This window comes from Perna viridis, chromosome 9, assembly GCF_037379345.1.
Source record: "Perna viridis isolate PV_CMFRI_1.1 ecotype Kerala chromosome 9, ASM3737934v1, whole genome shotgun sequence".
Classification (NCBI taxonomy): Eukaryota; Metazoa; Mollusca; class Bivalvia; order Mytilida; family Mytilidae; genus Perna; species Perna viridis.
This window is the reverse complement of record NC_142453.1, coordinates 6,832,983-6,905,071: the sequence shown is the minus strand read 5'-3', so window position 1 is coordinate 6,905,071 and position 72,089 is coordinate 6,832,983. Positions and strand designations below refer to the sequence as shown.

Sequence of the window (72,089 nt, the reverse complement as noted above, 5' to 3'; positions counted from 1 at the left end):
AACTAACTAATTGAAAAAAAAGAAATCGTTTCCGGCACTTTCTGGTGTTGAAAGCAAGCCAAAATCAGTGGTATAGAATATTTGACGATTAGCGACTTTGAAGCCCCAAATGTTTGATTTGCAAAGAATTTTGTTTCTATGTGGCGGAAAGACAAATGTAATAGACTGATAATGTGTGAAAAGCTTTAAAATGCTTTAATTTGAAATTCACTATGAGTTTGCATTTTATGATGATTCATTTATCGTTTTCCTACAAGAACAAATTTCCATAGTTGCAGTATAAATGAATATTTCATGTATTTGACAATTGTTCATTCACTATATAATGTATACTGATATTGTCAATATATTCATAAACGTACGTAGACCCGTAACATGGTAATTCAGTTCGAAACAAAATGAAGAAGCCGACACAGTTTATGTGGATCTTTCTATTTTGTATTTGTTACCTTCACAAAAGTAAAGGTAGGCTATAGTTTGATAAAAATAAATACCAAAGCTTGATGATTTATAACTTTCTATTCTTCTTCAAACACAAGAAAACCTTATAATAGCTTTCTTTTGATTAAACTAAGATACGATCATTTTGCTGTAATGTATTCTTTCAGTCGGCGACTATCAATAGATTGACTTACGGTGTACGTGTTTGCTTGTATATATCGTCCCCATTCGTATAAATCACGGATATTCTCATTCCGTAACAATATTGCAAGCCGTTATAAATGTTTGAATACAAAAATCGGAAGCTGCATTTTTTTCAGGAAAAAAATACCAATATTTTGGAAAGTTTCTAACGCGATTTTGGCTAAAGATGAAAAGTTATCGGTTGATGACTAAACTTCAAATTATTGAAGTCATCATCCTAGAAATAAGTCATGTGTTTAGTTTAAACATATTAATTGCATCAAAAGTACACATATTTATACAAACATAATAGTATATACACAGCACAGGATTCGAAAACAAGCATAGCTTACAGAACTCCGTCTCCTTCAGAAGTCAAGTACATGTACAAACATCATGGTCAAGATTACGCAAAAATACATACATTGAATTATGCAATATATGGTTTTACAGTAATTGAAAAGGAAGTAGTAAGTAGAAAAAAAAGATACAATTTTAGAAAAGAAAAAATATACAATTATAACAATTTTTGAAGTGCATATCAAGTGAACCGTTTGCTATCTATGATGTATTTATGTACTCGAAGAAATAGGTATTTGTTTTGCTTATCAGAAAGATTTTTAGAACGAAAAATCAGGATATTAACATCTAATATAAGTGGGAATGGAACGGATAGAAAAGTATTTTGTCTCAAATTTTATGTATCGGTTACATTACAATAAGAAATGAGTTGTAGTCTCGGTTTGTCCGCATGAACAGAGGGGAGAATCGACCAAATTACGAGCATGTAAGTGTTCCGATAGCGAGGTACAGTGCATTCGTAAGCTGGCGTGTAGCATTTGACTTTGTCGATTTCCTGCATAGTAATAAATCGGCGGTTTATTTGTCTTCCTCATAACATTGTTTTTAAAATATTTATAGAATCGGTGCTGAACCGGTATTTTCGAAGGATATTAAGACGACGATATGCCTTATCGACAACAGCGTGTATGTGGTCGTGCCACAGACCGTTGCTAGAGAAAGTAATTCCGAGATGTTTATGATTGTGTACCTCCTAAATCTGAACAGAATTCATTTTGAGGCTTGGATGAATAGGCATATTGACCTTGCGTGATATAGTCATAGTCTCCGTTTTCTGAGGATTAAAGTTTACTAACCAGGTATGAGCCCATCTATGGATCTTTTCCAAATCAGAGTTCAGAATCTTAGTAGATTGCACTGGGTTGTCAACTACTAGAAATATACTAGTATCATCAGCGAAAAGTTTTATCGGGGCATCAATATCCGTTACGATATCGTTTATGAATAAAATAAATAGTAAAGGTCCAAGTATGGAACCTTGTGGTACGGCCGCATTTATACCCGCCAGGTTTGAGTTACTCCATTAAGAACTGCTCTCTGACGTCTATTGAAAAGATAATTTTCAACCCATTTTAAAACATTACAAGAAAACCCGTATTTTTGCAATTTGAAAAGTAAACCCTTGTGCCAAACACGATCAAAAGCCTTACTGATGTCACAAAATATAACCCTGAATTCCTTTTCATTGTCAAGCGCTTTCCCAATCTCGTTCGATATGTTAACAAGTTGATTTACCGCCTAAATACTTGAGTTAAACCGGATTGATGAGGGGTAATGATCTTGTTATCTAACAAGAAATTATACATATATTTATAAACGCATCGTTCCATACATTTTGACATCACGTTTTACAGCGATATCGGTCTATAGTTCGTCATGTCGCTAGGGGATCCCTTTTTAAAGACCAAGGACATGTTTGCCAATTTCCAACTGGATGGAAAATTCCCTTGTGAAAGCGACAAGTTAAGAAATTTTCATAACGGATATGTTAATTCACGAGACACTTCGCGACGAAGTGTTATATTCATACAAAGACTTTAAAAACTTATCTTGGTGCTCGGTTTGAGCATTGCGTATGAAACCTGTTACCTCGTTTCGGATTTTACGACACCTCGCCCAGTACCAGGGTGAATTAGTACTTATGATAAGGTGTGAAGCCGGTTTTTATGTCGCATACGAAGGCGGATATTGCTAGTCAACCAACGCGTTTCATCCTTACGGACGGTTATAACTTTACTTGGAATAATTGCCTCCACTGCGTCAATTATACAATTTGTGATGTTCTCTGTAATCCGGTCGACATCATCGTTTAGGAAATACGTGTGCCAGTCGATAGCAGATAATTTTCTGCGATATTTGGCTTAATCGCCTTGAGTGTGCCACCAAACCTTACGTTTAGTTGTTTTGACAACGTTTTTAGCGCAGTTAAGAAAACCAACAACAGGAAAATGGCATCGTTATTGATCTAACAACGGTGGAGTCATCGACAAGTTTCAGCATCCACATTCGGGAGGACATAAAAGGTACCGAATAAAATTTTCTTTCCCTTTAGTTTCAGCTGGACCCAAACTGCTTTGCAATCGTCGGACTCGAGATATAACCGTCTGATGGCATGAATGTTTTCATGCACATATACTATATAACACCGCCACCACTTTTGTTGGGACCTCTGTCTCTACGGAAAGGATTATGAAAATTCATAAGTTTGATTGAATCATCGGAATGGTGTGTATTTCACCACGTCTCAGTAAAAGATCAAATATCGAAGTTTGCTTATGCGATGTTTATGAGATCGAGTTTCGGAATTAGACTCTGTACGTTTAGATGAAGAAAAGATACTTGAGACGTCAACGTGTCAAAGAGATTTGGCGCATCCGATGCAGATGAAATGTCATCATCTGAGATTGGACCCGGATTTAAGTCAATGCCCGATATAATAAGCAAAAGTTGTACAACAAATGTAACAAAAGCAATCTTGACAACACATTCAGACAAAATACTATTTAGAGCTCTATACCCATATATATCATTGACAAACATTTTTTCATGTGCATTTGTATGATGTACAAGACCAAAAAACAGCATAAACAATAAAGTGACAACTGATACTGCTTTTTGTTGGTCAGTAGAACAAAATATAATATAAATACACGTCAATTCTGCAAAGTTAAGGGTCTTTTTACCATGAACAGTATGCTTTGCATGAAAGAGGTCTACTCTCATTTTGTACTCATCAATCCCTACCCTCATCATGTTACTCCTGAGTGATACAGGAGTGATAGAGAGTGGCCTATGCATACATGAAAAAATGATCTACAAAAATGATTCCTGAATAACATACATGTTACTTCAATAATAGTATAAAATAGAATGTACACAAGAGTAAATAAATTTAGGAACGTTAGCAAAGCAAAAATATAAATGAAAAAAAATAAACATTTCAAAAACTGGAATGATTAAAAAAAATCAAAATGTAAGGGGAAGAGATTTTACAAATCAAATGATTTCATTCATTTATCTAATTTCTATTATCAAAAATCGTGTGGAAATTTTGGTTAGATTAAAGTAAAACTTTTACTCAAAGTGTATTTTATATAAATGTTTGCTTTCAAACAGGATGTTAATGATTTTACATCCAAGAAAAATGACTTGTTTAATACTTATTAACTAACTACACTTCATCTCATATTGAAAAAAGGAAATAACACGCTTCAGATCGTTCAAAGTCCATGTACAGACTACTATTATATTTAGCATACATGGTCAGATTTTAAGTGACAGCTGGTAGAATATTTTTATACCAAATTACGGTCAAGTCGTTTGACGGTTGAGTGAACAAAATTACTATTATATACCATGCATAACATATGTTAGTCAATGCACATGTTGTTCAGGCTAGTCGAGGCAGCAGCAGCTTAACTCATGCCATCCATTTGATCTTGTTGACCAGAGATCACTGGATCTGGAAAGCTTTGAGGATAGGCACATGTGCATGTTTTCTTAATAAATGTTTTCAAGGATGTCTCATTGTTAGCTGAAATTTTATCATTATGTTCCTTTAGAAACACCTTACCATCAACCGGCAATGATTGCTTATCAAATCCTTTGTTTTTAAGCTGATGTGCTTTGTAAGCCATGCTAATGCGAAGTTTGGTAAAGAAAACGTTTTTTTGGTCATTGGGTCTTTGACTCTTACGATGATCTGTCTCGGAGTTAAAGGCTGACAATACCGATCTTTACGAACCGGGTTACCGACTCTGTGAGATCCGACGATATCACCATCCTGGAAATCACTGTCTATGCTTTTGACAATATCGGTGACAATAGCTGTTGTATTTTCGAATAGGTTTTCTTTGATTCCACTGAACCTCATTAATTCATGCCTTCCATATTGTTCCAGTGAATCTAATATGTCGCAAAGTTTGTTCTCTTGTCTGAGATTATCAAGTTCTATGGTGCACTCTTGGAATGCGTCTTTTACAGTGGAATCAATCTCCTGTTTTTTTTTATGTCTTTTATTGTACCGCGAAGTTCCTCGTGAATTACAGCTTTAAGCTGCATCACAATGTTTGTAATATCACAGACTTGTCAGTGGAGGAAATGAGTATTGTTAATATTGCATACTAGTATGAGGATACGGTTGAGTTCGTGGAGATTCCGGAGAAGACATGTTGCAGTTGCAGGATTGCCTAATTGGAAATTCTGGTTCAGGTGGAGTACTTACTGTGCCGTCGTGGTCTTGTACCCGGGGTAGATAAGTATATGAGATGATTGTTTGTATTGGAAAGTGTTATTGTTCTATATATTGACTCGCTATATAAATACGTGACGTATGATTGTCAACAAAGTCCGTGATTAAATCATGTAAATGTACTCACACACTCGATCATGCGGTGAATAGTAAATTACCAATTTTCACACGAATCTTGGTATAAAGTCAATCTATGGTACTCACAAACATAGTCTTTTGCAAACCTCTTCCCGAAAAAGAGAGGTTTAATCACATGTTTTTAACATTTTGTTGGAGCAAATTTTCCAATACATTTCTGTCCTGAGCCTGCGCATATCATTTTCACCATACAAACCTAATTACATTTTAAGTGCAAGTGAGAATAATTCTATACTAAATATGTCTATTCTGCATGTAATTTGTTTCTCTATCGTTCGACATTTATCGGACATCATAACGGAGTTCTGAAGTAGATAAATGTTGTTTTTTGTTGTTCGAGTTTTTTTTATTCACATTGTAAAAATATTAATGCATAATGATGCTTATTTTTGCCTCAAACTTCGTCTTCACCGGAACGAAAAACTTACATATATATATATATATATAAGGGTCCGAACAATTCCCAACGATGTTGGAACTATCAAATTTGCGAAGAAAACATTTCGTCGTTCCCTCCGCGGGACTCGAACTCGTACCGCCTGCACTAAGTCCAGCACCCTAGACCTCTCGGCCAGTTAGGCTATATGTAATATAGCTTTCGCTGGCCGGGTCATTCCTCCTTGTAGGATTAACCTAGGGCTGTAACTTAGTACACGATGTATGGTAGTACGGGATAGTTCATCTAGGTGTTATTATGTGTATTTATAATCTAATGGTGATCCTAACATAGGGTATGAATAATCTGTTTTTATCAAAATTTGGATCTGAAATGAAGACGGCAGCAGCATTTGTTGTTTAATGTTGCCTCATGAGGAGGAGGCTTTATTTTACTTAGCTATTTTGATGTAGCAAATTTCACCTGAACCTTGTCAAGGTAATCACTAAACCGCTTTGACTTTCCTTTTGGATCATAAAGACTTGAAACAAATTTGCGTCCCTCTTCAATGCAATCATTAGTGTTGTAATGCTGCAAAAATTGGACAAATCATCTGAAATTATCGATTGATTCTTTTTATGATTGTAGCATCTCAAACCAAAGATTGTATTTTCCATTCGCACTAAAAATGCAGTAAAAGTACGAAAACATCTGTATTAGGTGACTTCACTACAAGACGGCCTTTCAAATCTCTCTCTTCAAACACCTTATCTGAATGCATTGCATGTAAAATTATGCGAGTGTCGGCCTCTTCCTGATTGCTGTATAAAGAAAGACAGTCTTGCACACAGTTGTACGTGATCATCTTGAAAATCTCTGGGCTAGAATATGTCTCAGCAAAATAAATTCTTCCCATTTCTTCTAGGACATTTCTTTATCGTACATCATTGACAATAAACTCATCCAGAAATTGATCAACGACTGCCTAATTTCACCTGAAGTAAGGATTCTGTTCCATTTGAAAGACTCTCCCTTCAATTACTTGAAAAGTCTTGACAGAATATCCAGATAGAGTACTTGTATGGGGTTCTATATGGGGTGGGAATGGGAATGAGGATGGGGATGGTGGATCGGGATTTTTTATAGGTAATTTGCTATTTATAAAAGAAAATGGTGCTCGTTATCTTAAATATGTTGAACATATTAAAAGTATTAATTAAACTGGGACTATTTTACCGGATGGTCACTGATCGTCATGATTTGTGATACGATTCTGCCATAATTTATCACGTGTGTCAGTTGATAAAGCGATGTAACAAGGAAAGGTTGGCATGCTACAAGACAAACGTGTTAACATCTGATTATTATCATGATTATTTCAAAGAGTATATAAATTCCACAATGGTGAGTTATGATTTTGTTAGTTTATTTGAAAATAAAGTCACTTCTGTGTATTAAAATTGCTCGAAGTCGACAGGCCGATAAACATTGTCAGTTATCTGGTTACCGTTCATGTGCTATGTTTTATTTAAAAAAAAATATAGTACACTTATAACTAGGTTACAAGACACGAGTATCATCAGCAACATCAGTCGTAAGAACATAATGGTTTTTCCACATTATTTTTCTTCAGCGCGAGGGCAGACGATATACTTGTACATGTAAGAATGCAGCAAATATTGTTGTACATGTACCGTATCTTCTTTTGTATTTGTTTATTAAATATTGTTTACAGTAATGGTTGAAAGTACAAGTTATCCGGCCGGTCGTTGCAACGTCATAGCAAAACTTATTTTGATTAGTTTTCCGATCCAAGCATTATCAGCAAGTACTCATCAAAGGAATTTTGCTCAAATTACCGATAATTATTTTGAATCTCCCTTTAGTTTGGAAAAGTATCCACTTGATCCGTAACCGTCGTTTGTTCTTTACACTATCGTGTTTACTTTTCTCAGATTCTTCTTTGCTATACGCAATTATCCTCGATTAAGTAATGGTAGTTTGATGGTTACACATGCAAGGTCATAAAAGGCCATTTCTTTCCTTATTGCTTTATAAAGTATTATTATATATAGATGGAGTTTCTGTTCATTAATGACATGAAAATGGAATTTCTCAGAATCATTCCGCATTTTGTAGGATGCTAATGAATAAACGGTATTTAGTTGTACGGATGTCTCGTCGGACTATGCCTTTCATTCGATGAATTTCAAGTTCCGACAAATTCATTAAAAACGCCAAAAAGACTTATTTTTTTTATAATCGTAGGCAATAATCTGTTCAAACAATGCTATTTATCTTCCTTTACTATTTGATAGAACATTTTCATTTGTTGTTAGATACGTTGTATCCAGCAAATCGAAACTTTGAGTTTTGTATTGGCCTTAAATGATCTGAAAAAAAAATCGATTTTGTTTCTCAAATTAAATTTCTCCTTAGTTTGCATGTTGATTACAAATCGCTATTTTTTCGTTGAGGAATGATTATATTTAACAAGTACCCTAACGTTGCTTTGAGACTTTTATATGGTATTATCTTGCATATATTTGATTTGTGCGTATTTACAGGAGCGTATGAATACGACGTTGCTATAGAAACAAGTGGGACTGAATTTACCAGGTTAATACGTCACTATTATCTGTCTGACAACAACGCTTTTCCAACACATGACAACTTCTTACGATTTCGATTGAAAGGAAACGGAGGGCGTTTATTTTTAGAATCTGCTAAATATGTAACAGATCGAAAAATATTTTATATCGTCTTAATATCAGCATGGATAAATACAAAGTCTGCAATTTTACTTGTTAATAAAACATTTTCGACAGAGAACGATTTTGCTGAACATAAAATGACAGAGGCTTATGGTGCCGAGCTTTCTACATCAACATTTCGTGATTTCTGGATGAGCTGGTGTGGTGAGACAATAATGGTCGGAAGAGGAACAGAATACAACAAGAGTTTGATAATGTTATGGAAAACTCCATGTCCATTCAAGATAGTAGATATAGCAGTTCGAAGTGCATACATTTGTTCTTGGAAATTCTAGTCACGTGGTAAATTATGGTTATTATTGTTATGTTTATACTTATTTCAATAGTCAGGTGAGATTATCTTGATAAGGAATTTTAACATGATAAATTTTAACTTATGTATTCAAGTAATTAAAATCACATCAAAATAGTACACGATTTCTCATACCATTTTCATTTTATTGTTAACGCTTAAATTTTGTCATGTATAATATTTAAAATGTATTACCAAGGCAAGAAATTATCCTCTTATTTTTCAATAGCTCTAAGAAGCAGTGCAAAGGAATGTAGCTCTAACAATCTCTGCGACGCAAAAACACGAGATTGTCTAACAAACATATCATCCAGGACTTTCACAAGAAACCATGATTGTTTGAATTTTAAGCCACTCAATTCAACATTAGCGTCCATACTTAAATGCGCAGGTGCCTGTAATACTGACCTACATTGTTGGGCCTGGACACATATCCGTGGAAGTAACAAGTGTGATTTGCTGTCGGGCGACGTGGAGCAAACAAGCAAAAGGATGACATGCTTTTTAAAACAACAAAAATAAATAGTGTTTGTCCTTGCAGGGGTTAAACGCTCAATTCTGTGGTATATGAGGGATAGTAAGTGTTGTGGATATTAGGTATAAATGGGAAGTTTATATCGTTCAAGAGTTCTGTGTTCAACCGTTGGTTGGAGCGGTTCGTGTGAACATTCTAAGTGCAGCTCGTTAATGGTATAAATATATACTATATCCCCTTTCCCCTTCTTCCCTTGCTCCACCGATAATTTCCCACTCTGGTTACAAAATCCCCATCCCTCCGTTGAATTCCCATAGCATTTTCATTTATCAAATATTTACAATAGCAAATATGATTTTATATTTCTAACTTATTCGACATTGTAACTATTATCTATGATTAAATCTAATATTTTTTTCAAGTCAATAAAAATTTTAAAAACTAATTACCCCGTCTTCCCCATCTAAAATCCCAAATCCCCATACGCATTCCCTATCCCCTATATATCATATATAGAATGGGAAGTTCCCCCCAAATAAGTATTATACTACATTATATACTTTACTCAATCGCATTTATGTATTTATCACTTTTCTCTTTGTTTTGAAATCTTGGTGTATTTAATTTCCTTTAAACATTGGCTTTGGTCCGCTGTACAACTAGTCAATGGTGGTACTGTCCTACAAACTAGAAGGATGTGTTAACTTTTTATAACTATTTGTTCCTAGATAATTTTTTTTGTAAATAAAATTATATTGATAACCGTTTTCGTTATCCCCGTGCTTACTATATATGAAATACAAACTGCATCAACATACCATTTACTTCATATTTAACGTTTCTTTTACATGTATAGATCCTTTTCCAAAGAATCAACGTATTTGACTCAGATGGAAAACGTAAATTTGTTTCTTCTTTCAACATTCCAAAACAAAATGAATATATTTGAATATTTGAAACCTGATATATGATGCTTGCGTAATTATGAATTTTTCATAAAAAGCGACAATATTGATCCTAAGTTAGGAATTACAAATTGATATTGCCGGTGCTTCAACAACGACGATAATTCAACAATCTTGTGTGTTGTGTGCAAAATCAGCAAAAACACATTTTGAAATTTGGTAAAAAAAAACCGATGTATTGGTGATCACAAGGAGAACCCATGATCGGTTCTGTCCGTCAGTTAGAAAGTTACTACCGTTGAAACCGTTAATCACATAAATCATTTTTCGTCTAATGGAGAAAACCGGAGAATGAACATAACATAACTACATATAAAACAATTCAGTATATTTTGATTTTTGTAGATAAATAATCCCTACTTTACCATTAAAATGGTTACGATATTCATCGCACCAATTCCAAAAATAAAATATTCTTTTGTAGATATATAACTTTAGCATCATAGTTCAACATCAGTAGTTATTAGGCATTTTATGCAGAAACAAATCATACCTGTCATTTTATTGATAAATAATAAAACTGAACGACGTTTCAGTCATCTAGCAGAAATATAATTGAATTATTCATTATGAATAATTGTCTGTTTCCCATTTACAAGTTCAACGTACATTTCATTTTTTTTTAAATTCTAATCATAAGATTCTTCATGATTATGGCCGTTTTTGATTTGACGCGAACGTCTTAGCCAGATCGCCATGCATGAAAGCCAGTCAACTTGCAACCAATATGGCGGCCGTGTAGTTCGAAATTGTGTTGCAACGACCTAAACGGCATCATATAGCCGTAAGAATAGTTTATTTCATCTACATTGATTTTACCGGTACAGTTTGTTTACAGAGAGTAATTTTCAGGGTTTTTTTTCGGGTAAAAGAAACTTATAAATGCTTAAAATGCTTAACTTATAAATGCTTTTAATAAAATCTAAATGCAAGTTAATTTGCTCCAAATGTTCCAGAACTAGATTCTATAAACATTTACCGGTTCAACACATTTAAAAACAAATAACTCCCAAATGTCAGGATAGAATTATAAGAATAAAACAGCTATTTCCGGTCGTTCATGCATGTTCGAACGGGTCTCTCCACTCCCAGACATTACATGAACGACCACAAATAGCGGTTTAATCCTTTATTGATTTCATTACTAAGTGGGAACCTTTAACCAACTGTTAGTTAATACAGTTATCTAAATATATGTATTGGGTAGATCTGTTTCCTCCATTGGCTGATGTTAATGTGATAGCAATTGTATACACGAAGACAAAAATGTGTTCGAATGTGAAAAACATTTAATAGGATGACAACCTGAAATCAACACTAGCTTTACATGTACTGCAATATATTAACAAACAGTACGGCAAAAGGAAGCATCAATGTTTATTTGTTGTAGTTATGTGTTGTTCCTCTTTATCTTTACTATCTATTTGTTATTTGTTTTTTGTTTTTTTGTTTTTTTTTTGTCTTTTTATTTTGTCTCTGTTAGATTAACTTTGTTTTTTTACGTTTCCCATGGAACTTTTCAAATATTTATCTCCGGATAAAAGCAGTGCATCAGAGACTTTATGTTTTTCGAGGTTTTGATTAGACTATTTGATGGTTCAGAGTATTTTGTACAAGGATATGTTTAATTTTTAATGTTATAATTGATTCGGATATTGAGGAAAAGTGGAGTTAATATATTTCAACCTTCTAGACAGTTTGTAGATTTCAAAGCTTAAAACTGACAAAAATGTTTTCTAGGTAAGTGAAATTGGAAGAAAGAAATTTTGTGAAATCGTGTTAAAATTTAACATGAAATCACCTTACCAAATAAAAACGAGGTACGTTTTTTTGTTTATTCGTGATTCATTATGAAATCAATACGAAATGAAAATCAAGATTTTAAAGTAAACACAAAAAATACCACTTTTATATATTGTAAATTCCGATATGCTGTACACGTGTTTCAAGGAGTAACCTCTCATCAGCAGCATTAAAATCAAATATGTAGGAAGATCATAAAATAGTAGTTATATACAAGAAGTTCTCATAACCAAAGCTATCGAAAGAGGAAGCCGAATCCATCACGAGAGGTTCTACCATATGCAAAGCAAGGAAGAAGCCTTGATGTTTTACGTATTTTTAAATTTGGAATACTACGAGATTTCATAAACAGGATAGATGAAATATGATACTATTCGGAGTCAGACAGGTCTGACTACCGGGTTGATGAATATCATCGGGGACCTCAGGTCCACCAACAGTGGTATCGACCCAGTGGTTCTTAAACACAAAAATTACCACTTTAATATATTGTAAATTTGTATCGATTAACTTTGCCATATTTCAATAAAATCTGTGGGCGCCCATTTCTTTTGTTCGTAACTCGCGTAAAGCATGTGACGCTCATAATGCGACTCATTCGTTGTAATTTTCAAATGTAAAATGACCTTTGATTGTAAGTACATTTTGCCGTTGAAAAACGGTACAAGCTGCTGTTTTTGTCAATATTTTTAAACGTTTCCTTTACAGTTAGTAAGTTTTACAGCCTAAAACGAGGAAAAGTCAATTTACAGGGTTAGTGAAATCAAATTGTCGGAAAACGAACAGAAATTTCTAGGAAAATTTTTTTTGTACCTAAACTGCGCACGGCCCTCTGAGCCCTTATGGCAAATTATGTATTTTTAAATTCCGAAATAAAAACTCACAGAATTAAATATTTTTTTTTGTTTTACACACATTTATTGATTCAAAACAGTGTCTTCTAATTCCAAGATTGTGTGTTATCAATTTTGTTAAATTCGGTCATTTGTACTTGACACAATAACCTTTTAGAAATGTCATTTCTTACTTCATTTTTTCTGATCGTCATAGGACACGAAATAGTCCCCAAGTTGTAAAAGGTCACTTAGGACGGATCATATTTGGACCTGAAATGCACTTCCGGTTATCTGACTGACATGTAGACCATTGTTTTTAAAAGTGCACAGTTTTAAGTTGGTTATTCCATATAAAATCAAAGGAAAATCCATACTTATGTTGCAAATATATTTTCATTACCACTGTGGTCCCAATGCCTTCACAATTCTAAAATATATACAAATAAGTGATAGAACTTTATTAGAATATCAAAACAAATAAGGACAGAACTCTCAAAACTTCAACTGCTATTCATTTGTTCTTCGTCACTCAATTTACACGCACATAAGACCATTTAAAATCAAAACAACCGTGGACATTTAATAAAATAGTTATGAAAACACAAAGTGCCTAATAGTTTGAAAAAATCAAATATATCAAAGGATAATGACTTCTCTGAAATCATAAAAGTATCAACTGAATCTGGGACGGAATGCAGTCTACATTCTAGAAAATCTTACCGAAAAACTCGCATCTAGATCTAACTGTCGTTTCTTTCTCTTTTTTTTGTCTTGTTTGCCATATTTTTCCACTGTTTCCACTGATGACATCCATAGTAAATACACACTAGTTTTGTCCGAGTTGCTCATTTGTTTTTGTTACTTTGTATGTATGATTTTAGTTACTTTACATTCTTTGTTGTGTGTGTCTGTTTTCCATGACTGGTCTTTGTCCCTGGATGACATTCTTTTGACTACCAATATAACCTTTGTTCCCTTGATTACTCTTCCATGCATACAGTTTGTTCGTAGTCTAGTAAAATACACACATGTACGGTTAATCGGTTCAATACGGATATACTAATTTATTTTGTAAAAATTCATGACATTCTGCATTATACCAATAAGTTGAATAAGAAGAAAAATCAAGTGTTGGTTTTTAAAACTAATAATATAATTGAGACTTCGTCGTTAGCCTATAAATATTTCAGAAAAAAAGACTTGGGATAACTATTATCAGACTTACGCCTAGCATGAACGTAACAAATAAGAAATCTTCTATTAAAAGCGTAGTAGTTTTTCTTTGCATTTCTGCAGGAACAACATGACATTTTCTTTACTGTATGAAGATGATTGAAATCACCATGTAAAGGCATAACAATCATGAAAGATAGTTAAATTGTTTTGTAATTGTTGTCTTGTATGAATAAACAGTATGCAGAGGTGTAAATATTATTCTCGTGCATTAATTGCTTCTCCGAGCTTCTGTGTGCATTTTCATGTACAGTTTGCAAAGAAATTCGTATGAAATATCACCAAATGTCTTGTTTGCATAAAATGTATAATGAGTTCACCCCACCACCAATGAGGAAAACATATATTAAAATCAATTCTACCATAATATAAATGTTTAAATATATCTACATTTTAGTAACATCAGGTAAAAAGGAAGTTGTTTTATATTTGTTTTGCTATGTTTTTACAGGAAGTTGATCGATCAAATTTTCTTCCCAAAATAGGAATCTTATAAACACATTAACTAAACTCGATTTTCAGTATATTAGTAAGTTAAGTGTAAAATATGTGTGTATTAATTACGTGTTGACGTGTTACATTTTAGAGTTACTGTCCAAAATAAACTTCAAATAGGTAAGAATTTCTTTAACTTCTATAGATTAAAACTAATTTTGTTTACATGTATATACAAGCATCACGAAATAAGATAGCAATCAGGTATTTTGTGAGAACTTTTAGAAATATAAAAAAATGATTATTCAGCGAAATGTAGATTAGTTATATATAAAGTTTGGTATAAATTTCGTCTTGACATGAATTCCTTGTTCGTATAATATGTAATTAGTATGTTAAATACGTGTTATTCAACGTGGTATTCTTTACATTTCGCAGCAATGAAGTTAGTTCTCTATGTTGACATCATTCTTCGTCTAATGGAGAAAACCGGAGAATGAACATAACATAACTACATATAAAAAAATCAGTATATTTTGATTTTTCTAGATAAATAATCCCTACTTTACCATTAAAATGGTTACGATATTCATCGCACCAATTCCAAAAATAAAATATTCTTTTGTAGATATATAACTTTAGCATCACAGTTCAATATCAGTAATTATTAGGCATTTTATGCAGAAACAAATCATATATGTCATTTTATTGATACATAATAAAACTGAACGACGTTTCAGTCATATAGCAGAAATATAATTGAATTATTCATTATGAATAATTGTCTGTGTTCGAATGTGAAAAACATTTAATAGGATGACAACCTAAAACCAACACTAGCTTTACATGTACTGCAATATATTAACAAACAGTACGGCAAAATGAAGCATCAATGTTTATTTGTTGTAGTTATGTGTTGTTCCTCTTTATCTTTACTATCTATTTGTTTTTTGTTTTTGTTTTTTTGTTTTTTTGTCTTTTTATTTTGTCTCTGTTAGATTAACTTTGTTTTTTTACGTTTCCCATGGAACTTTTCAAATATTTATCTCCGGATAAAAGCAGTGCATCAGAGACTTTATGTTTTTCGAGGTTTTGATTAGACTATTTGATGGTTCAGAGTATTTTGTACAAGGATATGTTTAATTTGTAATGTTATAATTGATTCGGATATTGAGGAAAAGTGGAGTAAATATATTTCAACCTTCTAGACAGTTTGTAGATTTCAAAGCTTAAAACTGACAAAAATGTTTTCTAGGTAAGTGAAATTGGAAGAAAGAAATTTTGTGAAATCGTGTTAAAATTTAACATGAAATTATCTTGCCAAATAAAAACGAAGTGCGTTTTTTTTTTGTTTATTCGTGATTCATTATGAAATCAATACGAAATGAAAATCAAGATTTTAAAGTAAACACAAAAAATACCACTTTTATATATTGTAAATTCCGATATGCTATACACGTGTTTCAAGGAGTAAGCTCTCATCAGCAGCATTAAAATCAAATATGTAGGAAGATCATAAAATAGTGGTTATATAAAAGAAGTTCTCATAACTAAAGCTATCGAAAGAGGAAGCCAAATCCATCACGAGAGGTTCTACCATATGCAAAGCAAGGAAGAAGCCTTGATGTTTTACGTATTTTTAAATTTGGAATACTACGAGATTTCATAAATAGGATAGATAAAATATGATACTATTCGGAGTCAAACAGGTCTGACTACCGGGTTGATGAATATCATCGGGGACCTCAGGTCCACCAACAGTGGTATCGACCCAGTGGTTCTTCAACACAAAAATTACCACTTTAATATTGTAAATTTGTATAGATTAACCATATTTCAATAAAATCCGTGGGCGACCATTTTTTTGTTCGTAACTCGCGTAAAGCATGTGACGCTCATAATGCGACTCATTCGTTGTAATTTTCAAATGTAAAATGACCTTTGATTGAAAGTACATTTTGCCGTTGAAAAACGGTACAAGCTGCTGTTTTTTGTCAATATTTTTAAACGTTTCCTTTACAATTTGTAAGTTTTACAGCCTAAAACGAGGAAAAGTCAATTTACAGGGTTAGTAAAATCAAATTGTCGGAAAAGGAACAGAAATTTCTGGAAAATTTTTTTGTACCTAAACTGCGCACGGCCCTCTGAGCCCTTATGGCAAATCATGTATTTTTAAATTCCGAAATAAAAACTCACAGAATTAAATATTTTTTTGTTTTAAACAGATTTATTGATTCAAAACAGTGTCTTCTAATTCCAAGATTGTGTGTTATCAATTTTGTTAAATTCGGTCATTTGTACTTGACACAATAACCTTCTAGAAATGTCATTTCTTACTTCATTTTTTCTGATCGTCATAGGACACGAAATAGTCCAGAAGTTGTAAAAGGTCACTGTTTAGGACGGATCACATTTGGACCTGAAATGCACTTCCGGTTATCTGACTGACATGTAGACCATTGTTCTTAAAAGTGCACATTTTTAAGTTGGTTATTCGATATAAAATCAAAGGAAAATCCATACTTATGTTGCAAATATATTTCCATTACTATTGTGGTCCCAATGCCTTCACAATTCTAAAATATATACCAATAAATGATAGAACTTCATTAGAATATCAAAACAAATAGGGACAGAACTCTCAAAACTTCAACTGTTATTCATTTGTTCTTCCTCACTCAATTTACACGCACATAAGACCATTTAAAATCAAAACAACTGTGGACATTTTATAAAATAGTTATGAAAACACAAAGTGCCTAATGGTTTGATAAAATCAAATATATCAAAGGATAATGACTTCTCTGAAATCATAAAAGTATCAAATAAATCTGGGACGGAATGCAGTCTACATTCTAGAAAATCTTACCGAAAAACTCGCCTCTAGATCTAACTGTCGTTTCTTTCCCTTTTTTTTTTTTGGTCTTGTTTGCCATATTTTTCCACTGTTTCCACTGATGACATCCATAGTAAATACACACTAGTTTTGTCCGAGTTGCTCATTTGCTTTTGTTACTTTGTATGTATGATTTTAGTTACTTTACATTCTTTGTTGTATATGTCTGTTTTCCATGACTGGTCTTTGTCCCTGGATGACATTCTTTTGATTACCAATATAACCTTTGTTCCTTTGATTACTCTTCCATGCATACAGTTTGTTCGTAGTCTAGTAAAATACACACATGTGCGGTTAATCGGTTCAATACGGATATACTAATTTATTTTGTATAAATTCATGACATTCTGCATTATACCAATAAGTTGAATAAGAAGAAAAATCAAGTGTTGGTTTTTAAAACTAATAATCTTATTGAGACTTCGTCGTTAGCCTATAAATATTTCAGAAAAAAAAAGACTTGGGATAACTATTATCAGACTTACGCCTAGCATGAACGTAACAAATAAGAAATCTTCTATTAAAAGCGTAGTAGTTTTTCTTTGCATTTCTGCAGGAACAACATGACATTTTCTTTACTGTATGAAGATGATTGAAATCACCATGTAAAGGCATAACAATCATAAAAGATAGTTAAATTGTTTTGTAATTGTTGTCTTGTATGAATAAACAGTATGCAGAGGTGTAAATATTATTCTCGTGCATTAATTGCTTCTCCGAGCTTCTGTGTGCATTTTCATGTACAGTTTGCAAAGAAATTCGTATGAAATATCACCAAATGTCTTGTTTGCATAAAATGTATAATGAGTTCACCCCACCACCAATGAGGAAAACATATATTAAAATCAATTCTACCATAATATAAATGTTTAAATATATCTACATTTTAGTAACATCAGGAAAAAAAGGAAGTTGTTTTATATTTGTTTTGCTATGTTTTTACAGGAAGTTGATCGATCAAATTTTCTTCCCAAAATAGGAATCTTATAAACACATTAACTAAACTCGATTTTCAGTATATTAGTAAGTTAAGTGTAAAATATGTGTGTATTAATTACGTGTTGACGTGTTAAATTTTAGAGTGACTGTCCAGTGATAAACTTCAAATAGGTAAGAATTTCTTTAACATCTATTGATTAAAACTAATTTTGTTCACATGTATACAAGCATCACGAAATAAGATAGCAATCAGGTAATTTGTGAGAACTTTTAGAAATATAAAAAAATGATTATTCAGCGAAATGTAGATTAGTTATATATAAAGTTTGGTATAAATTTCGTCTTGACATGAATTCCTTGTTCGTATATTATGTAATTAGTATCTTAAATACGTGTTATTCAATGTTGTATTCTTTACATTTCGCAGCAATGAAGTTAGTTCTCTATGTTGCCATCATTCTCCTCGTGGTTATACGTTATATATCTGCATATACGTGTAATAATAATCCACACACCGATGGCTGTAGCATAAAAATAAAAGGAAAACATATACCGTTTTTCTTCAAGAGACATTTCACTCCAGCTTGTAAAAAGCACGATGCATGTTATGATTGTGTAAGTTTAAAAATGTTCTTTTGTTAACTTAATAATTTTATTTGATTTGTACATGTATCTAGCTTTCTGACTGATTCGTTCTCTTTGAGAGAAACCATATTTTATTTTTGTCCGCATTACGCAATTCAAATTATTCCAATCAAAATAACATTTTTTTTTCTCAAAAATACTTGAGTCAATTCCGTTTATTCAAATTCTTCTTTCGAGGTTCAAGTCCGTCATCACATTATACGCTAATACAACGTTTGATTGGGATAAAGACCAGACATGGAAAACAGACAAACACAACAAAGAACATAAAATAACTAAATATATACAAAGTAACAAAGGTAATGAGCAACTCGGACTCCACTAAGAACTGGGAGGATGGACCAGCTGCACCAGGTTAAGCGTCCTCTGCTTTTCCAGAAACATCCGAGTTGCTCATAAAGAGTCAAGTTCGGGTAAACGATAGAGGAAAGGAAAAATATGGTACTTTGAACAGATCAGTTTTCAAGCTATGTTAGTAAAGAAAACATTCATCTTTATCAAAAGGGCTTTCTTGTGTGATAAATAAAATTTAGGCAACCATGCGTTATTTTGATTGACAAGTTTCCATTAAAAGAAAAGCAAATAGTATTTGCATGATCATTTAGGTCTGATTTTGAAAAGGTAATACAAATAGAAAGAAATCTGTTTAAGCCAAACCCCTTTTGGACTTTATATAATTGGTTCGGTTTGGACGAGTTTTCAGATTATACTGGGTTTGGTATGGAAAGCTTAAATCGAAGTTAAAAATCTGTCATGTATAATGTCTGAATTTGAAATTGACAATCTGGTTTTAACAGACACAACATATAGCAGAAATAATTAAACTTTGTTTACTTAATTCACATTTATATAATATTCACTTTCCGGTTTTCTCTTTCGGTCAAACACGAAGATAATGCACGCATTTATTTCGAAGGGGAATTTTGACAATGGAAATTAATCAGAACAAAATAAACTGTTAACTCAAACAAGATAACGTTTTATAAATACGGTGTAACCCTAGCACCAGCTTAATTTGTATTTCATCCTGGACTGTAAATTACAAAATACACTTGTGCATTGTATTTTAGGGTTCCAAATTCCGCAAAAGCAGACGATATTGCGATGTAGTGTTCTACCAGCGTATGCGAAGAATCTGCGGGCGTCTTATATTTGGTTTTAGAAGACGTTCCTGTCGAAGGTTTGCTGTCGTATACTACGCATTTGTCCACTTATTTGGAAAGAAGAGATATTCAAAGCGGCCAAAATATTGGTGCAACCAATCCTGGATAGAACCCTGCATTTAAATGAATAATCATATCGATAAACACTAGACATCGTTTTCATTTTAGGAATTTCGTTCCCTATATGTTACAGAATAGTACCGATAAGCGGGTGACTTACGGAGGTTGTAATTCCTGGTATATTGGCGAGGATTGTAGAAACGCAAAAATCAAATGTCGCGAGCTTTATGTCCAGATGTTTAAATGCTATCTCCGGCAAACTCTTTCTATGGACGCAAAAATCAAATGTCCTCATCATTAGAGCAAATCGCAAAATTTTGCACTCGCAAAGATTACCCGTTATGTCTTATTTCTGTCAGTACATGACACCATTTAGCAACTACAATGCTACAGTCATCTGTACAGACTTTAATGAGACGTTTTGTTCTGAATATTTTCAATTCAGTAAATAGGTCATCACTAAGCATGTTAAAAATAGTCTCCACTCCACATGTACGTTGATTGATAACTACTTAATATTTCCATATCTCTACACATTTTAAATTTGACAAAGCGAGGCATAATACAGCTACTGAAACGAACAAACGCAACCATTGTGTTTGATTTATGTCAGTTTTACAATTTTATTTTGACGGAATTTCAAATTTTACTTATCACTACAAAGTCCAATGTATTACTTATTTAATTAATCAGTCATTTATGATAAGGTCATTTCCAGTTGTAACACGTAACCAAAACTTGCCATACTTACACAAAACAATTAATTTTAGGGACAAGCAGAAATAAATTCCTAAAAGGGAAGTCAAGAATAGAACAATAATAATAATAAAAAAACAAACAAACAACATCCAAGAATAGACCAATAAAATAGACATTCATAAACAAAATCAAAAACAAAAACAAAAACAAAATAAATAAATACATAAAAATAAAACATCACTAAGCTCCATTGTTGATACCTCGCTCCGTTATCCTAAAACTATTAAAGTAACCCCAAAAGTCATTCAGATAAACAGGAGAAGTGCACAATGGAAGCATGTGATGAAGATTGTGTGAAAGTTTCATCAAAGTCCATTCAGCTGTTAAAGAGAAGTTTAAATTTATATATTTTGAAGAGTCTCCAAAAGTCGTAAAAATTTTTGAAAAAAGTACACCAAAGGCTTGATGTGCATAAAAATATGTGAAATTTGAAAAGTTTCCATTTAGCAGTTTTAGCTCTGGTTTAAAACTAGGAACGGAAAACGGACAAATAAACAGACGGACAGCATAATCATGTCATAACTTTTCAAGCACGGGGTGAAATGATTATTCAAAGCAATTTCACTAATATAATTGGTGCAAAAAGATCAAATAATTTCAAAACCCTGAAAGCAAAACAAATAAACAGATATAACAAAACCTTCTAACATGTGAGCTAAAAAAAGGAACTTATTTTACTCTTTAAGGCTTTTTCTAAAACAAGATAGGTTGTACTTTTACATCTATATAGATTGAACATTTATATTTATATTTAACACGCGCTAACGTTGCCTATATAATCTTTATACTATAGTTGTGCTCATAAGCTGAATATGAAATTTATCAAAATACCACTGAAGTGTTCAATAATCTGAACCAAATGCTAAACCAAATGTAAATATATTCTTCGTAAGATTTATGTACCATTCTGTGTAAGAATCAGGCAATGGATGATACATAATTTCTCTCAGTTGGTATTTTGCCTCAAATATATTCAATACACTAACTAAAAGCTACTTAGATTTATTCTAAACCATCTGTGGTGTATACGTTTTTTTTTCGGGGGTGCTTATATGAGGAGAAAAACGCTGGAAAATTTTCCAGCCATTTTTCCATTGTGAATTTCAACTAAATATGACCTATTTATATCTAAAAAAGGCAGACTTTACAAACACTTTGATGATTGTTTCTTGGGTTTATAAGGTATACTGTAAAATATTAATTTTCGCGGTGTACTAATTTTCGCTTCTTTCGCGGTGAACATAAAAGCGCGAAAAAGAAATACCCACGAAATTGGTCTATAACACTATATCAGGCTTATCAGGCTTTTTTTCAATCCGCGAAAATTGATACCCGCGAATATGTTCACTTGACAGAATCTGCGAAAATTAATACGTTTACAGTAAACACTTTGATAATGCAATAAAATGCAATATAATAATTTCTTCATGTGCCACCTTATATTCATTTTGCCTGTTTCTTACATTTTGCCTGTGTCTAAGAAATGGAAGTACGTAACTTTTTCCCCTAAAAGCTACAACTGAAGATTAATAATGTTACAAAATGCAAACAGGAAACCACCTGTGCGTTTAAAGTACATCTATATTTCTACATATTCTGACAAGCAATAAATTTTATAGTTTGTTTTCAGTTTTCTTTCGCTTGTAATTGAGCACGCAGACTACATGATGCTTCTGTATATCTTTTCAAATGTGGATCATTTGTCCGTTTGCACGCCCTGTCAAGACATATTTGGAGCGTATAAACTAATTATGATCAAATTTGGGTATGGGTTATGGGACTGTGATATGTTGTCGAAGATGCTAGTAAAAGGGGCGCTTAAACAAAATGTCTTATTTCTATCAGGGGAGTAAAAAAGTAGAAAAGTTGAAAAAAAAAAGAAATCACAAGGAGTACTGAAAAGCAAAAGTGGGGAAGAATAGATTGTTTTTGTCATGATTAATTTGGTTCAGCATGACTGGTGTCGTACTATGGTATAAAAATAATCAAAACAAAGCAAACTACCTGAAAAAAAAAAATAAAATAAAAAATTTAATAAATTTTTTAAATAAAAATTTAAAAAAAAAACGAAAAAACACACACACATACGTGAGTAGAATGTGATGATTTGACTTTAAGTCATCCGTAATATATTCTGTATGACCGAAAACAATTACACAATATTTACTATGTATTAAATGCTGTTCCAAAACACATTCATGGTTTTTAGCTTGTAGATTTTATATAACAACTTATACATTCCTGAAATCTAAGAACAAAATATCGATAAAGAGTTCCTCGATAATATAAGTTTCGGGTACATGTATCATTAAAATGTCAAAACATTCTTTAAACATCATAATTCAAATAGAAATTTCATTTGTCGTTGTAATTATTTTTTTATAAATATAGAATTTTAGGAATAAACCTGAACAGAATGCTTTCCCGTACATCACAATCAATCAATCAATCAATCAATCAATCAATCAATGTTTTAGTATAAAAGACAAGAAAGAAAATATAAGACAGACATAAAACCTTCTGTAATTGCATGTGGTATTTTGAAAAAAAAAAAAGTTACGCGGTCGAGATGGTAGAAATCAGCTTTTCAACATGCGAGCATATGGAAGACTCAAAGTTTATATCACAGGAAAAGGCTGTAAGAGAACAGGTTTCTTTTATTGGAATGCAGAAAATGTTGAAAATTGTAAAATCTTGCATGCATTCAATCACCACGCGCCGGCTAAAAGCAACGTGATTTATTAGCAATCACTGTAAAAAGATATTTTTTTCTTATTCATGCGCTTTATCATGTTTAATCTTGCAAAAGAGTTTCGTTGGAAAAAAAAACTGTCTAAATCATACTGTCTAAATATATCTTTTTTTTTCATTGACAACAAGGAAAACATTTTCTGGATTTTTGATTTTTTTTTCATCGAATTTGATATATCTTTTTTTACATTAATTCAACTACGTCGTAGTAAAAACAGGTAAAAGAGGAAGTTACTGGGAATTTTAATACTAATTTTGCACTTTTTTCAAATTATCATACTTTCTAAATGTACCTTTTTTTCTTCTCGACAACAGGAAAACATTTTCTAAATTTCTGCTTTTTTTGAATTTTTTAAACAATAAAAGCTGTCGACGCTTATATATAGTAATGTGGACATAGGTTAATGTGTATCAGTGTTACTAACTGCCAACAGGTAAGATCATTGTTTAGGAAATACTACAGGTTGCAGGGAAAACATACCATTTGACTTGTTTCTTTGTTTTTACAAAAAAAGATTCTCTAAATATGATACCTAATTACTTGCAATAGCGTCTATCAAAACTTTAAAAACCAACTATAGATGCATATCATATTGGATTGACAAAAGAAATCTCACGCACAATTTATCTTTTTTTAATGTTTTCTACGCGTATTACTTCAGTTCGTCAAAAACATTCGTTTTGCTTCTATTGAATTAAATGTAATTGAAATTTCTATCCATGTATATATTCACTCGGATGAAACTTATTTCAAATTTGAATTCAACGTTCAGAAAAGAAAATGTCTCCAAAAACAAAACCATTTGATTTGCAAGATACTTTAAAGTTTACAGTAATGAAGACACTTCTTTTTGTTGCCATAATTATCCTGGGAGAGATACATGGCTTGACTGCGTATACATGCAATTACAACCCATACACAGATGGATGCAGTATTAAAGTAAAAGGGAGGCGCGTACCCTTTTTCTTCAAAAGAAAATTTACTCCAGCCTGTCAAAAACACGACGTATGCTATGCTTGTGTAAGTTGATAACTGATGTTAAACATAGTAAAAACAATTAATGCACTAATTACCGCGTGAACAATGGGGTATCTTGGAAAATGGTAAGCAAAGTTCACCTTATGAACCCTTCGTTACCTTTCCCACAGAAACCTTACAGGAAACTAAAATTTCATTCTGATGAAAAGCAAAAAAATTAGGGACATCATGTGACGAAGAATGTGAGCAGGTTTCATCGTATTTGATTCAGCGGTTTCGGAAGAGCTGTACATAGAAACTATGAACGCACACCAAAACTACTGTATACTTCCCGATTTTATGTTAAGCTATAATAACTGAAGTTTCCGCCGCCTTTGAATCTAAAATTTTTAATTTGTTTTACCAATGTCAATAATTTGAAAAACTTACAATTTCTTAACAACTGAAAATATTTTTCTGTAAGGTCTCTGATTATTTTCAATCGTTCTTTTCCAATTTTTAAGGACGATAACAATAAAAAAATAAATATACGCAATTGTTTTAATTGATTGTAAGACATAAATGATTTTCTGCTAGATTAATTTTTTTTTACAAAAATAAAATTCACATAGGAGCTTACATGTGTAAAGGCAAAAAAGCCTGAAAATGGTCAATTCTACATTTTTATCTCACATGTAAATATCAAAATGTTTAGGTATTTGACTCACTGTAAATTTCTACATACAAAATCATATTGTTTTTAGAAATATTTAAATTTAAATTGTTGTACCATACAGCGGGATATTTTCCCATGTTTCTAATGTTCACTATGTACACAAGGATTGAGAAATCGCGAAAAACAAAGGTTCACCAATTTTATTTACGATATTTTTTCATATGATGTCCAAACGAACATTTAAAAACTTTTTTGTACAGAAAATTGCACAATTTGGTATCCGCGAAAATTACCCGCTACACGGTGTATTCTGTATTTATTTGTATTATGCTCAAATGGCCATGAACTGTTAGGGATATTTGAGTGTATTTCTCAAAAATTTGAATTAATCAGAACAAAATCAATTATACAAACTCAAGTACACTAAAAGAAATACCTTTCTCTTATTTCCAGGGTATAAAATTCGGCAAAAACAGAAGATACTGCGATATAGTGTTTTACCGTCGCATGCTTAGCATCTGCCGAAGGCAACGTTCTTACTTCCTAAAACGAGTTTGCAGAAAATTTGCAAGAATTTACTACATCGCTGTTCGCCTCCTTGGAAAGCAGAGATATTCACAACAGCCAAAGCATTGGTGCAACCAATCCTGGACAAAATCCTGCATCTAAACGATAACAAAATACAACAATAAATAACTTTGATTGCCTTTGATTACATTGCTTTTTGCCATTTAGTTGTATTGTAGCAAGTGCATGATGCAGTTAAAGAAACGTTTTAAGATGTAAAGTGGCATTTTGTCATAAGGTATTTTACATTATTCAAATTGGGTAAACTTTCCCTTTCAACGTTTCAAAAGAAATAAGCAAAATAAAGAAAGACTTTGTAGAGGAGAAGATTGTATGATATATGGTAAGATTATGATGTGATTTATCATTGCAAAACATGCAATGGAGTTTCACAAGGAAAAGAAAAAAACATTTTGTAGTAATATGGGTTGGAAAGTAATGTTATAGACACTTTGTTTATTCCTTAATTAATCAATCAAAATCTCAATCTCAACAAAACACACACACAAAAGAATGCCAGAGCGAAGTAACAACTGAAAATCAATCACTCAAATGAAATAAATCCCTCATCGTCGATCATCAAATATACAATAAATAGCTGAAAAACTTTCTAAAGGAAGTTACGTAAAACAGACTCTCTTCGATACGCTTAACTCCCACAACATCATACTAGGTGAAAACAATTCCTCATGTTGGCGGACACTCAAAATTAAAACTTTATATAAATAATATTGTCCTAGACGCCACAAATGTGAATCTTGTGATCAAAATTCAAAACACTTGTGAGATGATTTTGGGGACTTTAAATCATCCGTACATACTGTATAAAGAGTTAAACAAATTACAGCCTTTATTGGATATGTATTGATGTTTCAATTCTTATGCATTGTTTTTAAATGAGAAAGATTTTTTGCTTGTAAAATTCCATGTGACAAGTAATGTGATAATTAGAATCTAAGAACAAAGGGTCTAAAACGGATCCTTTTTCGATTAGTTTCAAGTCCCATGAAACTTGTCAAAACATTTTTAATAACCATTTCCAAATGTTATTCGTCGGTCACTTATTCGCAATCGCTATTATTGTTGTCAATGTATCAATATAGATTTATCAGATCTAATCCTTAGCAGTATGATTTTCCTGACATCGCAATCAATCAAGAATTTTCAAGGTAAAGTTTCAAGAAAGTCTTAATATACTTCTGCAACATGCAAACTTCAGCAAGCATATCAAAAATTAAAATTTTTTAAACAGGTTTATCGGATTAAATTTTTAGAAAGAGTAATCAAGAGAACCTAGATTCTAGTAATCAAAAGAACTGTAATTCAGGGACAAATACCAGATGGAGAAAACAGACACACACAACACGGAATAACCAAAAAAAGATATGTACAAAGCATAACAAGTAGAAAATTTGGAATATGTTAAATGCAATGAAAACTGTCGCAGAAATTTAATTCTCGAATGGAGTTCTCTTTTATATTACTGCCAAAGAAGATTTTTCCGATTAATGTGTATTATCACGTTCAATCTCGTTTGAAATAAACTGACTGGTTTTTTTACAAGATGTACAATGTTCGCGCCAGCCTCAACAAGGATACGAATTGCATACTAACGACTTATTTTATATAAATTTAACTGTTTTGACACATCTACATCCTAGAATCATCAAATAGACATGGGATTTTTAAGATTTCATGTTATAATTTTTATAGATTTTGCACGTTTACGTTTTCTATACATATCATATATATTAATAACGGGGGAAATTCTAGATTTCATTGGGGGGTTTTGTATGGAATTCGTACGTATTTCATGGAATTCGATCATTTCATTTTTCTGATGATGCAAACCAAAACCACAAGAAAAAAAAAGAGAAAAAAACTGCTATGATATATATATTCGTGTTAACACCGTTTAAATATTATCAGTGTAGCTAATCGGATAGCAAAAGGTAGGATCTGTATTAAGGTAGAGGATCTGCAGTAAACAATCATTATATACATAGACATAAACGTACCATTTTATATGTCTTAATTTTTAATAATATCTTAATCTTAATATGTTCTTAACAAAACTTATCTCAAAATAGGATAATTATTACATGTAAAAGCTTCTATCAGAACTTTAACGTTAGATGTAAATGAAATTATACAGGCATATAGCTCTCAAGCATATCCTTTTTAATATGTTTTCTTTGCTGATTTATTTCAGTTCCTAAAAACTCTACTATTGCTTTTGTTTACATTAATTGTTCTTGATACTTTTAACCATGTAAATATTCACCCATAGAAAACTTCATTAATATCTTGAACTGACTATGAGAAAAAAGCACCTTTTCATCAAGATACTACTTTTGTTTCACAGCAATGAAGGCATTTCTTTTTGTCGCCGTAATTTTCCTGGGAGTTATACATTACATAATGGCTCACACATGCAGTAGCAATCCATACACAGATGGATGCAGTATTAAAGTAAAAGGGAAGCACGTACCTTTTTTCTACAAACGAACGTTTACTCCAGCCTGTCACAAACACGACGTATGCTATGGTTGTGTAAGTTGATAACTGATGTTAAACATAGTTAAAACAATTAATGCACCAATTAACAATGGGGTACCAATATCAAAGTACCACAGAGGCTTTGAGAAGTGTTCAGCATGTGAATTCTCCTTTACATTCCTGCAGAAACCATATGGAAAACCCAAAAGGTCATTCAGATAAAAAGCTTGATGTGCTTAATGACATCATATGATGAAGAATATCACATTTGGAAGAGTTGCAGATTAAAACTGGGGACGGACAGCCAGATAATTGTTTGCCCCCATTTTTGAATTGGGTGTAATAAATGCTATCTGCATTTTCCCTTTTATCTAGAAATTTTAATTGGTTTTATCACTATTTCAAATTTTCTATGAAGTTTCAAATTATTTTTAAATCATTCTTTTTTTCAAATTTTATGAACATTCGCCATACAGAATCTTCACGTACACCTTTGTTAAACTGTTTTGAAAAAGACACAAATTCTATTGTGCTTGTTGGAAACGTTTTTGAAAGAAATTCGGTTGTATGCATTAGACTGGCCAACAAAGGAATATTTAAAGGCAAATGTTTTAAGTTACAGTTCAAATTCAGACACTTCCAATGGTAGAAATGATTCGTAGTGTAGAAAAAACCACCGAACAAACAATTCTTTTTTGGTCTACATATGCTATATTTTTATGTGACGATAGTCCTTCTTGTAGTAAGATCTGTATTGTTTTGAAAACCATACATTCATCTCCTACTAATACCAAACAAAACAAACCAAATCAAGAACGATAACTCTTGCATTGAACCAATTCCATGTACAATCTATACAATTTTTACATCGAAAGTGCAACAATCGAATGACATACGTAGATTGGTTTTGTGGTCTGTATCTGTTTCTGAATTATATTTTTTTATTTCCAGGGTATTAAATTCGGCAAAAGTAGAAGAGATTGCGATTCAGTGTTTTACCATCGCATGCTTAAAATCTGTGGAGGTCTTCATCCTGTTACTAAACGAGCGAGTTGCATAGTGTTTGCCAAGGTTTATCACCGTGCAGTTCGTCTCCTTGGAGAGAACAGATATTCAAAACGCCCACAATATTGGTGCAACCAATCCTGGGTAAGATCCTGCATTTAAACGATAACAAACAATGAAAATGTAATAAAAATGAAAAAATTAACTTCTTTTATCGACTTCTCTTGCCCATGATTATAGTACAGGGTGTTGGTTTTCCCCTATAATTATATCGCTGCAAAAAAGTTTTAAAACGGAAAGTGTGGTTTTTTTTTGTGTCATGAGGTATTCTACATTACTTGTATAGGGTACATGTCCCTTTCAATGTTATTACAGCACTAATAAAAATAAAGATGTTATATGAGAGACAGAGAAAATCGATTTCCAAATATCTGTTAATCTAAAAATCAAATTCAGGTGAATAATGTTATAGAGTTTCAAAGTAAAAGAAATCAACATTATCATGTTAAATATTATAGCAAGAGTAATCGAGGGAACAAAGGTTATAGCGGTAATCAACAGAATGTAATACATGGACAAAGACCAGACATGGAAAACAGACATACACAACAAAGAGCATAGAGTAACTAAAATCATACATACAAAGTAACAAAAGCAAATGAACAACTCGGACTCCACTAAAAACTGGGAGCATGGACCAGGTGCACCAATATGGTAAGCGTCCTCTGCTTTTCTAGAAACACCCGCCGAGTTGCTCATAAAAAGTCAAGTCCGGGGTAGACAAACGAGGAAAGGAAAACTATGACCCGTTGAATACATCAGTTTTCATGGTGCTGATGGATACACCGTAACAATCCACGAGTTCATGATGACCACCATAAAACTTCTGTAGTGATGACTTTAATCTTGTAGCAACCTAACCCTGTTCCAGAAGCCTATTTGTTAGAGTTCTAGCGCGATACAAAAAGTCTGCGTAGTAATTTATGGGGCATTCCCTTTAAATTTTCTTACTATACATATATGTTTTCTGAATGTAACAAAAATGTCATAAAACTTCAAGAATCATATTATATTTTTTGGTATGGAGTCAGAAGGATTTAAATTTTTTAGAACTTTTCATGAATAGTTTTTTCTCTTGATACCTTTTTCTTTAAGAATAATTAAATGTGGAAACTATTGACAAAAGTAATCCTTATCCATGATCAATCTCTGAAAAATAATGGTCTCGGTGGGGTTTTCTTAGGGTTCGGTATGAATAGAAAAACTTTTTACCCCATTGAATTTTTATTGATTTTGGTTAGGACAATAATTAAGTTTTTTTTAAAAAAAAAACATTCACATTTTTTTTCTGATATCGGTGCATTTTTTACTTTAAGCCTTTAAAAATCCAGTAAAAATAGGACTATTTGAAATTGTGAAAAGAGGGGGGGGGTTACATTACCGTCATGGTATAAATACATGAAATGTCAAAATTTATTTCTATATATCAATTTGTAATGACAAAATATTACTTTAATCATGTTTTTATTGTGATTATTATATCATTAATGTATAGTTCATAACAAAGGATAGAAAATGGCAAAAAATAGTGTCCCTTTTCCTGCATTTTGCCCCAAAATCACGAAGGTCTGTTGCAATGGCAACCGGCATGATATGAAGTCTTCTCAGTTGTTACATGGTAGTAATAGTCAATGTCTAAAAGAATCTCTACCTTCAGCAACTTGGCGGGTTTTTAAAGAAAAGCCGAGGATGCTTACCCTATCGGTATACCTGGTCGATGCTCCCAGATTTTAGTGGAGTGCGAGTTGCGCATGTACTTTTGTTACTTTGTATGTATTGTTTTGGTTTATTTATGTTCTATGTTGTTTGTTTGTTTTTCGTGTCTGGTCTTTGTCCCTAGATTCTTTTGATTCCCGCTAGAATCGTGGTTCCCTTGATTACTCTTTCAATGTAGTTTGGTTCGAACCATTCCAATGCAGATAAGATGGTCTTAACATTTTAGGATTCCAACTTTTTCTTCAAAGGCTGTGATTTTGAATTGCATTATATTTATTTTGTCAGGTTGTCAGGGAGAATATTTATACGTGCCTGTTATAAAAGGTCTTGAACTACCAGGTTGCAAATTATCGGATCGTACTGAGCACATACCTACCAAAGATCTATTGGAAAACTGCAAAATGACAAGGAGCTGTCTATGTCACGATCTGAACTTTAGGCATAGTTTTCATTGAGGTACATTTCTTACAGTAAATACAAAAAATAATATAAATGTCAATCCAATCGGTTTAGTTTAGTTTAATCAATAATAACAATAGTTTAATTGCTATACAAAAAGTCTGCGTAGTTACGGCAAGCTCTAGTATAACGTATGAATTGTGATATGAAAACTTCATACGCAGGTGCTGAAAGGTTTGTTGCCACAGATGAAAGTAAAGTTGACAATACAGAATGAAAAGTCATCTCGTTTGTCGAATAGTTTTGTCACTAATTTTCCTTTACCATCGATTTTTAAGTGTAGGTCAAGATACGAGGTTGACTTCACAGTATCTGTGGTATCTTTTATCTCAAGTTCTTTTAGGAAGATGCGGTGTATCAAATCCCAAAAACTAGGATTGTTTAACCATATCTATATATAGTGGAAACTGTGATTAAATGATCAAGCTAAACAAGTGAAGGAACGGGTCAGCAGGCAGAGGAGCACAATTTGTTCCAATTGGAATGCCGACCATTTGTTGGAAAATGGGTCCATCACACTGGACAAATATGTTGTTGATAATAACTTCCTGCATTTGAAAAATATTTTCTTCGGTATATTTGGGAGATGATGTAGAACTTTTTTTTGACAAAGTATGAGGAATTTTCCTTCGAGAAAAACACATTTGTATTTGGGTACACCCTTTTTTATTTTTTTTTTAGTAACAACGATGTATCCTGGTTTTGTCGGTATAGGGAATAGAAGTGAAATGAGTCATTTTGAAAAAAAAGACCAACAAACTGATAAGGATGACATTCGTTCCTGCAAATTAAAATTTTTTGCATCAACTATTTAAAAACATTTGACTTTTGTTTTTAATTTTAGGGAAAATGTCTATTTCTGATAAATGAAAACTAGAACTTTTATAAATTTTCACCGAAGTCGATGCCATGGATTTCATTTTCAACTTTGCATTGTTTTTATTCCAACATAAATTATGCGTCTCTTCGGTTGCATAGTGACTTTGCATAATTTCTGAAAGTAAAACAGATGTTGTTTTGATTATTTGGTTCATGTTTTTGTTGTGTGATATCAGGCCTAGAAGGACATTTATTTTTGTTGTGTGATATCAGGCCTAGAAGGACATCTATTTTTGTTGTGTGATATCAGGCCTAGAAGGACATGTTTTTGTTGTGTGATATCAGGCCTAGAAGGACATTTTTTTGTTGTGTGATATCAGGCCTAGAAGGACATCTACTTTTGTTGTGTGATATCAGGCCTAGAAGGACATCTATTTTTGTTGTGTGATATCAGGCCTAGAAGGACATTTTTTTGTTGTGTGATATCAGGCCTAGAAGGACATTTTTTTGTTGTGTGATATCAGGCCTAGAAGGACATTTTTTTGTTGTGTGATATCAGGCCTAGAAGGACATTTTTTTGTTGTGTGATATCAGGCCTAGAAGGACATTTATTTTTGTTGTGTGATATCAGGCCTAGAAGGACATTTATTTTTGTTTTGGCAAAAGTCGTACTTTGAATCTTTTTTTATAATAGCCAAACAAAGTAAACTTATTTGTAATGTTGGTAATATTCAACATAAAAAAATGCTTAATGTTTTTTTAAAAAGTTGCTTTTTCTTTGCTAAAACCATATTGAGTTTTGTACTTTTTTTCCTTTTCAACTTTCTGACTTCAGTCAATATTTTTTTACAATATGATTCCTTAGGTGTTTTTTGTCTGATGTGAATAGAAAGTTTGCAAGGTACCTGTTCCCAATATGTGATTCATCGTATAAATCATTGTATTTTTATTTTATAGCGTAATTTTGTGGACCAAATATTCTTCATACCGTCAACTAAAACAGACATATAAGGACCTCATAAATAAAAATAATACAAAATAAAAAGAAATACCCAACCTGCATTACGGAAAAGGTTTAAACTTAAGTCAATGGACCTTAAAATAAGTGTAGAAATGGTGCTTATTACGAGTCTTGTCTCAAAAAAAGTTTAGACCGTGATTGTTTTTATTCTAATTAATCCATAACTTATTTGTTTATATTACAGATTTCAACCATTGTTTGGAAAAAAGTAAGTCATAGACATTCTATTTTTCCTTTAAGTGTGTCTTGGCATCTTTCATTTTAATTTTAATATATTTCATGTTTATATGAAGCAGAAGTTGTAAAAAGTATATGTCTCCATACATACATTTGTAATATTGGCAGTGGGATTTTCTTTTTACGTGCTATTAGCATTAGATTCAAGACTTTTAAAACTAGTCAAAACGAGTGTATGAAAACGGTATACCAACTATGATTTGACTGCATGGGGAAGGCAATACTTCCTGAGTAATAATATATCCATTTGATGCCAGGTGTTGAAATATAAGGTTACACTGGCTTGTCGAATTATATCCATAAAATAATACATGTAAAGATTTGTAGTTTTGTTAACAGTCAATAATCACATATGTGCGTTTTTATATACAATAAATTATATCAAAACTGACTGGTGAAATGTTCCCTCATATTATTTTAACACTGATATTAAAATAATAGAAGGTAAATTTCTAAATGTAAATATTAGTAACATTTTACAGACGTAAGATTTCGAACTGAGTTATTGGCCGGCTGTTCTTGAATTTGTCTTTAACATATTTCTCATAAGGACAAGTACTCCCCGCTGTTGCTCTTATCTTTTAATTAATTTATTAAGAACATCAAAATTCTATATCAACGTAGTTAGTAAATGTTTAAACATTTAGTTGTGATGTTGTTAGAATCGTAAAAAGCCAAATGGATTTGAATGAATTTGTGCCTAGTCTAAATTCATAGTTTGTAAAATGAAGCATATTTAAACTTACTTTAATACCGCATTTGTTGTTTCCTGTTTTACGAGACTGTTATATAGCTAAAAATTAAATAAACATAATTTTAATAAATATAAAATAAGTTTGATAATTAAATGTATTCAAGATCATTTCAAAAGAAGATTGCAACATGAAACCTTCTATAGAAGTGGAATAAAACGGACATGCTTCCTTTCCGTTGTATATAAATCGGTAGGTGATTGGCACTTGCTGTCAGTCAGCAAGTTATTTGGACCAATTGGCTTCTACCTATAGGCTTATACCAAAGGGTTTATACCGAAAGGTTTACACGTGTTATCCCAAAAATTAGGACCGCCTAATATTTCGGGTGAATACTTTAGAGCAATAAATGAATGGAACATCCATTTATAATGACCCCTTATTCATGTCATAATTGGTGTATTGCAAATGTATATAACATCTTGGACGGAAGTTGGGGATGGCGTGGGTGTTACGAAAAAAATACAAGTTTTAACATCCAACTTAAAATTTCAACTAAATCATATGCACCTGCAACATTGAGGTCTCGTTTTAACTCGTAAATCCCACCAATTGAAACTAGCATTGACATTGATAAATCTGGACGCTGACAGATCTGCATTCCCATGAAATTAACTCATAAACTATAATTATTTTTTTAATTCACATTTAAAAAAGGTTAACTTTATTCTTTTTATACACAACAAAACATAGAATACATGTTTATTGTACACAAAACATATCCATCAAACAATAAATTATTAGGGCCCCGCCTTAGACGGGTCGCCCTATAGTGATCAGTATGTCCGTCCGTCCGTAACAAATTGGTGTCCGCTCTATATCTAGAGAACCGTTATGATTTCATACTTTATACTTAACATGTATATTAACCAACACCAGAGGATGTGTCATAATGTATGTACAACTTCCTAGGTCAAAGGTGAAAGTAAAAAACTTTAGTTTCAGTAGACAACCCCATGTTCTGTGGTAAAGATCGTGTCCGCTCTATATCTTGAGAACCGTTATGATTTCAAACTTTATAATTGACATGTATATATACCAACACCAGAGGGTGTGTTATAATGTATGAACAATTTCCTAGGTCAGAGGTCAAGGTCAAAGATTTTGGTTTCAGTTGACTACCCTATGTCCTGTAGTAAAGATCGTGTCCACTCTATATATTGAAAACCGTTATGATTTCTAAGTTTATACTTTACATATACATTAACCAACACCGGAGGGTATGTCATAATGTTTGTACAACTTTCTAGGTCAAAGGTCCGTCTCTCGGTCGTACTGTCCATCCGTAATAACTTCAAATAATGCTTCATATCAGCTTATTTACCAAATGTTATTGAAAGCTGGGCCCGTGTCGTGTCGTGAATGTCAGCAACTATTATCCAAGCCTGTATGACTGACACCGTACCGATCGAAGCTAAAGCAAATATTTCGTATTGATGTTGCCCCGTTTGACCCTATATGGTCAATGATGATCAGTTACAAGCTTGTAGGTTCTGAACTGTAATGTTACAATAAATAAACTATACAATAAATTGAGAATGTAGGATTATCTGTTGGTAGTGCATCTGCTCTCGGTTTCATCTTGTGAACAGTCTGAAAATCATAACGTTTTTTCCCTGGTTTATGCTTGCTAGTAACTGAAAAATTAATTTTGGCAACTATCCACGTAAATCGCATAAAAGAGGTTTCTAATTAGTTGACTTACCTCGCCGTAAACGCATGTTACTCTAAGAACATTGCCCTAACAGCACGTAATCAAACAGTGCGTGAAGAAAAGGGAGAAATGATTTAAAATGAATGCAGTCAAAAATCACTTTCATAGCCCATATATTTACTTGAAATCCACAAATGAATAACATGTAGTAGGCATTGCCTATTTTCAAGCACAGAGTTTTCTTAGACGAGTATTATATTTCACTGTAAATGGCAAATAGTTGTAGGCATATCTCCAGCAGTATCTAGTCTGATCGTTGAATGTTCAAATTTATTTGATATAGAATTATCATTTAAATATATATTAAATAGTATTAAAATATAATATATATATATATATATACAACGTCTCAGAATGTGACGACTCTATTTGCTACACTGCTCCATCGGATCAAATTGGTACAGGGAAGATATATAAACGTATAGAAAGGTCTGAAAAATTCCCAACGATGTTAGAACTGTCAAATTTGCGATATGCAAATTTTTGGTCGTTCCCTCCGCGGGACTCGAACTCGTACTGCTGTGACATCTATGGCAACACCGCCTGCACAAAGTCCAGCGCCCTAGACGACTCGACCAGCTAGGCCATATAAAAATATAGCTTTCGCTGGCCGGGTCATTCCTCCTCGTAGGATTAATCTAGGGCTGTAACTTAGTACACGATGTATGGTGGTACGGGACAGTTCATTCAGATGTTAATATGTAGGATAGATGATCAAATTAATGATGCATGTCACAACAAATCAATATTATACAACGTCTCAGAATGTGACGACTCTATTTGCTACACTGCTCCATCGGATCAAATTGATATTTAAGAGTTTGAGATAAAAAATAGATGCATGTACGGTAAAAAACACATACATCAATTTGATCCGATGGAGCAGTGTAGCAAATAGAGTCGTCATTTTATTATTGTTTGTCCTCGGAACTAGGTTGAGACGAACGTAAAAAGGACAACATTGATTGCAATATAACGGTCTCATAATGTAAACAATATAAGTTTGATTTTTAGACGTTCAAGAAATCGTTTTAGTTTTTTTTAAATAAGTATTTCAAAATTTATTGTTATTTAAGAATATCTTAGTGACATTTCATTTCCGAACGATGATTTTTTGTTTGCATCATACTGCACTTTGCTAACTTGCACATGCATGCTGTAAATCTCTCGTGTCTTCCTGCAGCTTGGCCTCAGCTTGAGCTATGCTCCTGTGATCCAGTAATAAAGGGGTATTAAGATTATATGTTCAATTCGGCTAATGCGGTAGTACAATATAAGGATACAAATTAAAAGATAATATAAGTATTAAATGAAGTAATGATTATTATATACAAGTAGTGTATATATTTGGGTCTAAACATTGGATGTGAGAATATTGCGTTAACAGATTGCATAAACTATTTTATACGAAATGAAAAGGCGACACTTCGCTCTGTACATTTTAGTATGGTTCTGCCTAAAAACCAGGCATGTCGTGATTCATCATATCTTCATATAATCAATGAAACTGTACAAAAACATTTGTTAGGTCCTAAAAGCAACTCTTCCTATGTTCATGTCCTTGAGTTTGGTACTTTTATTGAAATATGTTTACTGGTTATTTTGTAAAATTCTGGAGGCAGTTTTCCCTGTACTTTTTCTGTAGTAGAACATAACCAAAATCTAAGTGTTTTTATCCCCTTTCATTTGCATTTTTATTTTTGAATACAGTTTCTATAAGGTATACTGAAGAATTTCCAAATAAAAATATTTGAGATATCATATTTATCTTAAAATATTCTTTTGACTGGTTATAGTATAAAAATTCTGGCGGAAAATTTTCCCCGTACTTTTTCTGTAGTAGAACAAAACCAAATTTTAAGTTTTATAATTTTCAGTCGACTACTTTTATTCGCATTTATATTACTTAATACAGTTTCTATCGGGCCTACAGAAAGGTTTGCAATAAAAAAAATATTTGGGATTAAAAAATGTATATATATATATATATATATATATATATATATATATATATATATATATATATATATATATATATATATATCACGCATTATAAGCCTCTGCCTGGATTTTAGCCAGAGCTGTACTTAACATATTAGTAGACACATAATATCATGATTTCGATGATGCTGAATTCTATAGACAATTAAATATTTAGTATCTATTTTTATGTTGACCAGAAACTGAAATGTGTTGTGTTGTTGATATAAATATTTGTCTAATACCTTTGACGAGGAAGTTTAAATGTAAAGAGAGAAGTGTTGCTTTTTTCTGAAAAATAGTCTATCAAAGTGGCGTGTTCAGGAAAGTACTATAAACTATGCAGTGAGGTAAGACCATGTCAAGTCTTTATATCAAATAATTCTTGTTTTTTTTAATTTTGGTACAGGAATTCAGACTCATTATTGTTGCGTTATATTTTTAAAAACAAATTGATTCCGGTAAATATTTATCATAAATGAAAAGTATTTGCCATTTTTGCTCCATTGTAAAAACGGCAATATAACGATTTGAGGACCGATGTTATTCTTCCCCTAAACGGCACCAACAAATCTAATTTGATCCAATCATTACAAATAAAATGTTAAAATAGTGGTATTAAATACAACAACCAGTTCAGTCAATAATTTTGTTTTAGAAAAAGGAAATTTAAATCGGACAAATTTATTTTCCCAAGTTCGAACGATGATGATTTTTTCAGAAGATCCTGGTAAACTTACGGTCAGAAAATAAATGTATACTACACCATCAAGGTCATTAATTGAGTCTATTATATGCATGTATAAAAGTGTTTATATCTTTACAAAAAAGTAGAGACATTGCAATGAATAACAACATTCAATATGACACCAATAAAACCCAGTTTGTGGTAGTTCTTTACATTTGTCGTATCGGCATAGTGTTACTCGGCAGCCTTATTACTTAGCAGTCTTTAAATTCATCTGGCAAAAATTTAATGGAATTATCAGAAAATATGTTAGCACATAGCCACGAAACTGAGAATTATTTTCGGCGTAATTTGTTAATGACTGTAGCACTTGATTGACAATATCAATCTGGAATAGTAACCAATAACTACTTACAGATATTCATTGTTTGAATACGTGTCAATCGATAGCTAACTTGTTCTAAGGACTATCAGATAACGCTAACATTAGGGCAGTTGACCGACGAGGTCGATTTAATATTAACTGACAAGTATGACAACTTTGAATCATTGATTCTACGTCGATTTGGTCATTAAACTTTTTCACGCAGTAACTGCTTTGTTTTTACTACACCCTATTGCCATTTGTAATTGAAACGTAGAACATGTTTTGGCTGATTACTTGGGATCACTACTTTTTGTCCCTCTGAGAATTATAGAGTTTTGTATTGTTAGTTCTTTGCGGAAAAAAATTAAACGGCTTCATATTTCCTTGTTTAGACCACTTGTTTTTCGCAAAACAATTTTGAATTTGATTCATTGTTTTATCTCTTACAGATGCATTTTTGATATTTTTATATACTATATAGATGACGTATCATCTTTAAACAATCCTCATTTCTGGGATTTGATACATCGCATCTACCCAAAAGAACTTTGCTCATTTACTTTTGTTACTTTGCATGTATGATTTTAGTTACTTTATGTTCTTTGTTGTGTATGTCTGTTTTCTATGTCTGGTCTTTGTCCCTGGATTACATGCTTTTGATTACAACTATAACCTTGGTTCCCTTGATTACTCTTTAAAAGTCATTCGTTTAGGATATGCACTGACTGTAATATAATTAACGTAAAGTTCTACCATCTCTTACACTGCCTTTCATTGGCGAACGTGAAAATATATCAGCTGCATTTAAATATCCTGGTTGGTATTTCACTGTGCAATTGTGATTTTGTAGGTTTAGAACCTATTTTTTGAAAGCGTGGCAGCACTTCGTCTGCTGCAGTGAAAAATCGTTCTCAAGGTTTGTGGTCAGTAAATACGGGGTCGGGTAAGCAGTGCAATCAGAGTTGTGCATAAACGAATGTGATGATATAACGCGACTCATCTTCTAAATCTAACTGATGAAAAGATTGGTTTAGATTTAGCTGTGAAAATGTCGCGGATTCATTCATTTGCTGCAGAGCATCCTCTTTATTTTGGAATCGGTACTGCGTTTGCTTGTCGCTTGTCTAAGTGCATACTGACTTCATTGTTTTTCTTTGGCACTGCGACTAACCCTGAAACCTATGATGTGAGACCATTGACTTTTTTCCTTTACGTCGGGATCCTCTAGCTCTTTTATTTTTATTTCTACATGTTTTCTCATTTCAAACGGAATTTTTCGTACTACATGTAGTTGAGCAACAGGTTTTATTGATTTGCCTATGTGCCGTTTGAATTTGAAGTTTTTGAGTTTACCAAGACCTACGAATCTGTCCTCAAATAAACTGTGTTTGAATTTGACAGGTTGGTTAAACTATTTAATATTCCGATGTGTAGCAACCCTAAATCAGTTGCAATTTATTTTATAGCCAATTAACAGCCGTCTTTCAATGTTAATTATGTGAAATTCTACATCATGTTTGTTATTTTTGATAATCATGCTCAATTTACTCCTGCCAAACATTTCAAAATGTGTTTCGTTACCTAACGGAAATACATTTACTACATTTCTGCACTCGAGGTTTTGATACTTTTAACTTCTCAAACAATTTTCTGACCATCGCGTAGATAGACGCTCCTGAACCAATGAAACAATCGAAAACTTAACATTCAAAAGAAAACAGGACAACAGTATTGTTTCTTTAATCAATGTTAATATTTCTTATCATTCGTTCTTAATCGCGTCAACATCATTTGTTGATTTTGTCTCGCACATTTATGCAAAATGTCCGACCTTTCCACGTTGGTAATATGTAATATTTCGAGAAATTCTGCAAACTCTTTCTTAATGTCCCGTATTGAGCGATTGCGCGTGACAATCTTTTCTCGTTGTTTTCCGCATACGGTTTCGGAGCACGTCGAGGTTTGAATTGCTTTAGCTTTTGTCTGAGTTCGTTTATTGTTGGATCTTCTGTACTCGGCTCTGATCTGTTGCCACTTTCCATCTTCTCTGAGTGTGTTGCAGCTAATTCAAATGTTTACACAGTCTCTGATCTTTTTTTAATGTTATAATTTGCGCTGCTTATTGCTTCCTCTTTAATTTGCATGATTTACACCCATCAACACTTTGGTCTTGGATCATATTTTTGCGCTGATCTGGTCTAATGCATGTCACAAGCGACAAAGAGTTTTGAAATATTCTTACAATAAAATCATCTGTTTTATGAACTTTGTTGAGAATAGCAAACGTCCATACTCTTTAACATAATTGACCGCGTTGTCAATTGTTATTATTTTCTGAAGGCTTTGTAGAACCTTCTGGAGTCAGATTTTAATCTAGGCGTGTAGTTAGGTAGTTCTGCTAGTTCGACTGTCAATCAATCAAGATATAAAACGTGAATGGGGGACTTCATGTTTAGGATAAGTAATAAGGCTAAATTAATGTTCTTACATTTTAGTGTTTGTTTCCGTAGTGTTGGTGATGCATAATCGAGCATTCCTGACACCTTTTGCTATTTCAATCTATTTTCGAAATACCTGATTAGTAGAGACTATTTATTGGTAAACAGCAAATGTTGAAGATATGTAGATAAATTGTAGGAAGTCTATGGTTTGTTTTTGTCGGTTCTAGTATCTTTGTTTTTTCTACAAAGCCTTCAGAAAATAATAACAATATACAAAATGTTTGAAGAAAGAGGTTTTAACAAATATTTTTTTCTAACCTAATAATATTTTGTTATCAAATATGACATCACACTCCTGTTCTTATTCGATATCATTTGCACCAAAAATCCACAAAACTGTAAAAAATATGATGACACATTTCACAAAAGGTAATGACTTACATATTTGATTTCATAAATTTAAAACATCTTTTTATCTTTCTCCTTCAATTTCTTACATAGTGTTGCTTATATTTAATTCTCACATATATTGTATATGTATAAATAGGAATACAGATATTTTGTTTTCTGTTTGTTATTTTTATTCCATTTGGATTATATCGGTTTTGTTGTTTATTCATAATTATTGTTTACTTTGTTGTGCCATAGTAGTTAAATTAAAATATTATTTCAATATACATCTCATTATAAAGTATATTAGAATGTAATCTTAAACCTCTTATCTGGACAAAAATAATTATAGCAAGCGCCGCGTAGCGGTGTGAGCTCTATGGTTATTACGTGTACTTTCTAAATTTCCCTTAAGGTTCCCCAATATACTGACGAAAAAAGGTAATGTGTTCAAGTCTTTTTTTCTAATTTATTTTACTTATTTAAAGAAGTGCATGAATACAATGTTTATAAAAACTTCGGGAAACACGTGGATGTACGTACGTGTATCTCCGCTATTACGCTGTTGCTGTTATCAAGAACCTAACCCGCCCCGAAAAAAATAACTCCGATTATATTATCAAAATCGCAGCATAGTAAAATTTTCAGGATGGTCAAGGCCTCATAAATCTAATTCAACTCTAAACCAGACACGCGTCCATTCACAGTCAGGAGATGTTGGTAATTAATGTACCTTTGAGACGTTATTTTACTTTTAGTATCGCTTCAAGAAAGTGTTATCGTTCTGTAACATTGGATTGTATTACTTTTCTTGTGGGGCACTTTCAGAGCTTACTTGAAGGTGTGTTTACACTCGTAGGTGACCTTATGGAAACCTCTGAAAGTTGTTTTTCTAATATTTGTTTTAAGATCAACCCGCTGGTGCGTTTGTTGCGTTTCACGTTATCTTTTTTATTTCGAAATAGTTGATACTAACTATATATATATGGATTGATACTAACTATATATATATGGATTATCTCGAAAAGAGCGTCAGTTCGAAAGTAATTATGATTTTGTTTATCGGGAATCCAATTATGAAATTTACAATCATTTTAATGTACATTTAGAAAGAAGAAAGGAAAAGGGAAAGGAGTCATGGCCATCGCCACTATACGTCACCTAAGTTACATGATGTCCCCATAGATGGTCTCCTTCCTTTCATACAAAAACATCTTGGACTTCATCACACTAGAACCAAACTTTATTCTATACCTCTCACGCTACTACACTCCCTTTACAAAACTACTCCTGTTTCTGACCCCACCTCATCATTATACAGACTTGTTGCCATCATTTTGAATATTGATTTCCACAGACTCTTTACACCAGTTTGTATGAAAAGTCAAGATGAAGAAAAACGATCATTTCTTCCACTACCGTTTGTCAACAAAGGTATAGATGCAATTAATATGGCTAACATCCCCCATCACAAAAACGTTACCAACAAAATTCCCCCATATTTGAAAGACAAATCCATACCAATTATTTCATATTCCTTCTCTCGGTGTAGGAACCATAGGGCTTCGCCACAGGAGGCTAAATTGCCCGACCCTACCCACCTCTCCCTATTTCCATTGGCAATCAAACTTTGTCGACCCCATTGTCCTTGTGTCCCATCCCTTTTTCATTTTTATATCATTTCATGTTCATTGTCATCAATTTCATGTTCATCGTCTGAATACAACTGATATATTGCTGCTCGGACGTTAAACCCAAACTAACAAACACAATTCACCTCACCTATTGCATCCAAAATTTTCAATTATAAAAGGCTATTGCAGAACCTCGAGATTGAGGACTTCAAGGCTAAACTACCTGACTGTTCTTGCAAAACCTCTCCATTCAAATATAGTCCTTCTGGTCACGTCGTTATGGGAGATTTAACCATTATCGAAAACGAATCTCTATGTATTATCCTTTCTAAGGGTCCAAAGTACCGTGAACCACGTTCCATAAATTAGAATTATAACTTTAAAGTTCTTATGGATGCCGTCGAGGACTATGCAAGAAAATGGATAAAACGAGAACAAGAAGACGTTGATTCTCTGTCAACGTGGTTAAAGGCCATGTGGACTTTAATTTTGAAACGAATGAAAGTTTTAAGTAGGTCAATGAGTGCCAAGGCTACATCAGTTTTCAAAGACCCCGATGTAGCAAAAACATTGTCTACTATACATGACAAATATGTTGCCGTACCAGCAGACAAAGCCCAAAACAACATTGTTTTTGTCTGCAAAACGTTTTATATCCAATGTGTATTATCAGCGATAGACGTAGAAAATAATAGTAGTGATAAGACCTATACTGCTACCACTCTCTCCAAAGAAGAGATCGTGGAAAACCATAAATCTGTGCTATCCTCTTTTGGTCTCTTTACCAAGGACGATGATTGTGATTTACCGTCTATGTACTGGACTCCCAAACTTCACAAGAATCCATACAAACAGCGTTTCATAGCTGGAACTGCAAAATGTACCACCAAACCTCTTTCAAAACGTTTAACGCCTATACTCACAACTGTCAAAGAGGGTCTGCAGTCATACCACAACACTTGTTACTCCCGAAGTGGTATTAATTCAATGTGGATCCTGAAAAATTCGACAGATCTTTTGGAGACAATCAGTTCAAGACAATTATCTGAATATAATAGCATTAAAACCTATGATTTTTCAACACTGTATACTTCTATTCCCCATACTCAGTTAAAATCCCGACTTAAAAACATTATACATCGCTGTTTTCCAAAAAAAGATGGTACACCTAGACACAAATATATAGTTCTTGATAGAGATTCCTCATACTTTGTAAGAAATAATTCCAAATCATCTTTCAATTATAAAGAGGAAGATGTTTACAAAATACTGGAATTTTTAATCGACAACATATTTGTCCAGTGTGGTGGACGTGTTTTTCAACAAACGGTCGGCATTCCAATGGTAACAAATTGTGCTCCTTTACTTGCTGGCCTATTTCTCAACTCTTATGAGGCTGACTTTATAGCTGATTTGATCAGAAAGAAAGAATATCGTTTGGCTAGATCCTTCAATCTCAGTTGCCGCTATAAAGATGACGTATTATCTTTAAACAATCCTAATTTCGGGGATTTGATACATCGCATTTACCCAAAAGAACTTGACATAAAGGATACTACAGACATGTGAAGTCAGCCTCATATCTTGACTTAGAAATTAGAAATCGATGGTAAAGGAAAGCTATTGACCAAATTTTACGACAATCGTGATGACTGTTCATTCAGAATTGTCAACTTTCCTTTCATCTGTGGCAACATCCCCTCGGCTCCTGCGTATTGAGTGTTCATATCACAACTCATACGTTATTCCAGAGCTTGCGGAAACTACGCAGACTTTTTGTATCACGCTAGAGCTCTAACAAATAGGCTTCTGGAACAGGGTTATGTTGCTACAAGATTGAAGTCATCACTACAGAAGTTTTATGGTCGTCATCATGAACTCGTGGATCGTTATGATGTATCCATCAGCACCATGAAAACTGATTTATTCAACGGGTCATAGTTTTCCTTTCCTCGTTTGTCTACCCCGGACTTGACTTTTTAAGAGCAACTCGGCGGATGTTTCTAGAAAAGCAGAGGACGCTTACCCTACCGGTGCAACTGGTCCATGCTCCCAGGTTTTATTTTTGTTAGTTTATTGGAGTTTAACGTCCGAGCATCAATATTTCAGCTATATTCAGACGATGAATATAAAATTGATGATAAAATGAACATGAAATGATGATGAAATGAAAAAGGGATGGGACACAAGGACAATGGGGTCGACAAATTCTGATTGCCACTGGAAATAGGGAGAGGTGGGTAGGGTCGGGAACTTTAGCCTCCTGTGGCGGAGCCCTATGGTTCCTACTCCGGGAGAATACAACAGTAGGGTTCTTTAACGTGCGAGGAACGTGGCATCTTTCCAATCACAGTGCACCACTATGGTTTGCGGTCAGGTTTTCCGCATTATAGCCTGACAACCCCAGCATGTAACACACCAATGGTACCCCATTCAACCACCTGGGGCACACATCCCAGTTGCTCTGTGGGCAAAGCGCCCTAGCCACCGGCTACGGTTCTGAGCACTATTTAATCGCCTTTTACGACAAGCTTAGTGCTGCTGCAAGCCTATTCTTTTAATACCCGGACCAGCACGAGGCGCCAGTTTTTAGTGGAGTCAGAGTTGCTCATTTACTTTTGTTACTTTGTATGTATGATTTTAATTACTTTATGTTCTTTGTTGTGAGTTTCTGTTTTCCATGTCTGGTCTTTGTCCCTGCATTACATTCTTTTGATTACCGCTATAACCTTGATTCCCTTGATTACTCCTAGAACAATTCTACAAAAGGACAAAAAAAAATGAAAAAAATGGAAAACACAAGTGTCCAATATTGCTTATTTTTACTGCACGAATTCATCCTGGCATGTAAACTTTGAAAACGAAAAAAAACTTCTTTTTTTGTAACTATCAAAGACATTTCAACCTATTCATACCCCAAACTTATAAATCTTCAATTAATATTTCATTTCCATCAAGTGGTAAATATGTTAGTATATAGTCAGGATATACCTATAAAAACCATAAAATATATCTTGTGGCGAAAATACAGGTCAAGATTACAATGAAAATGAAATGTTTATAAAATCAGAAATTACGAAGATGATCTTTTTTATGACTTTTAAATAAGAAAACTTGAACTTGTGATTTAAAATATTGTCTTTGGAATTCCTTTGCAGTAATAGTTTTAATCTGCTAACCTAAAATATTTTAGAGAATTAATAAAATGCCTTGTCGAAAAAAAAGAAAAAAAAAAAAAAAAAGAAAAGAAAAAAAAAACACTAAAAATCACCATTTTCTGGAAAATTATCATGGTTACTAATTTTCTCTTCAAACTTCTCAAAATAATAAAAAAAAATCACACATCTCGCATTTTCTACAATGTTCTTGTGCAAGTACAGTTCTATTCACTTTTGAAAGTATCCACATATTCACATGTGCAATTTATACTGCCTAGTATTAAAAATTACATAAATCATAATTCTGAAAACGAAAAAGTAACTATTGTTGGAAACCATTGAAGACACGTTTAATGCACTGAATGCATGGATGTAACTACCTACAAAACATGTTTGTATTATTAACATGGAGTTGTCAAGTTATCTAAAGCATAAATTTGTAGTATCTGCTTTAATGGTTTTAATGGTAACAAGTACACTAAAAATAGCAAAATTTCCCCGTTTTAGCTCACTTAGCCGAAGATCATGTGAGCTATTGCCATCACTTGGCGTCCATCGTCGTCCGTCGTTGTCGTTAACAATTTTTCAAAACTCTTCTCCTCTGAAACTACTTGACCAATTAAAACCAAATTTGGTATGAATGTTCCTTGGGGTATCTGGCATAGAACTGATGTGCAGATTTTTGATCCATCGAACAGCCGTTACTAAAAATAGAACATGGTGGTCAGACAGTAATTTTTTGCATACATCTTCAAAACCGTAAGTTTAGCAGTTTTTTTTTTTCAATAGCTGAAATGATCCTTATTTTTAGGACTACAATAGTCTTCAGGCTTAAAATTTGTCAGACGCTTTCTTATAAGCTTAGAACAGAAAGATTTGAATGAATGATTGTACATTTCATCATATAGACTCATTGCCTTGCCAAAATCTGTAATTGCTTATATTCTTATGTGAATATAAATCAAACAATCATTTCCTCCAAAGGAACAGGAATTTAATCAATGAGTTTTATTTCCAATACAGTTCATTATAATCACTGCATTAAAAATGATACAAGATTATATTACGGATGAAGTACTAGCTGTTGCGTTAAGGTTGTTTTTGTTTTTCGTGCGTGATAGTTTGTTTAGTGTATAACTTTATTTTTTAATCGTTATTTGTTTTTGTTAATTATTTTACTTTTTTCAACGCTGAATTAAAAACAAAGTCGGCTGCACCTAAACAAGCCAAAAATTGACCGTCTATTTTTTATTACAAGGGTGTTAAAAGATGATTTATTAGTACATGTATTATGTAAACAACATGCCAAACAGAAGACTACAAAAAGGAAGAAAACTGCTATTACACATTTGGTTGAGGAAAATATATCTATATCTCAACACCAGCACAAGGAGAAGCAGAGGCTAACAACCCGAACAGACATCTTCCGAAACGGTGTCGCCTCCTGTTGAAACTATTAACAATGTAAGTGTACCGTTTGGCAATATGGCTCCTTCGCTGTATGCAAATGAGATTGCCATATCATTGTTGAGCTAGCTTAAAGATTCGGGATTGACATTGACACCAATATCGTCACTGGACGTAGCACCAGAAACCTACAAAACGATTCGAAGGACATCCACGAGCGAAATTATTCCTACTGTTGATTCATTTTCGCCTGATGATTGATTGATTGTTGGGGTTTAACGCCCGAGCAGCAATATTTCGGCTATATTCAGAATATGAACATGAAAAAGATGATAAAATGAACATGAAATGATGATGAAATGAAAAATGGGATGGGACACAAGGATAATAGGGTCGACAAATTTTTCTTTGCCACTAGAAAAAGGGAGGGATGGGTAAGGTCGGGCAATTTAGCCTCCTGTGGCGGAGCGCAAAGGTTCGTACTATCGAATTCCACAGCAGGGTCCTTTAACGTGCGAGAAATGTGACATCTTTCCCAACACAGTGCACCACTATGGTTTGCGGTCAGGTTTTCCATATTATATCCTGACAACCCCAGCATGTAACACGCCAGGGGTACCGCATTCCACCACCTGGGACACACATCCCAGTTGCTCTGTGGGCAGAGCGCCTAGCCCCCGGCTAAGTTTCTGAACACTATTTTGTCGCCTTATACGACACTGCTGCAGGTCTATTCTTTTAACACCTGGACCTGCACGAGGCTTTCGTCTTGTGTTCCATCAAATAAATCTGTATCGCAGGTGTTCAAGCCGCCTTTGTTGTCCGACCCTGAACCTGTAAATTTGAACAATGCCAATGTACATAATGAAACAGGTACACAATCTGATGACTATAATATTTCTTGTTAATTGTTAAAAAACTCGATACAATTAGGTTTTCATGTTACAGAGAAGCAAAGATCCCTAATTTGTTCTGATAATTATGTTGATTTTTTCTCTAACAAAGAGACGAGGAAGAAAATGCTAACTTCACTATATATGTCGAACAAGAAAAATAAGAGGGAATGGCAATGGGCTAACGCTTTTGACATTTTTATGTCTATTTATTTGTTAAATATTCAGTGTTGGACTTATAAAGTATGGCCAATATACAAGGTATATCACTAAACAATTTGGACTTTCAGCGGTCGGCAGCGTATGGCAACTTAACAAGTGGGCCAAAGAATATTCTGCCAAATTTCAAACGCGGTTGGGTGCCCTTTCAAAAAAGAACCGAGCAACCTTTCCCTGTCGGTTTCTGCTGGGCGATCTGTAGATCTGGGGTGTGTAACGAGCAGGCAACATGCAAACAAACACCAGTACACTCATTGCAGTAAAAAAAAACCAAATCTCTACTACTTGCAAAGACGGAGATAAGAGTAGAAAACAAATTGCAGACCCCAATAAAACCAGATATATTGAACAGATTAATTCCTGAATGATTGTAAACTTCGTAAACTACTGGTAGATCGTTTTTATATTTGGTTCTTCATTATGATCTAATTTTGATATTAATGGGAACAAATTGTGCTCTATTGCTGACCTTTTCCTTCACTCTTATGAGGCTGATTTTATAGCTAATCTGATCCGAAAGAAAGAACATCGTTGAGCTAGATCCTTTAATCTCAGTTTTCTTTATATAGATGACGTATTATCTTTAAACAATCCTAATTTCGGGTATTTGATACATTGCATCTACCTCAAAAAGATAAAGGATACTACATACATTGTGAAATGAGCCTCATATGTTGACCTACACTTACAAAGCGATGGTAAGGGAAAACTATTGACCACACTTTACGACTATCGAGATGACTTTTCATTCAGAATTGTTAACTTTCCTTTCATCTGTGGTAGCAGCCCTTCTGCCTCTGCGTGTGGAGAGGAAATCAAAAATTGAAGCACGTTTGTCTCGGGATAAGGTTGAAAAATACGTTCACTGCTTCAAGATTATCGGTACAAAAGAAACTGCAGTCACTTTTGGGATTATTGAATTTAGCTTGCAGTGTCATTGTTTCAGGTCGTGCGTTTTTACGTAGGCTATATGATTTAACTATAGGTCATACATGTCCACACAATAGAATCACTCTCAACTCAGAAGCTATACAAGATATAATTAGGGCATGAATTTGTGAAAAACTTCAATGGAAAATCATGTTTTTTTATATTTAAAAATCGGGTTTCCACCAGTGTTCTCAAGCTTTTTTAGGATTCAGTTTGGGTTCATTTAGGAGTTTAGCAGCTGTTTTCGGAAATAAGTGGTTTAGTGGCAAATGGCCTAACATATGCAGGACTTTCATATTACTGTAAAAGAATTGTTTCCAGTAGTGTTGACTATTGATATATGGGGCTCTACTTTATCTAACCACAAAATATTATTTTTCTATTAATGCTGCAGTGGCTGATATCAAAAATATAACTTCCTGAAAAGAATAAAAACTATTATGATTTTTGTACGACGAATGGTACTGTCTGTACTGAGATTTAATATTCATTTTAGAACATAAGATATCCCGGAAAAAACAAAAGTAGTTTGTGATCTCTTATCTCGTTTCTCATCTCAGAAAGCTCTGCAAATCTCCCCTTGGTTAAGTCCCACCCAAGTCACAGTACCATCACATCTTTTGACACTGTAACTACAAAACTCGTAAATGCGTCTTTGTATGCCGCCGAACGTTCTTCTTATAACAAAATGGTTAAAAAAATACGAAGCATTTTGTCATGATTATTTTCCACTTACAGCAGTGTTTCCATCTACCCAGATTATGATTGCTGGATTCATCTCACAACTATCAATCGTCAACAATAGCTTTTAATGTGTCTGCTATTAGTTTCGTACACAAAATGTGTCATTTACCAGACTCTTCAGAATCATTTTTGGTTAAGAAAATTTTAGGTTCTGAAAATTTAAAGAAATCTTTCTTAAAAAGGCAGCTGTTATCCTTGCAATTATTTGTTCCTAATTTAAGTGTGTCCTTTAAAAAGCTATGATGTCTTTGGCTCACTATTTTTTTTTACGAATAGGTGAAATTGCCGTAAAAAAGCAGAACGACTCTCAAAATGTGGTTCAGCTAAGTGACATTAGTTTTCAAGAAGAGCCATCAAATCAAGGGAACATGGGTGTTGTAATGATACATTGCAAACATTGTAACACTCAACCGAACACGCTGTTTTTGGGTATGGATAAAAACATTTCTGTTTGTCCAGTATCCTTTCTGTTAGAATATCTAATGTTGGTACGACATAAAAATGTTCCTCTTTTTCAGTTTCAAGAAAACCTGTTTCAGCATTCTATTTTAACAAAAAACTCAATTGTTTTGACAAGCGGTTAGTTTGAAGGCGAATTATTTTAAAGGACATCGTTTACAAATTTGGACTGCAACTTCCGCGGCAACGAGAAGTGTACCGTTATCAGTGATTCAGCAAATGGGTAGATGGAATTTAATGCTTTTCAACGTTACATCAGAATGCATAATTTTTAGTAGAGGACAACATGGCTTGCTCTACATTGATTAATGTAATCGTTTTAGGTTTTAAGTTAGGGATCAACATGGCTTGCTTTGATATTATACTTGTTTTGTACATATTTGTATTTTCATTCTGCCTTTCATACACACTTCATGTATGTAGAGGTCAATATGGATTGCTGTACTAATTTTCTTTTTTCTACATAGTGTCTTAATTTTGGTCTAGCAAGGGGTCAACATAGCTTGCCCTTGCAATTGGTCATATACATGTATAATGTGTGTGAGTATCTATGTATAATATATAGATGATCCTTACAAGTAGAGGTTAACATGGCTTGCTCCACTAAAGGACACCCGCCACACTTTTTTGAAAGAGTAATCAAGGGAACCAAGGTTATAGCGATAATCGAAAGAATGTAATCCAGGGACATGGAAAACAGTCATACACAACAAAGAACATAAAGTAACTAAAATCATACATACAAAGTAACAAAAGTAAATGAGCAACTCGGGCTCCACTAAAAACTGGGAGCATGGACCAAGTGCACCGGTAGGGTAAGCGTCCTCTGCTTTTCTAGAAACACCCGCCGAGTTGCTCATAAAAAGTCAAGTCCGGGGTAGACAAACGAGGAAAGGAAAACAATGACCCGTTGAATAAATCAGTTGTCATGGTGCTGATGGATACACCATAACGAGTTCATGATGACGACCATAAAACTTCTGTAGTGATGACTTCAATATTGTAGCAACATAGCCCTGTTCCAGAAGCCTATTTGGTAGAGTTCTAGCGCGATACAAAAAGTCTGCGTAGTTTCTGCAAGCTCTGGCATAACGTATGAGTTGTGAAATGAACACTCCATACGCAGGAGCCGAATGGATGTTGCCACAGATGAAAGGAAAGTTGACAATTCTGAATGAAAAGTCATCACGTTTGTCGTAATGTTTGGTCAATAGTTTTCCTTCATCATCGATTGAAGTTACAATTTGATTAATTTAGGTATTTGCTTGGTAAGATAGAATAACTTACCAAAATATGCTTGGTTCTGGTTGGGTTTTTGATTGCACATTCACTCGGATAACACCACGGTTACTTTGGGTGGGGGATCCCTTTTCAGGGATATTTGGCACTTTTAAGCCCGACCTTTCCATCTTCTAACGTCACTTTTTCATATGGTTATTCATTATTATGTAATATGCTCTTGCTAGAAATCAAATATTGAATAAATAATCTTTCTTTCAATTCTAGTATTTGTAATGATGCTGCGTATCCTCAGTGACCGTAAAATGGTTCATGTCATTATTGAAAATTGTTTCTGACAAAAAGGACATTGGAAAATAAACGAATTATTATCCGTTACATTACATAATAGGTTGGTCAATCTATTAATGATATTTTGAACAATGAATATTTTTGAATACTTCCATACTCACAACAGTCGTACCACAACACTTGTTACTCTCATAGTGGTATTTATTCAATGTGAATTCTGAAAAAATCGAAAGATCTTTTGGAGACAATCAGTTCAAGATTATATTATCAGAATATAATATCATTAAAACCTATGATTTTTCGACACTGTATACTTCTATTCCCCATACTCAGTTAAAATCTCGACTTAAAAACATTTTACATCGTTGTTTTCCAAAAAAAGATGGTACACTTAGATACTAATATATAGTTCTTGATGGAGATTCCTCATACTTTGTAAGAAATAATTCCAAATCATCTTCCAAATATACAGAGGAAGATGTTTACAAAATGCTGGAATTTTTTATCATATTTATCCAATGTGGTGGACGTGGTTTTAACAAACGGTCGGCATTCCGATGGGAACAAATTGTGCTCCTTTACTTGCTGACCTTTTCCTTCACTCTTATGAGGCTGACCTTATAGCTGATCTTATCCGAAAAAAGAATATCGTTTGGCTAGATCTCAGTTTCCGATATATAAATGACGTATTATCATTAAACAATTCTAATTTCGGGGATTTGATACATCGCATTTACCCAAAAGAACTTGACATAAAGGATACTACAGACACTGTGAAATCAGCCTCATATCTTGACCTGCACTTAGAAATCGATGGTTAAGGAAAACTATTGACCAAACTTTACGACAAATGTGATGACTTCCATTAAGGATTGTCAACTTTCCTTTCATCAGTGGCAACATCCCTTCAGCACCTGCGTATGGAGTGTTCATATCACAATTTATACGTTAGGCTAGAGCTTGCCGAAACTACGCAGACTTTTTGTATCGCGCCAGAACTCTAACAAATAGGCTTCTGGGACAGGGTTATATTGCTACAAGATTGAAGTCATCACTACAGAAGTTTTATGGTCGTCATCATGAACTCGTGGATCGTTATGTTGTATCCATCTGCATCAAGAAAACTGATTTATTCAACGAGTCATAGTTTTCCTTTCCTCGATCATTTCCTAATTATCTCGGAGCATTTACTCTCCAAAACAGAGGAAAGCCAACCTCGTTGTAAACTTGAGAAAGCAGATTGGCCTTCATTTGAAGTCCACTGTCTTGCAGAATTACGATTAGAAACGATGAAGGATGTTGAAGATCTCATTTTATTCTTTAATTAAAGACTGACATCAATTGCTAATAAAACAATACACAAAACCTCTGCAAACCCAAAACGGCCAAGTAAACAATGGTTTACTGATGAGTGCGACAAAGTGATCGAAGAACGCAACAAGGCCCATCGTCGGTTTGAAAAAAATCCTACACCAGCAAATTTGTCAAACTTCAGAATATTTCGAGGAAAAGCTCGACGTACATGAAAACAAGCCAGACGAACCTCTTGGAAAAATTTTGTAGATCTACACATGGGATTTGCTTGTTGGTGATCCTCGACCTGAGTGTAACCCATGTAATTGCTCTTTCTCTATCAAACATGTTCTTCTAGATTGTGTGGAGTTTGCCAATAACAGGCAAAATTATTTTGACTGCGACAATATGTTTGATTTGTTCAAGAGCGTTTCACCTAAAAACTTTATCAATTTCTTGCAGGACATCGGTTTATTTAATAAAATCTAAATTTGATACCCTCCTTGATTTTTCAATATTTTAATGTTTTATCGAAGTAATGTTTTTACGTGTATTTTATGTCTTAGATTTACTTTTTACGCACATTTGTATATGTAAATAGCTTTTTGTCCTAATTTCATGATTTTATGAAGAGATTTTGATCTTGCTTTTAATATCTTCATTTCATTAAATGTTCTTGCCGTGATATGATCCTGGTCGCCGAAACGGCATTAAAAAACAACAATCAATCAATCAATCAGTCTCGACATGTGACTTCTTGATTTCACGGGAATGGGTCCTAGGCTACCATTTAAAATCATAGAGATTTGTCATTAAGAGAGCATTGAGATCAGGGTTTCAGGCAAAATATCTTTATGTGTTAAAAATACCGATGAAAAAATAACAAATATCTATTTCTACATGATAAAAGTGTTATGAAAAAAACATAAATTAGAAGATTTTGCATTGTTATACAGCGTTTCGAGAACCCGGAAGTAAACAATAAAATGCAGATCGGTCTTCGTTTTTCAATACGTTCTACATCGAAAATTCCGGTAAAGAAAATGAAACTAGAACGACACTTACGTACCCTATTGAGACTTCCTAAATAACTAGAGCTTGTAAAGATCGTTAATCGCTCACCTGGCTTGATTGGCAAAACCATTTATGTTTTTGAAAAGCCAGTCGTGCTTTTACTTGGAAAAATATTTATAACGTTCTCGCCTAAGGAAAATTAAATCAATTTTTAATCAATTCTGTCCAATAGTGTTCGAGGAGAAATCGTTTGAAAATATACACATTTAAATAACAACAAAACAACATCGTAACAGGGCAATAACTCGAACATGGCTTGTTATACATTTTGTATTTTCAAGAAAATTTGACCACGCATAGATTTTACAATCACATTTTCGTTTGATATAACACTTTTGGAGATGTATGCGAAAAACTTCTGTAAGATCTTATGTTCTATCTTAATAACGGCTCCCCGTGCAGGTCCGGGTGTCAAAAGAATAGGCCTGCAGCGGCGCTAAGCTTGTCGTAAAAGGCGACTAAATAGTGCTCAGAACTTAACTGGAGCTCTACACACAGAGCAACTGGGTTGTGTGCCCCAGGTGGTGGAATGGGGTACCCCTGGTGTGTTACATGCTGGGGTTGTCAGGTTGTAATACGGACAACCTGACCGCAAACCATAGTGGTGCACCGTGTTGGGAAAGATGCTACGTTCTTCGCACGTTAACAAACCCTACTGTGGTATTCTCCCGGAGTAGGAACCATAGAGCTCCGCCACAGGAGGCTATATTGCTCGACCCTACCTACCTCTCCCTATTTCCAGCGCCAATCAAAATTCGTCGACCCGATTCTCTTTGTGTCCCATCCCATTTTTCATTTCATCACCATTTCATGATCATTTTGTCATCCACATGTTCATCGCCTAAATATAGCTGAAATATTGCTGCTCGGGCGTTAAACCCCAACAAACAAACAAAACAAATTTTAATAACGGCGGCCATGTTTTTCATCAAATCAAAAATCCCCGAATCAGTACTATGCCCAACTCTCAAAAAACGTTCAAGCCGAAGTTAGTTTTATTCTATTAGTTGTGTCAAGAAAAAAACGCGTAAAATGGGCCATACCTCCAACATATCTTAACAAAGATACACGACAATTTGATCACAAACATATATTATTATGTTGAACACATTTACCGTACCAGATTTTTGATCAAGCTAACGGATTTGGAGATATAAACGGAAACTTCTGCCTGACCTCTATGTTTTTAGTGACGATGACCATGATTTTCGACGGATCATAAATTCCCAATCACTTGTATTTAGAATACCTCATGCAATATTTATACCAAGTTTGGTTCTAATTGGTTCTGAAGTATCAGAGAAGATGAGTTTGGAATAATTGACGACGACAACCGACGCCAGACGCTAAGTAATGGCAAAAGATCACATGGTCCTTTGGGTCAGGTTAGATAAAAAAAAGGGCTAACTCGTGTCATACATATTGACTTTCCTTTTGTACTTGTTCTTGTAATTTACCTATTGTTCATTACCTAACGTTTATAAGTTCGATACGAGTCTCGTTACTTCCATGTTTTATATAGTTCTGTTTTCTTGTATGCAACCCCATAGGTCACTGATATGGAAAAACCAAAACAAAAGGTGCACAATGGCGGTATGAGATACAGAATCTGAAAAAAATTACATCAAATTCCATTAATTCCAATATAAAGGAAATGGTCCCAACTTGGTCGACCAATAATACAGTCCTCGTTTTGTATCCGGGACCCACCCAAAATATCGATCAGATGCAAAACTAAATTTACGGTCTCAATGGCATCACGTAATAAAGGATTTGTAAAAGTTTCATTTAAGTTCATTCAACGATTTCAGAAGAAATCCAAATTAGAACTAGGGACGGAAGGACGAACAAGCCGATATAATGGTCGCCTTTGAGTATTAAAACGAAAATACTCGATGGCATTGACATTGTTTATGTAGTTATTTTTTTCTTTAATACATAATAATTCTTTTCATTTAAATATGCATGATGTTACAACACTTCTGCATACACATTCATAACTAATATTTATACGGATATAGCACAAAACATCTGTAACACATTCGAAATGAATACATCGTTTAGAAAACAACAAACAAGATATTAGATTACATTTTATTTTCATGTTTTGTTCCAGATATAAAAGATTCGAGTTTTAATATTTACTTTATCGGGGACAGAATGGCGAGATTAACTTATGTTTTGTTTTTTTTTGCTTTTGTCTCTGTTTTCCACACAAGTTTTTCATATCGACTAACATGGAATCAAATTAAAAAAGGTAAGTGCATATTATCATTTTATTTTTTTCGTTTTAAAGCTTTTCTTATGTAGTCAATAAACTCGATTGCTGCATTCGAATCATTAGTTTGAATAGTTCTTGCCAGTTTTTTGTTTAGACTATATATGTGAATATGTAAACCAGTGTATGTAAACTTCGTGCGTTGAATTACGACCAAAACACAATCATGGTTCATTCTTAGAAGAAGACTTCCTTCTGTTCCGACTATTCGTACACGGATCCCTGCGACTTAATTTCATATGTACTTGTATCTTAATCTGTTGTCTATGTTATATACAATGTTTGCTGTAGTTTACTTCTTCCACGTTGGATTCTGGTGACTTATCCTTCTGTTTTGATGCTTCAGAATATCAGTTGACGATAGTTATGTGCTTAAGCTTCTATGTTGTGATAACTCTAGTTTTACATATGAAATAAATCTTAATTATTTTCAGTTGCCGGCATTTTGGAAAAGATCTTCGGTCATGAAATTGACACAGAATTGAAATTCAAAAACACCTATATTGGTCACAGTGTTCATCTTTTAGGGTAAGAATGGTTTAAATAATTTATTAGTTGTCTTTGCTTAAAATAGTTGATATTACTGGCAATAATTATCTTATTACATGGACATTTATGTAAGTCGCAAAATTTACTTTTATTTTCCTTCAATGCAGTTGCACAGTTCAGAAATCTCTGTACACGGTATATGAAATGCTTTTCAAGATGAATCCCATTAGCACTATTATTATAATTAAAAGTTTAAATTCCCGTAGTACAACGGTACCAAAAAGCCAGTGTTCTTATACATTCATAAACTCTTGAATTATAGGGCCAAGATTTATCATGTGGACATACCCAAGTTTACCTTCAGAAATCGCAGGGGTTATTATGAAGTGTCTGTGACTGGTTTTGGTTTGAAAGCAAAAGGATTCTGGAGATACAAGAAGTAAGTAAAAATAATATAAATTTAATTACCTGACAAGTATATATTTAATAATAACTTATTTGTTTACCTTGTGTTACGATACACTTTTTGAAGACTGACTTATCTTCTAAAGAAATTTTAATAGATGTCATTCTTTCGTTGTCGATTTTTTTCTTTAGACGATGTGATATTCTACTAAATATTGTCAAATTGTAATATGCAGAAGATGGTTATGGCTAATTCCTGTACAGGAATCTGGTAGTTTAAAGGCTACAGTCTCCGGTGTGAATGTAAAATTCAGAATCAGTGAGTATTAGACTTTTCAATATATTGCTGAACAATTATCATTTGGGTCACAAAAACGTAAAATAAAAAGAGTTTTACAAAGGTCTGAAAAAATATACAGCTGTGCCATGGGTGCCTGACATGCCCGTCACCATCTGGAGGAAAAATGAACCGTTGTCATAGCATTTTTTTCTTGTCATCAAATATGTTCGATCATCATATTTTTTTTTAAATTTCTTAAATTAATTCAGTAAGGGATTCTCAGTGTGTGGTATCACATTAAAAAACTGCACCTTACGTCATAGAGCTTAAAAATTCAAGAACCGAATAAAATTGAACTTTTCCAGAAAAGATACTAACCTTTTCGCCATAAGAAATAAACAACTGTATAAAATTAAAATATGACATCAAGTGAACTAAACACTTTATTTCAAGTATCCAGACCTATATTTTATCATATAATAAGTTATGTCAAAGATATATTCGGGTAAAATATTTTCAAGTTATGGTGTGACATGTCAACACATTTTGGGCAATCATTTCAAAATTTAATTTCACCAGGCGAAAGAAATAGCCATTACAGGTTCATGTACAATGATCTTAAAGCGCGTACATTTATATTTTGTGTACTTGTCCAGCTATACTATAAATCATGTGACATTAAGTTATTTAATTAGCCATAAAAAATATCATGATTTTCATCCCTTGTCTTCATCTTTTTTTAATGTTTGATTGTATATGGAACAGAGTTTTCCTTTGTGTTTAGTTTTCATGAGCAACTCGGTGGTTGTTTCTAGAAAAGCAGAGGACACTTACTCTACAGGTGCACCTGGTTCATGGTTCCAGGTTTTAGTGGAGTCCGAATTGCTCATTTGCTTTCGTTACATTGTATGTACGAGTTTAGTTACTTTATGTTCCTTGTTGTGTATGTCTGTTTCCCATGTTAGGTCTTTGTCCCTGGATTACATTCTTTTGATTACCGCTATATCCTTAGTTCCCTTGATTAATCTTTAAGATTTACGAATGATTGTATTAAAGCCAGGTTTGAATAACTGTTTTTTTTTTAATTATAGGAGTTAAAATGCATTACAGAAACAAAAACTAAGTTTCAAAACGAACTTTTGTTTGTTTTTTTTTTTTAATATTCTTACAACTCATTTTAATTGACTATAAAGGTGATTACATTATTAGATATAATTTTTTACTTCGATTCGGTCCTTTTTAGGTAAGGGCGAACAAACATCAGTACATCTTAATTCATGATTTAAAGATAACTGATAAAGAACGACTCTCAGTCTAGGGTAATCGAAAAACCATTTAGTGTGGATTTACTTTTAGGCAAACGCTCATACCAAGTTACCAAATGTACGGATCATGTAGGGAATGTTTCTGGTGTCAAACTTCGGGGAAAATTGCTTGCAATGTTTGCTAGAATTATCTTCAATATCAAAAAAGGGATTAAGAAAAGTCTTCACGGCCAGGTAATTTACAAATAATTTAAAGCTGAAAAATTCTGTTGGAAAATATTCAGAAAATAGTGCATTCAAAAGTATATTATCATTCGGAAGAAAAGCATTATGCACAATAGTCAATGTAACATAAATTAAACAATTTCCTAATTAGGTCAAATTAATAAATAAGTTAATTAAAGAGTTCTTCAGAATTTTGAACAGATTATCCAAAATAAACTAACGACAGACACTTTACACTCATAAACGTCGAAAGTCTTTAGATTCCAATCAAAGACAAGAATAAGAAATCTAATTAGTTTTGGATTATTTAAATCGCGAACTTTGACCAATCGTCATGGTACAATTCCAGGTCATCAAAATTAACTAGTTTTCCCAAGAAAAACAACTAATCATATGTTTTTTGTTATGAATCAAATCAAAATATTGGAAATGAATACTTGTATCTAGTATATATAATAAAAGTAAATGATCGAGCACAATCAACACATGTTCAGCTAATTTTCAAACATATACATTTAACAAATTCTTTAGGTTTGTAAAGCAGTTAGAAAAGGTATAAATAGACATTCGAACAAGATAAAGAACATTCTTGCCGGATAATGTAAGTAGTAATGTTCCACGAAGTTTTTTAATTCTGTATCTTTTCCTAACTTTAATTTTGTCCACTGTTGTCCCCTGAACTCCTCCGATACGGTGGAATGGATTAAAACCAAATTTGTGAGACGAATATATGACCATATGTACATGTAGATGTGTACTTAAATTTTCATACTTCAAACAAGACCGCTATTTTGAAAAAAAAACAAACTTGTACGACCACCATATTTAGTTTAATAAATAGGCCAATATTTGGGCCATTAATTGGCCATTTTGAAATATAAAAAAGTTGTCGTCATTCTAAGATTGCCCTTGGTCATGAGGCATGGAGGCGTTTGAAGCGTTTAAGAATACTCCTGTGACAACTTGGGATCAAGCGGAACATCTGTGAGTAACACGTCTAGTTTAAGTCCTGTGTTCGATTTGATTTCCAAAATATAAAAAAGTAGAATTTGCGGTAATTTAGGACGTCATATGAAGTTGTATAGAGATCATTGTCGAACCGCACATCGTTAATATTCTGATAAGAGTAGTGATAGTGGGGAGAGGGATTGGTGGGGGATGAATACATAAATACATTCTGATTCAAAGAAGAAAAAAAACATACATAATGGTACTTAATAATCCGATTGAATCATATATGCAATGATTTAAAGTCGCATTATTGACCTTTGTACATTATTGATGCAAATTATTTCGTCATAGTCGAATCAATATTTAGACTATCAAGCCTGGCTGATTCTTTTTGCTAGGGAACAAAATTCAGTAGATATAACATATACATTCTTTTAATATATGTATGTACAGAGACTTGCCTTCAGTATTGATAAAAAGAAAAACATTCTCTTTTTCCTTTTCTTATGTTGATTATTAAAGTATGGTTTATTACTAGGTATTTTAATTGGCATTATCAGGTAACTAATTAATTGTTATTTTTTATGTTTCAGAAAACGGACTTCCTACGCAGAGGAGATCAAATGTTAAATAAGACTGTAATAATAAAAAAAAAATATGTAGCATAATTGTTGGCTTGATTTACCGACCTTGACATTTGATCTTCTGGTCATTTTAGATTTTCTGTAGAACAGTTCATGTCTAGGCTAAAAACCACTAATTCCACTTCCCATAGGCTTCTATGCTAATTTCACAATATTCAATGGCTTCTCTGGACTTTACCTTAACTTTAACCTGCAGAGGACTATATATCAGCATGATTCTACATATGTCAGCTCACAATCCTCAGAATGGCATGTGGGGTTAGCAGACTTGCAGTGAAGTACTGGTCACCGGAAGTGAAGGGTCTATAAATAGCATGGGAAATCCCAGTGTTTTCACAAGATAGGGGTATATTTAAAAATCATTGTGGAGATTAGGCTTCACATCACAAGAAGCAAAATGCACCTATAAAATGTACAGAAATGGTTTTCCTGTCAGAAACTGTTTAAATTTTTTAAATAAGATGAGAACTTTTTTCACAGCACTATGAGGAACAGGGGTAATTTCTGCGTAGGACTATTTTTGCGTACGTTCCAAATGCTCATTGGTTGAATTGGTGGTCTGTAACCTAAAGAGTCACTTTTTGTCTTAGAAAAAATAAATCACTATACAGGTATCTTTCTACACACATACTGAATGCATTTGCAAAGTTTCAGTGAAATGTGACAAGCACTTTTTTAAATATTTGATTTTCAAATATAGGGTAACCAAGTTGTGCGAGCAAAAAAGTGACAATATTTTACCATCCTTAAATGCATTAAATATTTGCAAAGAACTTTTTCTGACTTTTCAAATAAAAAATATCAATCAGAACTTGTTTTTTAACAATATTAATGAAGAAATAGTTTTAACAGTAATCATTTTCTGAGAAATTGGTCTATTTTTAAAAATTTATTTCTGACATGCCTCCCCCTTTTTCTTGATCACATGTCAAAAATCCTAAATCTTTAAATTTTCACAAAAGGTGATATATTTGGCTTTAAATTTGTAAATACAGTGTTTTTACATTACAACATGACCAGTAAAGGGCACCTAAAGCAAAAAAAGTGCTCAATAATGGATTTTCCATGTTGCCATAGGGGAATGCTTATATGGCCTTAACCGCAGTAATGAAAGTGAGTTTTTCCTCATTTCTAACCTAATTTTTGCTCAAATCTACACAAAACTTGATTTCAAGTGCTTATTACCACCATATTTAGGTAAATATAGCCCTCAAAGTTTAATATTTGATATTTTTACTAAATTTTCTACACTTTTTACAAGATAGGACATAAAAATCAGCCAAAAAGACCAATTTTCCATAATTTGGACCTATAACTTAAAAAAAAATGCATATTTTGAAGGATTTTTGTAGTGTATTCCTCTCATGGCAAAGTTAACAAGATCTTCAAGTAGTTTAAAGCTATTTCAAGAAACTTTTCATTTTGCCATGGCTTCAGCTTAAGGCTAAAAACCACTAATTCCACTTCCCATAGGCTTCTATGCTAATTTCACAATATTCAATGACTTCTCTGGACTTTACCTTAACTTTAACCTGCAGAGGACTATATATCAGCATGATTCTACATATGTCAACTCACAATCCTCAGAATGGCATGTGGGGTTAGCAGACTTGCAGTGAAGTACTGGTCACCGGAAGTGAAGGGTCTATAAATAGCATGGGAAATCCCAGTGTTTTCACAAGATAGGGGTATATTTAAAAATCATTGTGGAGATTAGGCTTCACATCACAAGAAGCAAAATGCACCTATAAAATGTACAGAAATGGTTTTCCTGTCAGAAACTGTTTAAATTTTTTAAATAAGATGAGAACTTTTTTCACAGCACTATGAGGAACAGGGGTAATTTCTGCGTAGGACTATTTTTGCGTACGTTCCAAATGCTCATTGGTTGAATTGGTGGTCTGTAACCTCTAGGCTATTATTCATGGTATTTACGGTCGGTCGCATCCTAATGCTGAGATTATAAGTGTCCATATGGTATTATATTTAGATTTGTAAAAACTTCATAACGTTTTTAAAATAAACGAAAAATTAAAAAAAATTATAGGGGGAGATTCCCAGGCTTTTTCACAATAAGCACAATGACTGTATTAATAACTTTGCATTAAATTAATAGAGTTAGTGGAATTCCTGAGAATATCTCATTTATACTCTTGGAAAAAATCATTCGCAATTTGCACTATTGAAACGAAATAAAAATAGCAATACTAGAATAAAGTCTGAATAGATTGTTAGGAATTTATCCCAAAATAAGATTCGTTATCTTATGTCCGATTGTGCAGTGCTTAAAACCGTGATCGTGTTTAATCTTACAATACACAATCTGACATGATAAAAATAATTCTTATCTAAGAATAGCATACTTATAGTCAGGTGTCTTTAATTAACTAAAATCTTTGTTCTTCTCTAAGACTTTCAACTATGCAATTGACGTTCAAATAATCGCATTTAACCGAAACAATGACATTATTGTCTTTTGTAAAATTTGAAGTAATTAGGAACTATTATAACCATATTTTCTCTGGTTATTCAATGTTGCAAATGAACAAAATTAATTTAAAAAAAAATTGTTTTACAACCTTACTTTGCTAAGTTATGTAAATGTTTACATTGTATCGAAACGATGACATTCATGTTTAATAACAATAGTTACAACATATACACGAAATTTACGTTGTTGTAACAAAAATGTCAAAGGTAAACAACCAATCATAGTACACGAAAACTACAGATGCTAATTAGATTATTTTTTTTTACAAATACAACTATGAAACTTTTCAACCATTTTCCCACATCAGTGTCAATAGTGGTCATTGATATGTCTTCGTGTCGTTATTTGACTTTAAGTTTATTTTGAAGGAGTGTCATTGTTCTGTAAAAATGGATTTTACTACTTTTGTTGTCGGGGTCTTTAAAAACTTACTTGAAAGTGTACGTTTACACTTATTGAATTTCGTAATATAATCGCTTTCTTTATGGGCACATGTGTACTGAACCTGCATATAGACTATGCTAATGTACACATGTGTTGTATTTGTAATTCGGCGTTTTCCACTCGTATTGTACTTGTTGAATTGATTGCAACAAGTAGGTTTTCCCTTTATTCGTGATGGTGATTAGTACTATGATTTAAGCAAATTTTGGATTAAATCCACGAAATATTGTGACTTGGGCTTAAGCTCAATTTACTTAAGCATTTGACCTTCAATTGAAACGTATTCTTAAACGCAATTACGCTTAACTTAGTTTAAACTTAGTAAAAAATTATTCGAAGTAGAAAATTTGAACAATATTTACGAAACTGACATCTTTTTATTCTGGAACGCGCTACAATGTCATAATAAAGACAGGAAGAATTCACTGCAAAATAACAGAACATATAACTGGTAGCAAAAACAAACAAGGGCCAAAAAGGATAATCAAGGGAACCAAGATTCCAGTGGAAATCAAAGGAATGTAATCCATGGCCCAAGACTACAAATGGAAAACAGACGAACACAACAAAAGACACAAGATAAGTAAAATGGTACATACAAAGTTACAAAAGTGAATAAGCAATTCGGACGTCACTAAAAACTGGGAGCATTGACCAGGTAAAGTAAACGCCCTCTGCTTTCCTAGAAACACCCGCCGAGTAGTTTATTTCATGAAAAAGTCAAGTCCGGGTAGTAGAAAGAGGAAAACAAACCTATGACAAGTTGGTGGAACAAATCAGATAGATACACTAATGATCCATGAATTCATGATGATGACCATAAAATCTCTGTAGTGATGACTTCAATCTTGTAGCAACACAACCCTTTTTCAGAAGCCTAAAAGCAAGAAATCTAGCGCGATAAAAAGAAGTCGGCATAGTAACGGCAAGCTCTAGTATAACGTATGAGTTGTGATATGAAAACTCCAAACGCAAGAACTGAAGGGATGTTGCCATGAAAGGAAAGCTGATAATATTGAATGAAAAATCATAATGCTTGTCGGGACAGTTCATCTAGGTGTTATTATGTAGGATAGTGGTCTAGGGCGCTAGACTTAGTGCAGGCGGTGTTGCCATAGATGTCTCAGCGGTACGAGTTCGAGTCCCGCGGAGGAAAAGGACAAAAATTTGCTTCGCAAATTTGACAGTTCGAACATCGTTGGGACTTTGTCAGACCCTTCTATAAGTTTACGTTATCTTCCCTGTATCAATTTGATCCGATGGAGCAGTGTAGTGAATAGAGTCGTCACATTCTGAGACGTTGTATAGTATTGATTTGTTGTGACATGCATCATTAATTTGATACATCTCTCCTACATAATAACACCTAGATGAACTGTCCCATACTACCATACATCGTGTACTAAGTTACAGCCCTAGATTAATCCTACGAGGAGGACGGAACGGGTAGGAAATGCGAGGCTCCGCCGAGCTATTTCCCCCGTTCCAAGCCGAATACACATATCTTCAATAATTTTCGACAATGAACCTATATTGTTTTTATCCTGTTATATTAATAGTTTTGTGCGTGTGTACATTTAAAAAAAATGCATATCCCCTGAGGAGCCCCGATCGTTAAACCCGAAGAAAAAAAATAATACGCATGGCGCATGACTCAGTAAACATTGAAATTCAACCCGCACCATATAATCCGTCAAAGCTGTTTGAAGAAAATAAGCAATGTATCAAAATTTATTTAATTCCAAGAGACAAATAAGTAAAAAGAACAATAAATACAAATATTTTTAATATTGTAAAGTCGATTTTAAGAATTTCACGAGGAAGGTGGAAGCTGACTTGTTTCTATTTGGTATATGGCAGTAGAGTTCAGGGGTGAAATTAGTGTTTATGCAGTAATTAATCCAAGACCATAACAGTTTCCTGGTCATTTGTCTCTTCAAGAGTTTTATCATATTGTAATGCTTCAATTTCTTTAAGTGGGGACCAGTTTATGTTAAATTGTGACGGGCACTCTGGCTCCGAGTCCGACATGACTGAAATGACAGGGGAAGTCGTCTGCAAACTGATAATGAATCAAATCTGAACGAGATTTGGGATTTGCCATATATATGACGGTGAAAAAAATACAAACAAAATCATTATTTGGTTTACATAAAATCTTTTATTTCATTCAGGTGAAAACGAAACAAAATAGCAAAAAAAAAAGATTAACCGGATACGCAATCGCAATTTGTTTATATCGTATCTATGGTGGTGGCCATGATCAATTTACGCATACCATAAAAAAGTAGTTCCGCCTTTCAAGTGAGTGGGAGGAGCCAGAATGTCGATAACCTGATAATGTACGGATACAGCAAAAAAATAACCGTATACCTTTATTCGTTTAACAAATAATATCATTGCAGGATAAATATATATATATTGCGTTACCATTATAGATCTATACCATGAAAACGTGTTATAGCTTGTCTTTCCTCTGTCGTCAACCGAGGACTGGACTTTTTATGAGCAACTAGGTGGATGTTCCTATAACAGCAAAGACCGCTACCGGTGCACCTGGTCCATTTTCCCAGTTTTCAGTGAAGTCCTAGTTGCTTATTTACTTTTGTTACTTTGTATGTTTTATTTTAGTTATTTTATGTCTTTTATTGTATGTTTCTTTTAAATGTATGATCTTTGACCTGAACCGCATTCTTTTGATATCCTTGATTACTCTTATTACTGATATTGTCTACGTCAATCCTGATTAAAAATGGATGTGATACGTTTTACAGACAAAAGCAATGTTGATTTGGGCTTTGTTGGTGCGACAACATATTTGTCATGTATAGTAGACAATGTTTTTGCTTTATCAGGGTCTTTGAAAAATGATGTAACATTGACTCTCATTGGTCTATGTTTCAAAATAAAGAACTCACAGCCTTTTCCACTCTGACAGAAAATCAATGCCTCTTGTTCTCGTTTTATCCTTTTTTTTACGTAAACATTCATTTCAATTGTATATTCTCTATTTGCTGTGGCATGCAAATAGCGGGAAACATTACAAAGGTGCACCACTATTATCTACTAAATAATAATTTGTAAAGGCCCATCTCAATCTTCAGTTGCTTAAATTAATTAAAATATTAATATTTTTAAACTTTTTTTTTCAGATTTTTTTGGGATCATGTAATCAAAATGTCATAAAAAAGTAATTCTGATTACACCACTTTTTCACCCAGTAATCGATTACATATGATTACTTGAAGTCATAATTTACGATGACTACTTATTACATGTGATAACTTGTAAATTACAGATGATTACTGGTAACGTTTAAGTTTCCCTCACACACGATACTTTGACTCACGCGAAATACTCAGTAAAATCACGTAAAACGCGCACTTAACGCCAAGTAAATGAGCATTTCCTAACATGCATTATAAGGCAATAAAAATAATGGACCGTGTGTTTGTTTAAATGCGTAAAACCCTTTATAGTGCATTTTCGTGTATAATATACATACAATTCAATTCATTTTTAATAATTAAGTCGCCGACCATGAAGTGGCGGAGACTTATCGTTTTTACCTTGTTTCTTATTAATTAAGTTCACGAACACGAAGTGTCGGGGACTAATGTTTTTTGTACTTTTTTCACCGATGAACTTGTCCGCACGTTTCTCGGAAACTAATGGAGGGACTGGAACGAAACTTGTTGAGAAGTTTGGCCTCACCCCAAATATGTGCACCCCCTAAAAAAATAAATTTGAAAAGAGGGGCGCTTTGGCGGAAAAGGAGAAGGACATTGCGATATCTCGGAAACCTAGGTGGCCAGGAACTTGAAAACTCGTGCGGTAGCAGAGTTTGATAAGCTCTACAATATTATGCAAAAAAATTAATCGATGTTGTGTGTTGCAATGATAAAAAATAATACAAAAAAGAATCGCCTTTTTTGCATTTTTTCAGATATTTTTTCTTTAAGTAGATAAAGCCAAATATCGGATTTTTTCAGATGGACTCCATTTTAAAATGGCCGCCATCCAAAGTAAGGTGTCCCCTTGGAAAAATTATGTAAATGTCTTTAAAATTTTCTAAAACTTATTATTTAGCCTTAAAATTATATGCTCAATTCAAATATTTTGGAATGTTAACCCATAGATGTTCACTTCACAAAAAAAATAAAAGGAGGGGTGCTACGGTCGAAAAGGGGTATGGATCATAAAATAGGACATTGTGGCATCTCAAAAATTCTAGTAGCAATCAATGTGAAAATTGATGTGGTGGTAGAGTTTGATTATTTTTATTATATTATACCAAAAAAAAATAGATTGCTATTGCATGTGTTGCCATGGTCACGAAAAAAAATGAAAATATTGTTGATTTTTGTAATTTTTCAGATACTTTTCCTCTATGTAGGAAAAATGAGATATCTTAACCAAATCAAACGGATAAATAAAAACATTTAAGTGTGAAAAATGTTTCCTATTTTGGATTAATTTATATAGCTGCCATTCAAAATCGCCGCCATCTAAAATAAGGTGCCCACTGGAAATTTCATCCAACTTATATGAAACTTGGTATATAGGCTTAAAATTGTAAACTGAATTTTTGGGTTCAAATCATTTGGGAAACGTGAGGGGACTTGTATGTGACTTGCTCGCAAGTTAAAACTTGTTCTTCTTTTAAGTCCCCTGTCATAAAGATCCGTTGATTTCTCCACACATTTTCTCAAAAACGGCTCATTTGATAGATATGAAACTTCTCAGAGATTTAGACCTAGTCTTCGAAAGCAGAACTTCAAAATTGTTATTCTAGCTGCCGCCATTTCTTCCCAAATGGCCGCCGAACTGACCATATCCATTTTTTACACCGGAAATTTAAATCTTATATATCTCGAAAACTGCTGATTAGAACTTGACAAAAATTGGTATAAATATTAACTTCAATTGTCCAAACAAAATTTTGAAAAACGAATTGCGTGCGTCTCGATCAACGCGGTCGAAAGTTCACAGTTGTCCGATTTAGATTTTTTGAGCCATCCCGATTGATAATCTGTGGCTCAATTTGCTATTTTTGCTATGTATCGGCCGCCATTTTTAAAAGGCTGCCATCGCGGTCGAAAATTCAAAGTTGTCCAAAGATGAAAATTGATATCTTGGGTTTTTTTGCCGTCCCGATTAATAATCTGCGGCTAAATTGGCATTTGAACTAAGTATTTGAAAATTGATATCTAAGTTCTTCTGTTTAATAATATTTTGTTTATTTGACAAGATGTGTCTAAAAAACAAATCTTGAAACGGATTGATTGATTGATTGTTGGGGTTTAAATTTTGCTGTGATTTAAACAGAATATATATAAATACAAGTTAACATTTTATCAAATAAAACTTCTGGATTGAGAGAGTCGCAATTACATGTGTCTTTTGAAATTACATGTAGTATGTTATTAAAAAAAGAGCAGCGTATCATTGTTTGGATTAAGTAATAATTCATGTATGTAATCGTTCTCATTTGTAATGTAACTAGGTCTATTTATTCGATTATTATAGAAAGTAGCGTTGTAGTCAAACCAACGAATTATTTCCTGGATGATGATTGCATGATTTGGATTTTAGACATAAAACACTCTGTCATAATTGACCAAAGAATCAATCATTTTTTAAATGAATGCTAGCGAAAAAAGATATTAAAAAAAGATATACAAAGAACTAAAGTAGGCAAAAACAATTTTATAATTAAACACGGCCCGGCTTCAATTGTATGCAATGTATACTTTTTAATATGTTTTTTTTTCTATTAGTGGACAATTAAGGTTTATTAATCACACGTTATATTGATGCTGTCTGTAATACAAATAGACAAGATCGACTTGTTCTCGATTGGCATAAAATATTACCGCAAAATGAGCATAAACTATGAAATTCATTGAAAAGAAAGCTACTACAAGCCTTTCTTGTGTTAGCTGGGGACGAGAAGTTATAATCTTTCGAGCTTTTTAATATGTATTTATTCTTATTAAGCCATAGCCTACCTTTACTCCTGTGAAGATAACAAATACAAAAAAAAAAGATCCAGATAAACTGTGTTTGCTTTGTCATTTTGTTTCCAAGTGTAACTATCTTGTTACGGGCCTAATTTTTTTTAATAGATTTTGATCAAAACTATATACCTTAAAAGTAAATAAGCAATTGTGATATATTCATTACTGCTACTATTTTGGGATATATTCATTGTATAATAACGATAAAGTAATCAATTTAAATTTGCACAAGGAAAAATGAAATGTCAAAGTGAATTTCAAAATTAATCATCTAAAATCCCTGTAACACAAGATCAGTCTACTACATTTCTATTTTTATTTTTTTTAAGCCGAGTAAAATACTTGAGAATTGAACAAATACATTTGTTTAACGAATTAGGAATTTTACGATGCTTCCAAAATTACACACAATTAAATTAAAGTAACATCTCTAATGATATTCTTTGAAGTAAAATGATTAATTTCATGTCAAAACATCTAAATGTTATTTGTTTGACAAATTACCGTCTATGCATTGTTTCTGGAGGTTATATCATTTGTGGGATTATTGAGTCGGTTTCGTAATCTCGGCGGGTGTTTCTAGGAACCAGAGGACATTTACCCTACCGGTGCACCTGGTCCATGCTCCTACTATCAGTTATTTTATGTTCTTTGTTGTGTGTGTCTGTTTTCCCTGTCTGGTCTTTGTGCCTGGATTGTATTATTTTGATTTCCGCGAAAATATTGGTTCCCTTGATTGATCTTTCTGACTCGTCAGATATTTAAAGTAACATATTTTTAGAAAAACAAATAAATATTCAATTTCAAATGTTCCCTATACTCTACAAAAAGCCAACTGCTTAATAAAAGTTAAAAAAAACTTTTTCAAGCTTACATTTCTGAAGAAAGCAAAAAATATGGCCCCTTCAAAGTTGGTTGCCGTCCGTATGTAAAAAGCACTTGTTAACAGCACACAACAAAGTTATAATTTTTTTGGGGGGAGGGGGGTATCAAACACAATTTGTGTTCACCTTAAACATTAGAGATATAACAATAAAGTGGTATATTACCAAAAATAAATGAAATTTCAAAACACAGAACGAAAGAACGTATACGGTATAGCAACTCAATCTTAAATCTAAATTTTCCGCA

At 33.2% G+C, this 72,089-nt stretch overlaps 2 protein-coding genes across 2 annotated transcripts; both read left to right on the top strand.

Annotated features, from left to right (window-relative positions):
• Positions 1-18,437: 18,437 nt before the first annotated feature.
• LOC148606490 (uncharacterized) lies at positions 18,438-20,355 on the top strand. The gene is made up of 3 exons (XM_088545029.1): positions 18,438-18,569; positions 18,826-19,013; positions 20,114-20,355. The coding sequence occupies exons 2-3, from the start codon at positions 18,828-18,830 to the stop codon at positions 20,327-20,329; spliced, it is 402 nt and encodes a 133-aa protein (XP_088401155.1). The 5' UTR covers positions 18,438-18,569; positions 18,826-18,827; the 3' UTR covers positions 20,330-20,355.
• An 18,218-nt stretch (positions 20,356-38,573) lies between these two features.
• LOC148606489 (uncharacterized) lies at positions 38,574-62,027 on the top strand. Its single transcript, XM_088546688.1, has 8 exons — positions 38,574-38,589; positions 57,583-57,723; positions 58,179-58,272; positions 58,556-58,672; positions 58,875-58,957; positions 60,275-60,417; positions 60,940-61,009; positions 61,953-62,027. Exons 2-7 carry the CDS (start codon positions 57,627-57,629, stop codon positions 61,006-61,008), a joined length of 603 nt encoding a protein of 200 aa, XP_088402814.1. The 5' UTR covers positions 38,574-38,589; positions 57,583-57,626; the 3' UTR covers position 61,009; positions 61,953-62,027.
• Positions 62,028-72,089: the final 10,062 nt, after the last annotated feature.

Bases quoted from the DNA above. Each gene is read 5' to 3' on its own strand.
- LOC148606490 (XM_088545029.1), top strand. From the start codon at position 18,828: ATGAAGTTAGTTCTCTATGTTGCCATCATTCTCCTCGTGGTTATACGT. The intron at 19,014-20,113 runs GTAAGTTTAAAA...ATTGTATTTTAG, and splicing joins ACGATGCATGTTATGATTGT to GGTTCCAAATTCCGCAAAAG.
- LOC148606489 (XM_088546688.1), top strand. From the start codon at position 57,627: ATGGCGAGATTAACTTATGTTTTGTTTTTTTTTGCTTTTGTCTCTGTT. The intron at 57,724-58,178 runs GTAAGTGCATAT...AATTATTTTCAG, and splicing joins ATGGAATCAAATTAAAAAAG to TTGCCGGCATTTTGGAAAAG. The intron at 58,273-58,555 runs GTAAGAATGGTT...CTTGAATTATAG, and splicing joins CACAGTGTTCATCTTTTAGG to GGCCAAGATTTATCATGTGG.